The sequence below is a fragment of the Vigna umbellata genome, chromosome 6 (genome assembly GCF_029865625.1).
Source record: "Vigna umbellata cultivar VRB3 chromosome 6, Vumbellata_1.0, whole genome shotgun sequence".
NCBI lineage: Eukaryota > Viridiplantae > Streptophyta > Magnoliopsida > Fabales > Fabaceae > Vigna > Vigna umbellata.
Window position 1 is genome coordinate 7,033,853 of NC_142170.1, and position 72,089 is coordinate 7,105,941.

Sequence of the window (72,089 nt, forward strand, 5' to 3'; positions counted from 1 at the left end):
AAGATTGTTCACACAGCAGCTCAAAGACTCTCATTAAGTGCTTCAAATGTTCATCCCATCCTTTACTGTAAACTAGTATATCATCAAAGAATACTAGTACAAATTTCCTCAAATAGGGCTTAAAAATCTGATTCATAGTAGACTGGAAAGTCGCAGGGGCATTTGTCAAACCAAAGGGCATCACTAAGAATTCATAGTGACCTTCATGTGTCCTGAAAGCTGTTTTATGGACATCTTCCTCTGCCATCCGTATTTGATGATACCCAGATTTCAAGTCTAGTTTAGAAAAATAAGTAGCACCATATAACTCATCCAATAACTCCTCTACCACTGGAATTGGGTATTTGTCGGGAATTGTGACTTTATTCAGCTCCCTATAATCCACGCACATGCGCCATGAACCGTCTTTCTTCTTAACAAGAATTACCGGGCTGGAAAAAGCGCTAGAACTGGGTCTGATAACTCCTTGTGTCAACATCTCTCCAACCTGTTTTTCAATCTCCTCTTTATGGTGATGTGGATACCGATATGGTCGCACACTCATGGCTTTTGCTTCTGGCTGCAATGTAATAACATGCACCACATTTCTATAAGGAGGCAGCCCCTGTGGCTCTTGGAATACAGTCGCATAACCCACTAAAATCTGTTGAATATCTTCAACTTGTGTCTTTGATAAGCTTTGCTTCGAAATGGACTTTTCTCCCAAACTATTCTCCTTCACCACACTCTGGAAAGATGTCATCAACGCTATATGCTGTCCGTGTTTTCTCAGTTTCTGACCTTGTAACTCCATATATTTGTCCTGCCAAAAAAAACTTAGCGTCATCTCTTCCCAATCAAAAGTAACCTTTCCAAACCTTCGCAACCAGGAAACTCCCAAAATCATGTCCACGTTCCCCAATTCCAACACATATGGCTCTACCGTAGTAGAGAATTCTCCTAATTGGATGTCCAACTTCTCACATTTCCCCGCTGTAGACACCCTATGTCCATCTCCCAAACGTACACCAATCTGTTTTCTTTTGTCCACTTTCAACTCCAGAGCAGCCACTACAAGGGGAGAAATGAAATTATGACTGGCCCCACTATCAATCAGCACTCCCAAGGTTAATCCATTGAGAAGACCCTCTATGCGCAAAGTTGTAGGGTTATTCCGACCACCCCATGGTACTTCAACTTCTGCGAACAGCCCCATAGACCCACACTCCAAGTTATGGTCATCTTCCTCCTCTTGCGTCTCACTCGTGATCACCTCCCCCGCTTCATTTACTGTTTCGTCATCCGCTAACACCACCATTCGCAGTTGCCGCTCTGTGCATCGATGCAAGGGGTGATACTTTTCACCGCATCGAAAACAAAGCCCTTGAGCTTTCCTGTTCATCAATTCCGCATACGGCAAATGTTTCGTACCGCGATTTCGGTCGGCGGTCGGAAAACGATCACCTGAAACGCGACTGCCTTGCGTCGTCGAACGTGACTCATGAAGGCTGGAGCCCGCTGCCGATAATGGTTTATTTGATATGCTCTGGGTTGGGCCTAACCCAACGCCTAATTTCCCTAAATGTGGGCCTTGACCCGACCCGGATCCAGACTTCTCTCCCTGACCCGTACCCCAATCACGATTGCTTTTCCACCCTCGTAATCCTCCTCCACGCTGAAATCCCTCTCCCTGCACTTCTGCTTCCACGTCTCGAGCTAGGCGCATGGCTTGGAGACGATTCATCGGGTTGAAGGTGCGAACCCTCCGCCGAATCTCCGGTCGCAACCCTCCAATAAAGTAACCCAGATATTGCTCCTCTGGTAAACGAGAAACTTGAGAGGAGATATATTCGAACTCCGCTAGATACTCATCTACGCTGCCCGTCTGCGACAAATCTTTCAACTCTTCGAAAGGATTACCGCTAGTACGACCACCATAACGACCGATCAACTCTCTTTTTAACTTTGCCCACGACAACCCCACTTCTGCTTCTTGTAGAAGATTAAACCAATGAATGGTTGCCCCTTCCATGCTTAGTTTTGCCAATCGGACCTTCACCTCTTCTGTAGAGCCGTGCACTTCAAAATATGTCTCTGCCCTGGTAATCCATCCCACAGGGTCAGTACCATCAAATGATGGCAATTCCACCTTCTTTGCTGCCATCCTGTACTCTGCCCCTGAATCCATATCTGAAAACGGAGATTCTCGACGCTCTCCCGCTTGCTCGTTACGCAGCTTAGTCAACTCTTCCAACATTAGTTGGCGAAATTCCCCCAACGTCTCACGTACAGACACTTCCATCGCTAACAATCTTTCCTCCAATGCGTCGACTCGGTCAGACATTTTGGGTGGCATGGACAACAATGCTAGCTCTTCTCGGGAATCCGGCAGGTCGGACCAATGATAGAAACCCAACAATAAACTGAATATCACAGGTATATTATTCAAGTATTATGCAGAATAAAAGTTATGGAGCTGAAAGCTCTACAATCACCAGTAAAACCCAGAGTGCTCTCACTCCTAACCAGAGGATGACTCTCCTCCTCCTAACCAACTCACCACCTGCCCTCCGTCCCCCTTCACACTCTCTATTCTCTCTCCTATAACAGAATTCCCCTCCCCTGGATTCCTGACACGTCATTCCCCTTTTCTAACTAACTTCCCTTTCTTTTCCTAACCCCATTTTCTTTCTTCTCACGTAAACCTTCCATATTTTGGGCCTTGCTCCCTCTATAATTGTTTCATGTTGATTAACAGGCCCATCCTTATTAGGAGTCCTATCAGAATCCTTCTAATGATTTTTGGATATAAGTGGATAGGAAAGGTCATTGGATAAGATCTTCAAGTTTTTTTTTATCAACAAGGAAAGGAATATATGAGCAAAGTGCAAATGGTAGACAATATCTCCATTTTTTTCGGAGTTATAAAGTGGTTTAGTAGTAAAGTTGGAAGGGAAGGTGGGAGAGGTTGTGAGTTCAACTCCCCCACACTAACAACTAACATTTGCCGATAAAAAAAAGTCTCCATTTTTTACTTTTTCTTTTTTGGATATCAGAGAACAGGACACGTCATTGGATAAGATCTTCAAGTTTTTTTATCAACAAAGCACACAAAAGAATCAGAAAATGCCATTATGGTGACAAATAAGCTTAATTATTTGAATGCATGAATACATTTTTTCTATTAAATAAAAATATAAAACTAACAATGCAGAGAAAGTAAACGTCAGTGGGTCCACAAATAAAAATACATAGCCTTTGTCAATAGTTCAAGTTTTGTTCTTCAGTAAAGAGTGAGGAAATTGAAGGGTGCAACTTCACTGTCCTGTCATCTCGCTAGAACGAACAGTTTTCTAACCATTTTCTTGTAGATTTTTTTTTTCTTCTCACAGAGAAAGTTCTGGTAGTCACTTAGTAATCATTAGAATGCAATAAAGAAAATTGTACCTTGTGCAATGCACAGCTATGTAAAATGATTTTCTCATATGATGAGGATGAAGGTGAAACTTCTAGTCTTTGGTGCAAGTCTTTGAACTTTTTTTTGACATCCTCAACCTTCAAGAACACCAAAAATAAATGTGAGAAATGACGCACCAAATGCACAAAGAACTTTCCCCACATTACAGACTAGTACTATATTGAAAATTATCATGTCAAACAACATATATGCAAAGCTATGGACATCTCTTGATTGTGATCAATGTTAATATGCTACTATGCTCATTTTAGCATACAAGCACAATGAAGTATGACGTCATTGGCTTTAAAGTTTCAACCACAACAGAGGTATGAGTTTCAACAATTTTTTTATTTAACTGAACCAAATTTAAAGACACCAATTCCATCTTACCTGATAATTCACTTTAGCGCACTGTAGATGATAACCTACAAATGCTTCTATTTATTTCAACTTTAATTGAGACTTCAAAATTAACTATCAAGAAAACGTCATTAAAGAATGCTAATAAAAACTAGCTAACTGGCTTTGGTACTACATTAATCACACTAAATTTCGGAAGAAACATAAAAATGGGAAAATGGAGACTTAGTTCAAGAATGAAGCAAATTGCAAAAAGGCAGAACTACGTAAAGATTATCATGGCTTCACAGAAATTATTAGAATCATTTGTGAGATATTTCTTACCAATAAATTTGGAATGCTAACAACATAGCAAGCAATGAAGTTTGTAACATTATTTGCTTCATGATCTGCAAAATGTAAGAGAACCTCAGTATGTATATATACTAGAGAGAACTATACAGAGAAAGCAATGCTTAATCTCACTATATGACTACAATACTACTTCAAATACAAATGGGTAGAATGTAAGAAAAATCTTTGTTTAAAGACATTTACAATTAGCTCAGAAAAGGAAAGATCCATGCAGTCCAAATTTTGGACCACTTAATACATATAAAATTATGTGAAGCAAAATTGGTAGATAGAAAGACCCAAATATATAGCATATACAAATTCTTATTCTTCTTTTCCAAATGCAACTCAGTGCCATTACACACGTACATCACCCAAGGTGAAAAAAGATCAATATCAAATTACCACTATTTTTTAAGTAAAAAAGGAACTTCTCTGCCACAGGTTCCAATAGTAATCTTCCTAATGCCTGAAATACCATTGCTACAGATTCAGCAGATGAAAGGTCTTTTATGTCTATGATTTCCAACAGCTTTAAAATCTCCTCTGTCCGTTCACTTTCACAAAGAGCCAACAGAACATTCTCTGCAACATAGGTTGATAGTAAGTTCCTAAAGTGCAACATGAAACAATTTTCTATCATTATTAGACACCAAAATGCAAAAAGGGTAGCATCATGCTAGTAGTCCTGTTAATTAGTAAACATTAGCATAAAACACTCGTATATGAATAATCAAATACAATTAACCGCGTGAATTATGTCACTTAAAACAGCATGGGCCAAATAGTTTCACCTCAAATGATCCCAAAATTTTCAATAAAAGACATCAATAGTGTCTCTGTGTAATGAAATCACCTGCTACACTTTAAATCCAGCAGGTGTTATGGCAAAATAGTGCAAGTGGAAAAAAATATAAAGGAGGTTCTCCTACCTCGTATATCAGACATGTCCTCACTGTCATTCTCTGCAATATAATTACAAATACTCTGAATCTTTTCTTCGTTATTAACTCTCAACCACAACAACATTTCATAGTAACCCAGCCTTGCAACTGAACTGGGATTCTCCTCTTTGATAATAACATAGAAAAACTGAAACTCCTCAACCATACACATATCAATTATATACAAAAGAAGTGGGCAATATGTCTGCTCCTCTAGCTCTAAACCTTGTTCCCTCATTGATTTAAAAAGGTTAAAAACCTTCCCCAGTTCTATTGCGATGCCTTCATCATCAGTTCCCCTGGCTTTATCTATGCACATTTTTACCAATGCACTGTATCCTTTCGCATCTGGTTTTCGTCCAAGTTTACCAAACAATTCAAGGGTAGCCTCTGGTCCTAGCATTTTTGCAGAGACTTGAACTAACTTCTGAAAACGGTTTTCTTGAGAGACTTCAAACACATATTTTTGTTTCTTTTTATGAGACTGCTCTTTCCGTTGCAATAATATATTGCTCTGAGAGATGCTCGACAACCACGATAGATTTTGCACTCTTTCAAACTCCTTTGCACCATCAATTTCCGCAGAACCAGGTTTCTTGGCTGACTTACCATCTGCAATCAGTAACAATAACCCGATATGATTAACCTTTTAAACCAATTTTTTTGGGAAAACCACAGTACAGGACCTTCATTCAATTACACCTCCCCTCCCACCCCCAGCCAAAAAAAGTAAACAATAAACATTAAGGGAAAAGGAATTGTAAATAGAAACTACTGGTTAAACCACATAGATTAGACCTACTTCCAGCTTCCTCAGTTTTCCTTGTTATCCTAGAGAAAATGGATATATATCTTGGTCGTATAATCAAACAAGGATGGTCAAACTTTCTTAGTTTTAATTTTAACAACTCCTTTGAATTATAAGTTCCTCTCACTCCTCCCAAGCTCTCGTTTCTCACTTGACACCCCTCCTATAAGTGTGTATATTCTCACAGAAGTTTTAACAAACACTTACCATGGAAAATAGAAGAAATATGCTTAAACACCCTGTTAGCCGAATCACCTGCACCAAAATACCCAAAAATAAAAAATAAAAAAACAGATTATTATAAATCAAATTATCCAACAATGCAGCACCCTCGGCAATAGTTTCCAATATCAACTTAACGAATTCGATTTAAAGTAGACTAAAACCACTTCAGTCAATGTTCGTGAAGGGTGAGGATGATTGAAAATACCTGAATCAGAGGGTTGTTTAAGCTTGAGGCTTGAGAGCGTGAAATCCTCATCAAGTTCCGAAAGGCAAAACGAGGTTGAAGAAGAAGAAGATGAAGGTTGAGGCTTGGAAGTGGCACCTTTGGAGGCTGAACGTCGGCACCCAGTGCTTAGATTTCGAATGTAGCGCACTTGCATTGCATTTATACGATCAAATTGAAACGCTATACCCTCATTTACATCCTTTTTATTCTATGGAAATGGAACCACGCCACAATTTTACCAAATGTTTCGCAATGTTAAGACCCAAGCTATATTCTAGTTAAGAGCCTGGTAGCTTATAAGCAGAGATGCGTGTCATAATTCTTGGGTCCTCGGTCCATATCGGATTTGATTGGATTTAAAAAAATTGTATTTTTTGTATGTAGGTTAAATTTTAATTCAGCTATTTAAATTCTGTTTATACGGATTGAATATGTGATGGGTCGGGTTAACCACCATTTCATTTACCTAATTTTATTTTATTTAATTTTAATTTTATAAAATAATATTTATTATTTTTTTTCTTGAAAAAGTTATTTAAATTCTTTATTTTCAAACTAATTAAACACTCATGTTGAGAAGTGAAATTTGTAACTGAAATTTGTTTAGATTTGAATTATAGAAAGTTTGTAAATTTTTTTATTTTAAAAAAATATTAATTAATTGAGTCAGTGAGTCAACTTGTTTACTCATCAACTCGTGGTGGATCGGACCGAATTCGAATTTTTCTGACTCACTAATAAATGAGTCAGGCTAGGTTGGCTTACTAAGTGACTGACCCGTGATAGACTGGATTGGGTCGGGTCAGGTGATCCGATTTGACAACTCTACTTATAAGTAACTAAATTTTTTTATATAAATAAAGTTTATGTCTGTATATAAAAATATAGTTTATGTATTTTTTTCTTAAATAATTGAATTTTTATTAAATGTTTAAGTATTTTATTTATTTTTTATTAAAATTGTGTAGAAATTTTGTATTTAAATAAGTTCATGTAACAATAATAAAATTAAATTAAACTTTTATTTATTTAATTTTTTTTCATTTCTTAAGTTAAACTACAGTTAAAATTAATTCTTTTTACAACTTTCACTATGTATAATTTTTATATAAACTTATTATCAGTAACTTCCATTTAAAGTGCTAGTTTTTTTTTAAACTTAAATTACATAAAAATTGAAGAAGTAACTCGATAATATAAAAAATAGTATAATAATTAATTATTTTTTAAGATGGAAATAAATAATAATAAATTAAATATAACAATAAAAATAAAATAAAATATAAGAAATGATTAATAAAAAAAATTAAATAACATAAAAGTAAAAGATTATATATTAAAACTAATAAATGCCCTGCGTATATGTATTTCTAAAACAATTTTGTTTTAGTTAAAGTGGTTTATAAGAGATTTGGAGAAGCTTTATGAAATAATAATTAGGTTTATTCACATACTTTTCTTAAAGATATTCAAAATGCATAACATAATTATATATTAAAGTTTTTTTTAAGTCAATTTTTTCTTTTTCGAAATAACCCCCATAGCCATAAAATAAGTTTTATGCTTTCCACGTTCCTTTATAAATGTCTTAAAAGAGTTTTTAATAAAAATGAAGAAAAAAAATCTCTTTAAAGTCAATCTTTTCATTTTATGTACAACCCTTGGCCACAAGACAACTCTTATATATTTTCACGTTATCTTTGGAAATTCGCTTAGTCTTAAATTTGCATTTGCTACTAAAGAGTTTGCACCTTTTGATAACATGATAAGTTTCCATTGTTTTATGTGAACTTATACTTTTTATTCATTACTTTAATCTAGAATCTTACATGGCTTGAGAGAAGTTGATTAAGTCATCTTCCATAACTCAAGTATTTTCGTGTTCTTGGAGAAGTATCATATAATAATTTAGAATAACTCTTCTCATTTCTTTTGCTTATCAACACAAAGGTATTGGATCATGGAGCATAGGTTCTTAAAGATCTTGAATTTGTTCTTCATGAACAACCAAATTATCTTAAGTTGAAATATTTTGTAAAGATTCTTAACTTGCTTTATCAAAAGCAAATGTACGAATTAATTCTAAAGTTTATTATTGATTCTTCCTCTAAGACAAGTCTTTAACCTTACTCTTCTCCCACACTCAATGCCCCAAAAAATGTAGCAATTACCATTTCAAAAGAAAATTAATTTGGGATCATAAAATATAAAGCCTTTGGACCTTTTAGAATAACCAGTAAAGTAGTTGCTTATTATTTAGGAATCCAATTTCTTTTCATTTAACTTTTAAGTTCATGCTTCAATTAGACATTCTCATATACAAAAAATTATTCAAACTAGGTTTTCACCTAACCCAAAACTCTAAAGGTATTTTCGCAATTTCCTTGGTTATCATCTACTTAGAATGTAAGTTGTAGTTTTAATGTCTCCCTCTAGAGTGAGTCTAGCAAGGTAGAATGACAAATCATGCTTCTTATCATATCCTTAATAGTTCCCTTTCATCTTTCAGTCACATAATTCATGATAGGTGACCCTGACATAGTGTATTGTAGGACAATTTCACATTCCTCTAGGTACTTGGTGAAAGGTCTTCACCTGAACCGTCACATCTACCATATTATTCACCATCACGATAAGATATGGCAATTTTAATTCTTTTATTGAGTTTATTTTCAACTTTAACCTTAAATGATTTGAACATCATCCGAAGATAGAGTTTCTTTTTTTCATTTTGTTTTGGTTTATTTTCCATTAATGCATTCAATACAAACACGAAGGTTCGTGAAGTTGATGGAATCTAAGATCCCGTTTGACACAATTTGTTCAAATTTATTTATAGAGATGTAAGATAGGCATTTATGCCATAATGCTCCTGAGTTAGTATTGTTAATTTTATATTGATCTTTGGACACTTCTTCTTTACATGTCCAATTTTATTGCAAAGGAAACAGTTATTACCATGATTTTGTTTCTTTTGTGTTGAACCTTTAATAGTTTAATTCTTGAGATCCTCAATTTTCTTTCCCTTGTATCTAAAGTGACTCACAAAATGAGCATATTTTTTCTTGCTTCATTCTTTCATTTTCTTCCATGCAGTATGAAATGAGTTAATTTAAGATACCATTTATATGTTTAACAATTATAATATATCTTAAACTGATCAAATTGTGAAGGAAGAGAAATCAATATTTAATGTATTAGCATTTCAACATCTCAAGCTTTAGTGCCTTAAGTTTTGAAGAAATATTTGACATTTCAATATTTGAAACCAAGCTCTAAAAAAGATCACTTGTTTTTGCCTTATAGCTTTTTTTATAAAACATTTTTCAATTTTAACGAGGAAATTTTGGCACTTGTTATCTCCTTAAAGACAATATCTCTTAAAATTTCAGGAATGTCGCACTTAATGATGACAAGACTCATGCAATTTGAGCAATATCATTTTTAATTATCTCTCCTTTCTTTAGAGATACTAGAGTTCGTAAGAGAATGAGTTTCTCAATCCTTAATCCAAGGTCAAGATCCATGTAGCCAAGAACAAATTCATGTTCTCCTTCTAGTCCTTAAAATTTGTTCTATTAAGAACCTAAACAAAATAAATAATAAACAATGTAAATAATGTAACTGTGTTCACATCATATATTCCATTAAGAACAACATATATTAAATGAATTGAGAATAAAATAAATAATGTAATTGTGATCACGTCATAAACAAAATCCAATCATAAATATGTTCAGATAATAACATACCCATCTCAAGATACCTAATGCACCATCAATATTAAATCTTTGGATAATAATATTAATTGCTAAGAGTATCTTGTTGTAATGATCAAACATTGATAATAAAACGTGTTCAACAACAAACCTATCTATGATTGATTTATCATTGACATGTAAAATCGCAGAATTATCACTTGTTTACCATATGTGTATGCAATCCAACCAAACTTTAATCTTTCTTTATATCAACCAATACTTGAATAAACATAAACACAAAGATTTAGAGAGGTCACTTTAGTGTACATAGATTCAATCAACTAATTTAAAATGATAAACTACCAAAATTTGAACATTTATGTACCAAATCCAAAGAAAGAAAAAATAATATAATAATAAATTAATAAAAAATTTAAAAGTTAGTTTTAGTAATGAATTTGGAAACAACCAATTTTAAACTGTGTTTTTTCAAAATTTTCAAAATCACACATGAATAAAATATGGGTTGGTGTTATGATACTAATTGAAGGAAATTTCTAAAAAATAATAATATGTATAATCACGTGCTTTTACCCATAGAAATCCAAAATACATAGAAGAATCATATATTAATCTGAACCTATAATTTAATTATTAATGGAAAAGAATGCGAAAGTACCTGAGTTTGTCATTGGAAATTATGTGAATGATAAAATTAAGCATAGATATGTTATCTTCCAAATGTAGAGAGCCTTAGACACCACTTTTATTATCTCCTTATGGGGATAAATAGAAAACAAAACCCTTAACAAGATACATTCTCTATAAATGGAAACATATTCCATTTTATAACTCTTTCTAACCACGTCCCAAATTTTAATAATTCTAATTGGATATGTCATTAAATTAAAATATTACTTTAAAATATCTATATAACAATTTTTTATAATAATTATACTTTAGTTATAAACTTAATATTAAAAGACCACTTTATAGTTTTAACTAACTGAGTAATAATCCTAATATTTAAATAATATATACAACCCAAAATTTCTACCACTTCATATCACATTGATTTTTCTTATAATTCTCATAATTTATAACTTATGCAAAACAAAGATAAAGAAATGTGTGGAGATTGATGTAATTCTTGCATCTTATAATATAAAATATATATCTTATTTATGGGTGTCCAAATTTGTTTTTATTTTTTATAATTATTTTGGGTCAGAGCATTTATTATTTATATACATGTGTGGGAATTGATATGAGATCATTTGTGGTAATTGTATATATTTAATTTAGTTTATTTGTAAGTAAAATTTTGAAAACTAAAATAGGGTGCAAAATGAGGAGAAAGTATAAGACTTATAAAATTGGATTGATAAATTATAATTTACCCTTATATTTAACAATTATTTATTTTTAAATAATTCTGTTTATTGGATTTTTTTTTTAACTTTTTACAATTATTATTAGTCATTAATAAATAATATATTTAAATGCTACTTTTTTTTTAAAAAAAATATTTCTTTTAACAAAAAGTATTTATATTTTAAAAATATATGTGAGCAACAATTTTAATATTTACACTATAAAACAATGCATAAGGCAATAAACGTTATATTCAGAGTTATTATATGTTTATTAAATCAATCGTGTACTTTTTATCAACCTCTTAAATTTAAACTAATCTTGTTCTTCACAAAATAATTGTTTTTCTAGCATTGTATTAGTTGTCTTCAATGTGAAAATGAAAGTTAAGAGACTTGATATTTATTTTATTTTTTATTTTCATAACTCATGTTTAAAGTGATTTTCGACTTTTTTCAATGTTTAAAATGATCAGTTCAATTTTGTCATATTTTCTGATAGTGTTTAAATTGTTATATAAATTGTTAACGACATAATGTCCACGTGAGCTATCAGTAAATGACATGACCCATTTTTTCTAACATCATCTTCAACCTTTCACCATCAAGTCACCATGGTTTCCTTCCACCATCGTCAGTGATTCGCCATCCTTGCACCTTCAATCTTCTTCAACCACCACATAGCAACCTAGAGCCACCGCAAGCCACCATTGTTCGAAATCAAAATATGCAATAGTAAGCCCCAAATCTAAAAGGAATTTGTAGTGTATGGCCATACAAACATATCGAATAACCAGCCGGATAAGACCACGAAAAAGGACGACTGGTCTGAATAGGCTGAGCTCCACACCAACCTTGAGAACCCCTAAACATCGCTTCTAATCATGATTATTGGTAAGAGTTACTTAGTGGGAATCGGATCGTGACTGATGATTAGGATTCCACTAATCACAGGCCCATCAAGAAATCTATGTGGTCGAAGGTAAGAAGATAGGTGATTGCATTTATTACGAATTTAAGAATTTATTGTGACCCCTGATCAGACTGATCATTGACTCGAGCTTTAGAGTGCCTTTGACAAGTGTACCCAGACAGTTTGGAGTGTGGACAAGGAAGAATTTTAACTAAGTGTGCAAGATAACCTAAGCTAACTCAGAGAAAAGTGTGAAGGAGCGTTTTGTGGAGGTCCTCGACCCTACATCCTGAAACAGAAACAAAAACCACAAAATCGTGAGCACCTAAAATCATGAGTCACATCCCAAACCTGCAATCCCAAATCGCAATGCTAGTTCACACCAACACAGATCCCCCTTTCCAAAACGCGACAAAACCTGACTACATTCACCACACACAACATCGTTTGTCATCTTCTCCACCACGAGCAACCTACGAATACAAAAAAAGACCAGACTAAAAAATCCCAAATCGCGTTCAACGCTTCATATCGTCACTAGAGAAGACTACCACAAAATCGTGTCTGGTCCACACACCTACAACGCAAAACCACCATGAACCACTACGAAACAACAATAACTTGCAAATCAAAAACTCAAACTAGAAAACCCTAATTGTTTCACTATCATGGGAAACTAGAAAATCCTAATTGCTTCACTACCATAGGAAACTAGAAAATCCTAATTGTTTCACTGTCATGGACAATCAAGTCAGACAAAATGGCAATCACGTCATTCACTAAAACTTATGTAGACACTATGCTATTAATGATTTAGACATTGCTAAAAAAGATAGTAAATTGAAAAAAAAAATTGACCATTTTGAACGTTGAAAAACAATCAAAAACTACTCTTAACAAAAATAATGAGAAACCAAAATAAATATTAAAACAAGTTTGGAAATGAAAGAGTCAATGAAAAATCAAACGAAGTCATTCATTTAAATAAAAACACTTAAAACCTTTCTTCCATATGCCTAAATATTTAGAATCCTTATTTTAGCCTAAAATAAAAACTGATTAAAAATAATATGACGTTTTACATCCTATATATCCTACTAATTACTATTATGATTACTAATTACTATTGGTATTCTTCATCATATACTAAATATTCAATGGATAAGTTATTTTTCTCCCAATAATTCATGTGATTAATCACTTCTTTCAAATCCAATTTTCATTCTCAACCGAAGCTATAGAAAATAAAAAGAAAGAATAGATATTACAAAATAGAAAATATCTCTGCGACCAATGATTTATAAAAAGAAACTAATAATTAAATAAAATAATACACACAAAAATGAAAAATGATAATCTCAAGTCAACTAAACCGATGAGCATCAAGCAGAAGCACAAAAGCAGCCACAAAAAATGTGACAAGTGCACGATAGCATCCACGGGATTCGGGTGCGCTGGACGGGATCACCTCCGGGTTTTTACCGCCAAGCCTGACGGGTTTCCGGTTCACTTTCAACCCGGAATCGTTCATTTCCACATTTACCCCTCCCCACAAAAGGTGCCGTTTCGTGTACCACCAAACAATCTTGTACTTTATCGCCGTGGTGAAGTCCACGCGGTACACCACCTTCCCGGAAACCGCGACGGTAAGGTTACCGCCGCCGTTGAGAGAGCCATGCTTGAAGGCCTTCTTGTTGTGGCCCTGGTAGAAGCGGTCCACGGTGGCGTTCCCGAGAGGGCGCGTGGTGTTGTTGCTGACGAAGACCTTGAAAGTGAGGTGAACGTCGTCGTATTTGATTCCATTGTCCTTGTTCCCGTTGACGAGCCTGACGGTGAAGAGGATGGTGGTGTTTCCGGGAGAGGGATTTAGGGTTTTGTTGAGGGCAGGAACGTAAATTTTCTCGAGGTACAAATGGGGTTCGTCCACGCGCATACTCAGCCACAGGAACAGTGCGGTTAAACCTATGGTTACAATGAAGGCGGTGCAGCGTGTGCAGCAGTTATCCTGCGCCATATATGGTGGCTGGAATTTCGGATACGAGAAACTCAACGGAGAGTGTCGTTTAGGTGTTGTTTTGTTCTATTTTGTGTTGTTGGATTATTATAGTTTGCAAGAGGTGTTGGGCAGTTTCGAAGAAGTGTTCTTAGATCTTACTACCATCACTACATTCTACATTCTGGGAAATTTTCATGAACATGTTTTTCTCCTGTGGTTTATAATAAACACTAAAGAAAAAAGAAAAATTAACATGTTTAAGCACAAAATTTATATTTATCTCAGTAAAAACATTAAATAATTAGCACAATATTCATCGTAGACTTTGAGTTATTACTAAACATTCAAATCACACAAAATAAAGCTTGACAAATAAACAGAAAAGAATCTTTAAAGCGTGTGAATTCAGTGTGCATACGCGTATGATACCAATAATAACAAAACGAAAAAGAAAAACCAACTTAAAGCAAGTTGCGTGAAGCCTCGTGGTGATTGCTTTCTCGCTTTTATTCTCTCACCTGACTATAAAAACGGGCCCATGTATGTATCCCCAACGCTACCATCTTTTCAATCACACAATCTAAAATTAAGTTATTCAAAATATAATTTTAAACTATAGAATCTAATGTAACATTCTAATATGATATTATATCTCTATTAAAGAAAATATCAGCAAACAAGAAGAAAAGACAAATAAACGAAGAAAAAGAGTAACATAATGTATTAAAGAGAACAATTATACATGTATAAAAATGTTAACACATGGAAACATTTATATTTAGATTTATCAACTTATCTTCCTCGTATATGGTCCTAACTCACATAGATTGAAATTAGCAAAACTTACGGGACAAAAAAGCCTTCATTAAAAAACTTTCAAGATCAAAATATTCACAAAAGCTTTGTAGGTCAAAGTCAGTCCGTGAACCTTCTTTTATAATATTTATTTTGAATAAAAAATATAATTAATTCTTAATTTGTCACAAATCTAAGTGTTTTTAATTTGTTAAAAACAATACATAAACATTTTAATCAAACTAACATAGACTTTGTAAAATGTTTCAATAAACTTGATTGGTTGCTTATACAAAAAATTTACACAACATAAGAAGATGTTTAAATCATTAACTCCGTAAACATTATTTTTAAAGTATATAAGATAGTCATTTAATTTTTGTGTACAAAAAATTCATCTATATTTGAATAAAAACTAAATAAGATATCTTCATAGGAAAGTGTAAAATAATGAATTTATGAATAATAATTTTATTGACTTTTTTTATTATATGTTGTTTGTTTTTTCTTTTTGCTTTTTTAATGTATGACTTAAATTTATACTTAAATTTTATCAATTATTTATTTCTCTTTAATAATCAATATATATATATATATATATATATATATATATATATAATATTTAGTAATTATAAAAAAATTTATTATTAATTTCATTATAATTAATCCAATATTCTCACATTTTGGTTAGACTTCATATTTCTTTTGTCATGTTTGGAACTTTATCACAATGTATTGCATACTATTTTATTAAATGGTATATGTTTTCTTCTCTAAGAAATTATTAAAATTAATAAATAGATTATAGTAAAAAACTATATTAAATTATACTTGATTCAAAAATAGTTTTCAAGGTCAGAGCACATACCAAGTTATTCATATGATCATATCTTAAGTTCTTCAATTCAACACCAATTCAAACAAAGCAAACAACACACAAACATTAATCATAAACAGATTTTTAACAACTCAAACGCCAATATAAAAAATTCAACCCTTTCTATGCAAATCAAACTTACAAACTCAAATTCTCAAAGCATTTATAACTTTAAATCAACGTAATTAGATTCTCTTACTAGAGAGACAACCAAATAGATCTATAATCTTCAAAACACCTTTGTAAGAAAAGAAATGCCTTATATCTCAAGCCAAGAGGGGGGGGGGGGGGGGGGGGGAGGTGAATTGGATTAAGCCTTAAAAATTATTCTTTTCAAAATCTTTGTTGAAGGGATTCCACTAAATTGATTGAGTTTACAGAAATACAGAGACACCTCTCAATGCACTTCTCACCACACTCAAAATCAATATAGCAGTGCAAGATATGAGTAACCTCACTCTCTTACAACACTTGAGAACACTTACCGCTCTCAACACCTGGCCAACCCACACAGGTACACAAATACAAAATGTCTATGATGATTCTGATCTTTAAGTTACACTCCTCTTGGTGCAGATCAAATCAGAACAAACTTTTCTTGAAAGAATCTTGATGTATAAGCAACCAATGTAGCATTGATTCTCCAAGATCACTTCTTGAACGCTCCTGTAATCAAAACTTATTGAAAACAATAGTATTTGAAAATGACATCAATTCTTGTTTTGAAACAGGTATCAAGATGCATATATATAAGATTTTTCAAATCTTGACGCATTATAATTAATTAAGGTTTTTATGTAATCTGTTAATCTTTTACTTCTGTTTTAACATTTTATACTGAGTATGTAATCGATTATTTAAGAACATAAGCCAATTATTGATTCAATTTACAGTTATAACAGATCATGCTTATTAAATGAACGGGATTAAACAAGGTAAGCCGATTTAATCGATTAAACAACTTATGTAATCGATTAATCCTGTACTTAAGCAAATTTTAAATCCAATTTCCATTTTAAACATATCAACTCACTTATGAAACATATTATGACATTGCTTTCTATTTTAATCGATTAGATAACTTATGTAATCGATTACTACAGAGCAGTTTGCCCCTATTAAGCATACTAAGTGATATGGTGAAATCTAACATATTATATACTATGATTAATCAATTGTTTCAACCAGAAATGAGATATTCAATATGTTTTAAGCATAATTCATTTACCAATAATGAATTCATACTAAGTGATCTGGTGAAATCTAACAAATTATATACTATGATTAATCAATTGTTTCAACCAGAAATGAGATATTCAATATGTTTTTAGCATAATTCATTTACCAATATGGAAATCATATATCAAGCATAAACACAATAAAGATAAAATAATTGTTATGCCATTTGTTGTGTAAGAAACCATAAAACCATTCTTTTATTCATCATAAAAAACCAAGATATATAAGAAGGTTAAAGCTCCCCCTATCAACATGTCATAAAGCATGTTTTATATGTGAAGTATTATATGTGAAGTAAACGTTACAGCTCATCAATTGAAACACAAAAGGAAGACAATATATCAAAGGTTAAAAAAAAACATTCAATGATTGAAATGTATATTGCTGAAGAAAGCATTGATTTTAATTTAAGTATTTATTAATTTGTGTTTCAATATTATCAGTTAACATTTTTTTATTGTACTATAAATGAGAATAAAGAAAAAGATTTTTCAAGACAACAAAATATTATAAATTTATCCATTAAAGACACTAATCTTATAAATGGATAAATGACACAAAAATTATCAATATTATAAACTTATTTATTCGCTTTTTGAGTTTTCTTTTGGATTACATTTGAGTTGTATGTTAATTTTTTTATTTTGAATTGTCTTTGGAGTTTAACATCATTTTAGAGTGAAATTATTTAAATTCGAATTACAAAAAAATTGTAATTTTTTTGGATTTAAAAAAAAACTTGTAATTAAGTGAGCTAGTGAGCCAACCCGTTTAACCTACCAACCCGTGGTGGGCCGGGCCAAGTTCAAATTTTTTTTGACTCGCTAATAAATGAGTCGGGTTGGGTTGACTCACTAAGTGACCAACTCGTAGTGGGCCAGGTCGGGTTGGGCCGAGTGACCCGTTTTGACAACACTAAGATTACTAATGAATCATGTTCTATTCCTAAATACAAGCATCCATAAGGCATTTAATTTCAAGTCTAGATTCAAGTCATATTTTCAAATACATCAAGAACCACAAATCAAGTATGGAAATAATTCACATCAAGCATTAAGCATGTAAATTAAATACTAACGTGAATTGGAAAAACATATATCATTAATAACATAAAATTACACAAGAGTCTTATGCTTTACAACCAATCTCAACAAATAAGGTTAACCCTCCATGGTGGAGAACTTAGGATTCTACAAATTGAAGAGATAGGGAAGAAGTGAAAACTAAAGAGAAGATGTAAGCCCTCTCCCAAGGTTCTCAACAAATTCCAATTGCGCCTCCCCTTCACGTCAATGCCTCCAACTCGTAGCTCCTCTCCCTCATCAACCTTGAGAAGGGAAAAACACCATGGATGAAGATTGAAGATCCAAGGAGTAGTAGGAGAGCTTCTCAACACCCCAAACAATTAACCTCCAATGACCTCTCCTAGCCGCCCTAGGTCTAGAGTGAAGTGTGGGAGGAAAAGGCTGTCCAAAACCTCGCAACAAACATGTTTAAAACCCATTTTGACATGTTAGCGTCGCTCGCCACCGCTTAGCACCATATCAGTATTGCTAAGCGCCATTACTTAAAACATACAAGGAGTTCTTTGTCAAACCACTGTTCAACACCATTTTTCACCACTCAACTCTAACTTGGTGGCGCTCAACCCAACTATTCCACCATTAAGCCCCAAGTAGTTTAACAACACTCTGAGTTTTAAGCACTAGTGTGATCCCAAAGGCACCCAACGTGGGTATTTGCTTCGAGTTGATCTTTTCTTGTCCCAAAACATGGTTCCTTGAGTTCTTGTTTATTTTCCTCCACTAGAATGACTTCCTATTAATTTATTTTACACTTATAAATAAAGACATTAGAGGTAAAAACAAACATAAAAAACTAAAATACAAAACAACACAAAATACATTAAACTTGAGGATAAAACAAGATTAAAGCTAGGAAATAGTTTATTTATTCATGACAATAGATGCACAAAAGCAGGTAAAAATGGACCTTATCACGTTTGAACATTGGTATGTTGCTCTTCAAGGGCAAAAAAAAAAAACACATTGATGTTAATAAAGAAATTTGAGTGATCTTCATATTGCTAACATCCATCCATTTAAAACAATGATAAATTTTGACGAAGACCCTCTAATTGACGATGTACATGCAATTCACGAATATCACAATGATAAAATATAAATATGACTAATCCATAACTTTATGTATGAATTTCATATTCTTGTATAAATTTATGTGTTTTGTTAAATAATATGTTATATGTTGTTTTATATGTTTGTTATTAATCTTTTGTGCTTTTTTCTTTTAACAAATATATGGATGACCATCAAAATTCATCTCACTACGTGACCCACCAGAGGAGCTATTAAATTGAGACAACTCTTAATGAGACAAGTTGGTGGTGAGAAAACACCTATCGTTATTGACATCATTACTGGTGAGGCTACTAGTCCTTATGCAAATGTCTTCAGTGACAAAATATGCATCCTTACTTCATTTTTTGATCATTTGTCTAAAGTTGATTGGAACATGATATGGTAAGATTTATTGGTAAATTAATTAATGTTATTGAATTTATAGTTTAATTGTATTGATTTGTATTTTTTTTATTGTAGATGAAATTTGATATTCCAAATGTGGTGGCGCTTAAAAATAAATGTCTATCTTCGACCGTCAAGAAATTTCGTAGGTTTAAGACAAAACTGACATCTAGATATATCTTTGGAGCTAAAATAAATAAAAACTCATGTATCATATATAAGACAACTGATGAAGAGACCTAACGTCACTTTGTTGTGAATCGTACATATGAAGGATGGAAAGTTACTTTACTTGAAATAATCCATTTTCCATTAATAATTGTGTACATAAAAGGGATCTATATGTTATAGGAAAAGAGGAAAAAAGCCCAAGGGATAAATGTTTAAAATAAAAACTCATACTTATTGTCTCGTGGTGGGTATAGAAAACTTGAAGAGAAGATAATTAAGGAAAAGGCATAGGCTAGGCCCTCACCTTCTAAGGATGATTGTCATAGCCTCCTTCATCACCATCCTGTCATGAAAAGTAGAAGTTAGTCCGTTTATGACCATCGAGCTCCTATACTTCTAATAACGTATGACAAACCTCTGAAAAAACTGTAAGATATAACTTTTGTTTAAATAATAATATAATTTTATACAGATTACATGTTACATTTCTTTTGTTAGGTTGCAGGACTCCTTGGTTGAGCAAAGCTCCCAAGGTACTTTCACTTCAGAAGGTTGTCATGACATTCTTTTGACTTCTATTTGACATCTTGAGCTCCTCATACCTGTGCATTTTGTCTAATCACTAAGAAGGTCAGAGCGCAACTCTATGATGAAGTCATTGAGCAAGTGACTGAAATAGTTATGATGTAGTTCCAACAACAATTTGATAGTTATGTCATTCATTTGCAAGTATCTCCTCTACCAGAACCTTTTGTACCCCCCACAAGTAAAATTAATAATCATTTTGTGCTAAGTTATGAATTGAATAACTGTTCTTTAATAAAATAACATTAATAATGGCTTTGACAAGTAGAAGCAGAAAGGGGACAATTCTAAACTCAAGATTCAATCCTCTTGGTGTATTACATAAGCTTACTAACATCATAAGTGACGAGTCGATGCCTGTTCCATGGGATTGTGATGTATTTGGGAGAGACATTGACATCCCACTATACTCGAATAAGTAAGATTTCTTAGAGTTTCGTTGGGAATAAAAGAACTTAATATTACTCTTATTTAATTATGGAAGGTGTAAGCCTCTAAACCATTATTTATATTTAATTGATTTCTCTAGTTACTTATATTAAATAAATGTTGTGTTCAGGTATATGTTTGGTGTCAACAATAATATGGGGTTAAATGATGTATATGGGTTCATAGACCCCCAACTCACTCATGAAATGAATAAGTTTGATGAAATCCAAAGATACGTCACCAAATGCTTTGGACGAGGGAAGAAAATATATTTCGTCCCTTATAATTGCGTAAGTGTAGTTTGTTGACTTGTAATTATAATTCATTATTTTAGGGTATAATAATGAAGTTATTTTCAATTCAGGTATCATTGACAACTACTTGTGGTTTCTTTGAGGGACAACATGATTGTGTGGTTTTGCTCCTTACACAAGGTTACCCCTAACCATCTCAAACATGTAATAGATTGGTAAAAACCTCAATGTTATGAACTTTGTTTATTATTTAAGTGTATCCTAAAATATTTTTTTTTTCATAGTTCAATTGTTGGACATAACATGTTGTTAGCGAAACCAATTTAAGTGCATCCTAAAACATTCATTTTTGATAGTTCAATTATTAGACATAGCATGTTGTTAGGGAAACCAACTACTAAAGCAAAAAATCTTACATATAGTGTTGTCAAAACAGGACGGAACCCGTAAGCCAACCCGACCCACCATGGGTTTAGGTTGGGTTGGGTTGAAATTTTATTTTTTTTGAAATTTCGATACGAGCCAGTTTTGACCAGGCTCGCTAAGAACCCAACTCACCTGCTTAAATCCGTGGTGAGTCGGGTTGGCTCACCAACCCACTTAACTTTTCTAATAAGTAGTTTTCGTGGGATTATTTATTTTACAAAATATTAAAATAGAGACTTGTGTGAAATTATTTTTGTATGGAATAATTAGGCAACATAAAAATTTCACAAATCTATACTTAGTAATTGAATTTTTATGCAAAAACAAATTTGAATCGCTATGAAGCCATTAAAAATTTTGTTTAGGAGATTTTGTAATATCTTTATGTGAATGAAATCTTATGGTTGATTGATCATAAATCTAATTTAAGAACTTTCCACTTTATTTAGATTTGAATTAGAAAATTTTTGTTATTTTTTTTAATTAAAAAAAATAGTAATTAAGTGAGCTAGTGGGCCAACTCGTTTATCCGACCAACCCATGGTGGGCCGAGCTGAGTTCAATTTTTTTTGGCTCGCTAATAAGTGAGTCAGGTTGGTTTGACTCACTAAGTGGTCAACCTGTGATAAGCTGAGCCAGGTCGGGCTGGGTGGCTCGTTTTGACAACATTACTTGCATGATTGTCCCTTTAGGTTTGGTGTGTAAGTTCATATATTTATAATTGTTTAATTCCTTTCTTTCTCAATTATTTATTATTGTGTTGATATATTTAGTCTAATAAGCAAACCAGCTCATATAAATGCATTTAATATGTAATGTAATGGATGACAACTGTTGTTTGTGCTCGTATTAAACTAGTTGAGAAAATGATAAATGGTTGTATTGATTCAAATACTTTGACACTTTGTCTTTTTATATATTAATTGAAATGATTTTTTTTTGTGCAAAAAAAATCAAGAGTCCTACACCAATTTCCAATAAGTCCATTAAGTATTTAAGGATGACTTATGCAAAATAATTAATACAAATGTACAATAGTATTTAGCACATTTATTTGTTGTAAGGATAAGATATTGTTGTATCTAGATTCTAGTTGATTTTGGGTGTGATAAATATAATGCGTTGGATCTTTTTATGTAATGATGTTTAGCATGTGATATGTTTTAGCTATTTAAAAAAGGTGTAAAATGTGTTGATATTATGTTTGTGTGGAGTTGAAAATTTATGTTATATTGATATGAATTTGAGTATTATTGTATAAATATATAAACTTGTTGTTGAATAGAAGGACAATGTTTAAAATAATTGGTGTCAAAATTCTTTCATAGAGTTATGTTTATCAAGTCATATGTTTTAGCTATTTAAAAATGGTGTATAATGTGTTTATATTATTTCCTAGAGTTGAAAATTTATGTTATATGGATATGAATTTGAGTATTATTATATAAATATAGTGCTGTCAAAATGGGTTGTAACCCGCGAGCCAACCCGATCACGGGTTTGAGCCGGGTTGGGTTTGAAAAAAAATGTAATTTTTTTATGCGAGTCAGTTTTCAACCCGGCTCATCGAGTTGAACCCGTGGTGAGTCGGGTTGGCTCACCAACCCACCTAATTTAATTTAATTATTTATTATTCTGTGTTTCAATATTATTAGTTAACATTTTTATTATTATATTTTAGATGGGATAAAAAAAGATGTTTCAAGAGAGAAAAATATTATAAATTTATTTATTCAAGTCTTTAATATTATAAATGGATAAATGATACAAAAATTATCAATATATTAAAAACTTATTTATTTGTCTTTTGTGCTTGTTTTTGGATTACGCTTGAATTGTATGATATTTTTTTTAATTATTTTTGGAGTTTAACATCATTTTAGAATAACATTTATTTATATTTGAATTAAAAAATATATAATTTTTTTATTTAAAAGAAAACTTATGATTAAGTAGGTCAATGAGCCAACATGTTTAACCCAGCAACCTGTGATGGGTCGAGTCGGATTCGAATATTTTTAGCTTACTAATAAGTGAGCCGAGTTAGATTGGCTCATTAAGTGACCAACCCGTGGTGAGTCGGGTTGGGTCGAGCCGGTTACCCCTTTTAGGAGCTAAATGTATAAACTTGTTTGGTTTTTATAAAAAGGGGCAAAGAAAAGAGTAACAATGCCTATGTTATCCAATCGTAATCATGGAGCAACCAACCAACTTTTGTTTAAAATCCCAACCAGAGAATGTGACTTGAATTTGTTTATAGTGAGAATGGACAACAAGACATCACCAAGTGAGGTTCCATTGCTTTAAATTTTTTGTGCAAAGAAGACGAAATTATTAAGAAAGTTTTATTGGGTGGTGGTCGTGAAGAAGGACGTCACGGGGGTGCTACAAGTACAACGTAATCGTGTGTTTGTTTCTTTAATTTTTGTTTTCAGAAAACATATAATAGTTGATTTTTTATCGTGTAATTTTAACTTCTTGATATTTCTTTTTTCTGCATATTCGTTTGAGTTAATAATGGATGATAGGCTAAGTTTAACAAATTTTATTAAAATAAACTTTAATATTAAATTAAAAGGTGTATTTTAAACTTAATTCAATTAAAAAAAATCAAAAGATAAAATTTATACTTATAAAATATAATTGAACCTTATCTATATTATATATAAGATTTTCAATCTTACTAATGTTCATCTTTTCTTAGGCTGTGTACGAGATGAAACACTCGTTTATCTTTGGTTAAGTTTAGAAGTGATATATATATATATATATTTTTGAATTGTGGTTTAGAAAGTAGTAGAATCCAACTGGGAAGCATATATGTTATAGATATGCGGTTTTAGATTATAGTATAGATTATAGTCATACTCAAAATCTAAATTTGAAGGGGAACATAATCTATGATGAATATTATTAAGTAATGAGATGTTTTAAACCAAAATGTATTTTATGTCCCATGGTGTTGGATGTTTTTCTTTTTTTCATATTGATATAAGTATAAGAGAAATAATATTTTGATACATACAAATTTTTCATATTCATTTATATATTATATTTTTACCTTTTTCTTTTTTAAAAAATACAAAAAATTATTTTTTTATAATTATTTCATCATTATAATATGTATTAAATAAATATAAAAATGTGTCATTTTATTATTAATTTGAATAAATATAATGGTAATGAGAATTCTTACTAGCTTCAAACATAGACAAGTTTCATTCACTATATTAAATTTTTTAAGAATATCACAAAAAGATTATAGCTTCCCTCTTTAACAAATATTTTGGATGTCAATTTTATTTTATAAATTTATACAAAATTGTGGATATCAAATACATTAAATTTAGTAAAATTAAAAATATATATTTATGTACTATTTTTTTTTTTTGTAAAGAAATTACGAGGTCAAGCTCTCTAATTTCCTAACGAATCTCTCTCACTGATTCCATATAGTAAGAATAATGCTTTGAAAACAAATTTATATGTATATTTTGAAGAAAACTACTATTAATATTTTATTTTAACTAACTTGTATATAATATTAAGTAAATGATTTGGACAAAGGCGTCTTAAAGGTTTGAGAGATTTAAAGTAAACTTAAAAATGATATTTTTTATTTAAAATTTATATTTTGAATTTTTTTAATGTAAAATATCTATTAATTTGTTTTAATTACTTTCATTTAACTTTCACTCACCTCATGTTATTACTTAATTTATTAGAGATTTCATCTTTACTATCTACTAAAAAGTCAAATTTTAATTTAATTAATAGTTTTTCAATTTAATCCAAACTTTCTTATTAAAATATATATAAAAAAATTTGTCGAAATCCAAATCAAAAGATATCAAAAAATAAAATCGGATAAAAGAAACACATTTTTAATCTTAATACAAATTCAACAAATAAAATTGAATACAGCATGAACACAAATAGTAACTAGAATGAGAATAAAAAAATTGGTACATATATACAACATGATATTCAAGAAATGGAATAAAAAAAATAAAAATAAAAATAAAAATTAATTATAAAGAAATAAAAATAACTAATTATTATTTTTTTCCTAATCAAAATTATAATTTATTAAAAAAACTTTGAACTTATTAAATATCGTTTTTGATACGAACACAAATTAACATAAATAAATAATAATTTAATTAAATTTTATTCTCAAATATAAAGTTATAAATAATTAATAGATATATATTAGTATTAACTTAATTTTTTTAAAACATATTTTTATAATTAATTTAATAAGATATATTAGTATTAAAAAAAAATTGAGACATGTTGTTCTTAAACATAATTTTATAATTAATTTAATAAAAAAATATTAATATTATTTAAAACTATTTTTGAAATCTAAAATGAGTGTTTTACCTGAATCATTCTTGAGTTAAAACAACTTATTTACTTCTGTTTAATATATTTATTTGTTTATAAAAATATATATAAGATTTTCAGCAAAGGAAATAATATTATATTTCTTTTGAACTTGTTTAAAAGAAATGGAACAACTGTAGTGATTAATTTATAATTGACTTTGAACATAAAATGTTGATTTGTTTCAAAAGTGTGGACCCAAATACTATCTAGAACTACAGAGAAGTGTCTCATATTAATAAATAATGTAACCTAGTATCTTTCAACAATGGTCTAAATTTATCTAAAATGTATTTTTTGGTATGTTATATTCTTGTCGTTTATACCTATTTATTGTATTATTTATTTATTTTTAACTTGTCCCTTTATTAATAAAAATTTACTTATAAGTCTTTAAATTTTAAAAATAGAACAGTACGATATTTTAAAGATTTAATTAAGTCCCGTAATTAAAAAAAAAATACAACTAGGTGATTATTTCATCTATTAAAAGTGACCTATTTAGTTCTATAAATTATGACAACGAACATAAATTGTATTCCAAGTAAATTAAAACATTTAGTAGCTATTTTATTATTCATTGAATAAAAAATAACCACGCTCTTTTTACTTTTAAAAATTTTAAGACTTCTTTAAAAGTTTTATTAACTTTAAAATAAAATTAAATAAATAAACCGACAATGAGACTAAAAAAGGATAATATTTAGCCCATCTACTTATATATTTTTATGTGTTAAAAGCTTACCTATATACCACACATTTAAACCTTAATCTTAAATGAAAGTGTTTATAGGAATTATTACTAAAAAATATAGTTATTATCATAAATTTCAATTATAGTATAATCTATGTATTTTTTTTTTGTAAAAAAAAAACATCTATAATGCATATTAAAACAAACTTTTATTTTATACTTAACGCTTACATACTAGTTGTTTTATTTCTTAATTAACCCCAATCCTCAATTAATGAAGAGAAATTAACTAGTTAATGGAAGGATCCTCGTATCATAGAAGATAGGATATGTTTTTGTTATAGATAGGAAAATAGATATATAGGGACAAACATAGGTTGGAAAAGAAGAATTGACTGTGACTCTAATTTCAGTTAGTCTCTGAATTTGATTTGTTCAGCAATCCTTTCATATGCATTTATGGTTTTTGATTGATACCCTAGCGAAGTGATTGATTACTTTTATCTAATAAAACGTTTTTCAATGATGCACAATTTACTTTATGGTTTAATGCACAATTCCAATTTGGAAAAGACATTTATTCTTATTATTATCATGATAAAGAAAACATAACATCCACAAATTACATAAAAGATAAGTGCTTAGGGTAGAAGAGTCAAATTGAAGTCGTTGATAAAGTTTTGTAAGACTTGATTTCGAATTTAATGTCCAATCAAATTATATGAACAAATGTTTTTAAATTAAAACTATATTTAAATAAATATTTCACTAAGTTTCAAGTTCTTAATAATAAATTTTAAAATTTTTAATTGAATTTCTATTATTACTTTTTATCTATTGAATATTTAAATTTTGTATATTTTTAATTGAATTTCTATCGTTTAGTTTTTCATTAATAAGATGAATTGAACGTTATCATGTTTTGTTACTTTACTTATTTCCCTTCGTCTATAAAATATGTGAGATTATATAATTAATATAGGATGATATTATTGTTAATTTAAAATAAAAATGGCTTTTCTTGCTTTGATTAAAAATATATTAAATAATAAAAATAGTCTTATGGTGATGAAAATAGTTTCTTAACTGTTGTAAGTAGTGATGTGAAAGTCACAAAGACAGATATTAAGATAATGGAACAAATAGTTTGGGATTGACTTAATGAAAAAAATTAAACGGTAGACGAACTTAATTAATAAATATAAAATTTTAAAACAATAGACAAAAAAGTTTGATTAAAGTAAATTTTAAATAAAATTATCAATATATATATATAAATCATCAATTATTGCACAAATTAATTCTTAATAAATCATCAATTATTTTCACCTTTATTTTCATAAAAACTTAAAATGGAGATCTAGTGAGAAATCAATAATAAAGCATTGAAAATTGAACCTCAAATGCTAGAGTTGTATTTAAAGAAAAGAATTATGTTTTCTTTTTAATATTGTTTTCAAATTTATAACTCACAAACATTTTGGTGAGTAGAAAGAAATAGCAATTGTAGCATATGTGGATATTCATTTTCTTTCACTATAACACTCACATTTCTTATTTATATTTAGTGAGGAAGCATTCTTTTTGAAATTTATTTTATTTAGATATAATGATTTTATGTAGTAGTAATGAAAGGTAAGCTTCCTTAAAATATATATAATCTTATAAAATATTTTAAATTAATCTTATTTTGACAAATTTCATTAAAATATGCTTTAACTTATAAATAAGTTTTGCATTTACGTATATATAAAAATTATCTTAATCTTAATCTATAGTTTTATAATTCATTGATAATTTAGTAAGAATTATGTCTCTCTTTTTCTTCTGTGGCTCTCTCAAACACAGACATGAATATACATTGGATGTGGCAATCATATCATATATATTTGTAGAAGCAGAGTTGCATGATGAAGGTAAAGGTTGGAAAGAAAAGCATATATAGAATTACAAAGTGAGAAATGACATGATTGAAGGTGCAGAAGAAAGAGTTGTCGAAGTATGATTGGGAGATGAGAAGTTTGTGGAGGATGGAAAGTGGTCCCAGAGACGAGAGGTGATAAAATATTGTAGATTTCTAGGGGTTGTCACTGTGACAAGAGAAACCTAGAGAGCCCCACTTTATCACCTGTTTTCTTAACATCTTTCTCTATCTGCTCTCTGTACTCTCCAAAACTAAACTTTCTGTACACTGCTGGCATCATCTCGCTCTCTATCACTGCATCTTTCCTAGGGTTATAGAAATATGCCACTGAGAATCTCTCTTCCTTCTCACCTCCCACCACCTGGTGTTTAGCACTTATGTACTTGTCATTGCTCACTGCCTGCACATATAATATCTTCCTTTAATTACTTATCTTATCAACATTTCCTTATACTTCCATTAAGAGCATTTTAAATTAAAATCATACCAATTTACTATGAATTTTATTAAAATTGAATTAAAGTCTTGTTAACTTAACACGCTTTCGTCTTTAAAAATAGTATTTTATGACAATGAAATCATGTCACCTTTACATCACTTATCCACTTTTCAGGTTTTTTATTTATTTATTTGAAATCTACTTATTTTTCTATTTTTGGAAAAGAAAATTGCATTCGTAAAATGGTTTTGTCTAATTCAGTAATATGAGGAAAAGTTAGATTGGTAATGTATAGAGTGATTGAGTACAGTGTTGGAGTAATTTGGTATTTTAGATTGTTGTTGAGGCAGTTAGGCATAAAGATTAGTTTTTTGACTCTAGCTAGTAGCTAGTGGGTTCATTCTGTGAACATCTTGTCATGGACTCATCTTTAATTTCATAATCCACTCTCTTTCTTTTTATCCTTTTTTTCGTGCTTATATCATTGATGTAGATTAGGCCCATTTTTGTCCACCTGGTCTGCCGGTACGTTTTCATTGGTTAGTAAGAAATTCAAAGTGAGGCAAAACCTCTGTTTGAAATTATTATTTGCGTTCTGAAATTCACCTCATCACTCTCTGTGCAGATATTAATTTCTGCAAAGGACCCACAGACATGAGTTATCTTAAAAGATAGATGGTTTTCTGTGCAAATTGAACAACCCGAATATATATCACATCCACATTTTTTACCTAATACAATGCTTCTTTGCGAGGTCATTAATCATTTTCGTGTATTCTTTTTCTTCCACATATTTCCTTGCTTGTGGAATAGTCTCTTCTGCATTTTAAGAATCATATACTGCATCATCTATCTTCTGAAGGAATTAATTTGATTGATGTAACTTTAGCTTCACCAGATCAAACTACTAATTATCTGCAACTAATTATCTGCAAATATTTATTTATTATCTTTTTCATATACACTCTTGTTAATCTTGTAGGGAGGTTTAATAGATTTTCACACTGATAAGATATTGTTCGTTTTGAATTAAGTTCTCCACAGATTTGTTTTTGGTGCCAATCCAAAAACTTCTTACCAATGAGGTATCTTATGTGTATATAAACTCATGTTCATCTAAATTTATATTGATCTCTTGTTTTATTTAACGTGAGACTTTGTTTGTACCCAACAAATCTATATCTTTTATACAAATAAGGAAAGAGTTTCGTTTGTTCTTCTCTTTAAATCTGTATGTTAGGTGATTGACCCCGTGATCCGGTATGAAAACAAAATACCTATTCTACTAATGATTCTTTGCATTGACAGATTACATCTTTTAATTACTTCCTATATTCGACCAATTCTTCATATATACTCTCAATCAGAAAATATCCTTCATATAGTTAGATTCTCTAATACGTGTGTTGGATTAGATTCAACTCTGAACTAATCGCTTAAACTGAAAAGTTATGTGAAAGGTGATTGATATAAGAAAAGTAAATGGATGAATTTCGAATTAATACATTGCCTTGGTGAAATAATAGTCCTTTTGAAAATACACTTTACCCGTACTAATTAATTTCATCACTATCTTCATCACAGCTTACTAATTAGAGTTTTTGATTTCTAATTAGTAAAACTTGAGATATTTTTACAAGTTTCAGTAACTTAAAAGTTGATTATGAAATTAACCTTAAATTTAAAACTCGTGGCCTCACTCAAAATTTGTGAAGCGAAAACTTTTTCCATTTGACAAACATTAAATTTATAAATTTATAGATTTTTATTATATGGTGTTTGATTTTCATATTTCATATTTAGATTATTTTAAACGCAACACTATGAACTGAGTTGTTATTGCACAAGAATGAAGTAAGAATGGTGAGAGCATTACCTGGAATAAATCACCAATATTAACCACAAGTGCTTGAGGGTTAGGTTTGACACTAATCCACTTTCCATCTTTCATTAATTGCAACCCCCCAATCTGGTCCTGGTTCAGTATAGTGAGGAAACTAGAGTCAGTGTGAGGTAAGAGACCAAACACCCTTGAATGGAGTGGACATGGTGGATATCTGTTCAGCCGAAGAAAGCAAGTGTTTGCTGAACAATTCTCTTGGAAATAACTGAATTTCATGTTCAGTTTCTGAGCAAGAATTTGCAGCAATCTTTCTGCAAGTGGGGCAACTGCAGATGCAAAAGCCTCAATACTTGATCTACATATTCACCATCACAATTTGGTTAGAACAATTATACATCACAAAGTAAACAAGAGAAACTGTATATAGACAATTCAGTGGTCCTCAAAGGTTGTAAAATAATTCACCACTCCAAATCAACCCATCGTGCAGATCATAGAAAAAGAGACGTACATAAATAAACGTTTGGTCACCTTCAATTGTTGCCTCAAGTACATGCAATAATAACTTTATGTGCAAAAAGGCAGCCACCATCATTTTCTTCGACCAAAGAAAAAAAAATACTTTACAACATAGATCTACATTAATTATATATTGCTTTATTGTTTGGATAGTGCATATTGTTAAGATATTATTAGAAAAAAGATAAATTATCCAGTCAAATAGGTCAACCAGAAAGCATCCACACCTTTCAGGTTTTGGAGAGATTCTAAATAGTTTGATCACAACTTTCAAACTCAGATAAACATTATATGTACTACTATTTGAGTCACAATTTTCTTTATTAAACTCTACATGTTGTATTCAAAAAGCCTAGTTGACTAGAGTTATTCCTTGGCGTTATTTTTCTGAGCTAAAATCACAGAAGAGAGAATGAATGTCAAAACTTTAAACCAAACCCCACATTAATTCAGGCTCATATTACTATTCCATGTTCTGCATCATGCTGTGACCCTAACATGCACTTTCTTTCTGAACCAGAATTTGAGAAGAATAGTTAACAATGCAGTGTCTACATATTACCTGAGACTTTGGTGCTGGTCCTCGATCCTAGCTATATCTGGAAGAAACAAGTGGAAGGCTTCTGACCATGAAATTTGGCTGAGGTTTGTGGCAGATGGGTTGCCCCACCTGTAACTTCTGGGAGGTAAATTCAAGAAATTTTCTCGGGTTTTTTCTGCAAAAGGGTTGCGGAACACTTCCATTTGCTCATGCCTAAGATTCTGAAGCAGCTCTTGTGAAACCCCATGATTCACAACCTGGAAAAAACCCCACGTTCTTGCAGCTTCACTCATTTCTTTCATGCACTCCTCCCTCTCAACATGGTCGAGGCTTAACCGGCTTAGATCGATCAGAGGAAGCTCACACCACTCGGATTTGTCGTTTCTTATGCCACTGACACCATCGTCAACACCAACACCATGCGAGTTTTGTAGAAGGAGGGGCTTGTAGACTTCCAAAAATGGAGGTTCATAATCCATTTGAGATAGATTGAGTGCTCCAAATACTTTGAATTATCCTTTCAAAAACCGAACCTGCTCATATATTCTGTTAGAAATATGAATGGAAATTGCTTACGCGTGTCAAGAGTCTGCTGCTTGACCTGTGTATCTTCCAGGTATGGTTAAATACACTTTCCATAGAGAAAAAAAAAAATCAATCTATAAGTATTAATAAAGATATTGTTTTTGCTAAACGATAAATTTCATTACCACCTTTTTATAATTATTTTTTGAGGAAATATATTTTTATAAATTTAATAATAGTTTTTATCTTAATAATAATTAGAATAATAAATTTTTAAATTTTATTAATAGTTTTTATCTTAATATTTTCACTTGTATTTATGAAAAGAAATTATCTAAACATATCTGGTATGAGATGTTTGCTGAAAATATTAGATACTTTTTAAAAAGATCAAGATTATTTGTTGTACATCAACCAATAAGATTTTCCTCCAAGATGAAGAGATACTTGTCCCATGTAATATAATATATATATATATATATGATTTTGTTTATATACATTTTTTTTTTCAATTTTATTAACCATTATTTTAAAATAAAATAATTATATTTCTATTTTTATTCTTTAAATAATTATTTATAATAAAAAATTACTTTATAATTGAATAATTTTTTGTTAGAATAAAAAGAAAAAGACACGTAATACATATGTTTATATATATATATATATATATATATATATATATATATATATATATATATATATATATATATATATATATATAAACATGTTAGTATAGTATATTTGATAGTGTTTAATTCTTATTTTTTGGATAACCATTTAAAAAATATTTGTGAGCGTTTTAAAATTAGTGGGTACTCGTGGATACCCACAAATGAATATTCAAAAAAAATTATAAATTTTTAAAATAAAATCTAAATAAAATTTCAAAAATATAAAATATAATACAAATTAAGTTAAAATTTAATTTTAATTAAATTTAATCTCACAAAATATAAATTAAATTTTTATTCTAATCTTTTGTGGGTAATTAATACCCACCGGTGTATATTTACACTCGATCCTTTTATAAGCAGATATTAAAATATCCCTACTCATTACTTGTGGATAATAAATACCCACAAATATCAATTATCAATAGTAAATTTTATCCACCAACACCCACAAATAATAAGTATTTTTGTTATTTCTATTTGTAACCCATTTTCTCTTCCAAATATTTTCATTTAGTATACCAAATATTTCAATTAGTATGCTAAGTAATAAATAAAGTAAAATGTAATAAACTTCAATATCATAACAACATTTTACATGACAACATATAATCAACAAAAAAATTAATATAATTCTTTTTATTTCCCAAAAGAATCTCTAAAAATATAATGATTTCAGATATATCAACTTCACCCTACAATAAGAAAAGATAAAAGTCATTTTCATAATTTACATTCAACTAATTATACTCTTATATATTCATTTATTAACTTAAATGTTAAAACGTTTATAATTATATTTCAAATAAACCATGTTAAACATCACGGTATACTTTGATTGCATTTATAATTATATTCCTTTCTTAATACATTTTATAACTCTTCTTTATATATTAAAAGATGATACATGAGATATCTCACCTCATTAAAGATTTTTTCCTTTCTTAAATTGTCATTTCTTTTATTGTCAACTAATCTTACACATATTATGTACTTAGTGTGAAAAAAAAAATGAAACATACGAATATAGAGTGGAACTCAACATTTTTAAATTCCTTAAAGTGATAAGTTCCTCCACTTTTTCTTTTAGTTGAGGGACTACTACAGTAAGATTTTACATTTTTTTCAATGAATAGTAAATCAGAATGGTAATCACTATTTTCATAAACTTTGAAGTGTTCACTCCTATTTATTTTAAAATATACTACTAAAACACATGTTCTTTCCCAAGTGCATATTCATATTTATAATATATTAATATAATATGACAATTTTTTTTATAATTTTATTTTAATTATAAAAAGAAAAATAATATTATTTAATATATATACATATATATATATATATATATATATATATATATATATATTTTATAAAAATGGTATAAAAGTTATATAACTATTATTTTTAAAATAAGAATTTATTTAATTATTTTAAAATAAAAAATTATTCAAATATGATTTATTGAATAAATAATTATTTTTATTTAGTAAAAAATTAAAAAAGGTACGGAATTATACTTAAACAATAATATGACTTAAACTTTTATTTTGGTCATGTAATGTTTTTACATATTTTTATTTTATGACTGAGTGTATTTTTAAATTTCTTTTAAATAATTGAACATTAATAAATTTAGTAACTATATATATATATATATATATATATATATATATATATATATATATATATATATATATATATATATATATATATATATATATATATATATATATATATATATATATATATATATATATATATATATATATATATTGTTCCCAACCTTAAAATCACATTTATTTACATGAAATCTTGCTTTCATAGCACCAGTGATCCCCACACAATTAATTGGAAATGGGTCATTAAGGATTGGGGTAAAATGAATTTCCTCTATATTTTCTCCACTCTCATTTTATCATATTTTTATTTTAATACTAAAATTCTTTTATAATTTCACTCTCACAATTTTTAATTGGGCTGCCAAAGCTATTTTTAAAATAAATAATTCTACGTTTGGATGTAATAAAAAAATAGTTTTTAATTATAAAAAGGTGTATACATTGGAAAAGAAACGGATAGAAAATAATAACAAGAAACAAATATTTAAATTAAAAAAAAAACTTATTTTTTTTTATGTTTTTTATGATTGTAAATTATTACTTCAAACATACAGATACTATTACAATCTCCCTTTTTCTTTTTTATATAAAATACAAATAAAGTTTCTTGATTTCAAAACCGTTTTGAAACTTGAATTGCTTTAAGATGTTTTATTCCTATAAATTAAATTTATTTTCTTAAAATATAAATTTTCACTTAAAGTAAGATATTTTATTTTTTAATATATATATATGAAGGGAACAAAAATATTTTGATAAGTTTAATAAATGGTTTATACATATATATTTTTACCACCATTAAAATTAAGGTTAGAATAAAATTTACAAAGATGAAATAAACTATATTTCATATTTCAATTGAGGTTGAAACTCATCACAAATAACAGAATTATCATCAAGAGGACTATATTTCAATAAGATTGAAAACATTCTAAATAATTATAAAATAAATCATGATTAAAATAAAGTTTTGCATGAAAATAATATGTATGATAAAGTATTTATTTGTTTATAAAAAGAAATCATGTCAGAAAAAACATGAGGATGTAGGGATCATCACCCACGTGATAATTAAATGGCACAACGTAGAGAAGCATGACTTTAATGAAGGATAGATAGGTTGGTCACATTGGATGGCATGGAATTGTTTTGCGTCAGACACGCATCACAAAACAAAGACAACAACAAAAGACACCAAAAGATCTATGCCAGTAGACAGCAACTACCACTCGAACTTCCTGTGGTTTTGGTTCTTCAGTTCAGCGGTTCCCATCACCAATCTATTCTTTTTTTTTAATATTTATTTAAATTTCAGACAGATACTTTATTGTCATATCGTACATTTCACATCTCTTTTTTCTATAACAAAATTGAAAAATTGAGTTGAGTGAGGGATGCTCCAAACTACTTATTTTATCAAATTAATATAATCTTACTTTATTAATTTATTAAATGCTAAATCAGACAGGTTTTAATTATTTTAAATAAATATAGTCATTTCTATTTTTATGTTATTTCCTTTTATTTGTTAAATAAATTTTATGGTTATTTATATTATTTAATACGATATTATTTAAATATCATTAAAAAATGCGTTGAACACATTAAAAATAAATACTATAATTAAATTAAGAGAATTATATTTATTAACTTTTAAAATTTAAAAATCAAAATAAATCATAGTTTCATATAAAAATTAATTTTAATTTTGTATTAAAGTTCACTAGTTTCAAAACGTATTTAGCCAAGCCAGGTTTGTAACGTCCAAAAAAATATTGTATAAACTATATAACAACATAGTCATCACATAAAATGATAAAATAGAACAGTCATCTACTATGTAATAAAGTATTAAAAGTACAGTTATCCAAAAATAGCCACAAAAATAAAACTTTATAAACATTCTGCCCTAATACAAAACTATAAACATAACCGATCGGTTCCTACAAAATCACCACATGACCGATCGGTCCTAGTCTAAGCAGCTGGGTCCTCTCCATCCAACGCCTGCTCCACCGAACACTCGCCATCCTCTGCTCACATCCACCGTATGATCATTGCAAAGAAGAAATACCGAACGAGCAACATAGCAAGACAAAAAAGAAGGGTAAGGTAGTGTAATTTAATAGTCATATGAGTATACAATTTAAAACAGGCAGATAAAATAATTATACACATGTATAAAACATATAAACACATATTGACCGACCACTTTAACTAACCGTCCGGACTAGTATGAATATGTAGCTTTGGCCGTTCGTGCACTCGTGGGTGTAGTAACTGGAAACCCATCAGCTGCCACACGAGGTTAACCCGTTATCACTCACTGTAAGAACCCCCCCCCCCTCGGCTAGGGCCTCCTGCTATTCTCACGACATGGCTTACCCATCTCTACTTGAGACTTGGTAATCATTAGAATGTCAGGATGAACTCCAGGGATTTCGCTATCCATATTCATACTATACCACCACCTTGATAATCAATCATTGAGACATTCCTCCTTGGAATTCTCTTTCATACCAGTTGGAACATAATTCTTTATAACAACAACCCACTCCATTATTCATACATGTTCATATTACTGAAGTTAAACAAGTTATCAACAACAATGGAAACCACATGCAAAACTGAACACACTGCCGAATTTGAATACCGAACGGTTTCTTGTTAACAATATTTTTGATCTCTAGAAACGAAACCAAAAACTTGTTGATGGATCGACAAGTGTATCAAATCGCACAAGTAATATAAAATGGTAAGACCAAGTATCGTATCCCTGAAGACTCTCGGTACTAAACAGTTGTGTGATAACTCAATTAATTAAGACTTAAATAAAATGAGATTGTTGGTTTCAAATGCAAAGACATAAAATTAAATATGAATGCAAATTGATCAATAGTAGAGTAACACAAAGATAAACGGAGGTTGTTTATAAACTGATATGAGTATGTTGTTAGGGTTTGATTTCACCAAATTTACTCTCATGTATATAAGAATTCTTCTTTTTACATTAATATTAACGTCACTCACTAAATTACTTAGAACCCGATCCCTCGGCGCAATAAGCTTGCCTTAATTCCTAGTTCGTGCAATTCCTAACGTTCTTAGAAAATTAAGTCTGAAGATCAAGAGCTTAAGACGACCAAATACTCATACCCTCATCCTTGAGAAATATTACCCTTGGGAGAATTCAACAAGAACCTGAATTGTAAGGAACCTCCCGGCACTCATGCAATTCATAAATCATGCTACTAAATGAGTTAAATAGAGCAAGCATTGAAACAGATGAATTCCCTAATAATTAATGAAAAAGCATATAAATTAAGAATCAATTCAAATACATGAGAGTTCACAAGGTTACATCATTCCCCAACAACAAATAGAGTTTAGTTCCCCATAGACATGGAAAAACTATATGAATAATGGAAAAGCATGAGATAGTGAAACCCTAAGAGTAGAAGAGGAAGCTCCCGCCTCCAAGTCCGCCTTTAAAGAGTAGAAGAGTGTGCTATTGTGTTGCTCCAATCAGAGATACCAAAACCTAGAGCGCCGAAATCCTTTAAATAGAGTCGGAAAAGAGTAGAAACAGGGCCTGGTCCAAAAGAGTCGAAACTGAGCAAAAACTAGGCCTAATCCACGACGCACGACGCTCGGACACCCCTTTTAGGGCGCCCGAGCGGTGGACGTCGATTTCTAGCGCCCAAGCCTCCAAACAGGGCGTCCAAGCCTCGTAGGGTTGACTTTTCTGCACTCTAGTTGACTTTTTTACACTGTTGACTTTTCTACGCTCTGGTTGACTTTTCTACATTCCAACTATTTGGTACTTTAACTCTTCCTTCAAATCATTCCAATAGCCTACAAAATCAAGGGAATTTAGTGATAAAATCATCAAGTATAACCTCAACTCTCTTATTAACAAAACTAAAGCAAAAACATGAGTTAAAGCAAGTTTCTAAGTCAAAAAGTGTGCATTTAGTATCAAAATTACATCACAGATAACAATATTTTAAACCGTTATCATTTCTTACTACTCCGAAGAACAGGACCGAACAATCCACAATAAGTAAGGCTGAAGAAGTGACCGAATAAACCGATAAGACCGATCACTAAAGTTTAACCGAATGATCATTAACAGGTAAGGCCCATAAGAGGCCGAACATAGTTAAGACCGAACACCAATACAAACCGAGCACTACCGAGACCGAACGTTAGTGCAAAATCGAATACTACTAAAATCGAACGTTAATACAAAACTGAGCACTATTAAGCCCGAACACTTATACAACACCGAGAACTTCTAAGACCGAACACTAATACAACACCGAAGACTATTAAGACCGAGCACTAATACGAAACAAAATACTGCTAAGACAGAATACTAATGCCAAACCGAATACTACTAAGACCGAACACTAATGTCAAACCGAATACTACTAAGACCGAACACTAATGCGAAACTGAATACTGTTAAACCGAACGTTAGTACGAACCGAGCAACACTAAGACCTAACCCAATTAATGATCGAGTACCTGAACCTAGCTGAGCGGTCAACAACGAATGCTCGACTTTATGCATAATTCTGCAGAACTTCTGCAGAATGAAGAACACACGAATTTACCCAAACTGAACATTTATCCCAAACCAGAATTCACTCCAAAGTCTGCATAATCCACAACTCAATAACCACAACATTTATCATTCCACACAAACAATGCTAAACACTCAAACATTCAATTTCACACACATGCAAAACCATCAAACAACATTTTCATACATAATCAACCAAACAATTAAATTAACTAGCTTCCCTTACCTCTTAACCGAAATGAACGACTTCTACCCTTCCAGAACTTTGCTCACTTCCAGAAAATCCTAAGAACACCTATAACTCACTGATTTGTGAGAAGAGACCAACCAAAGTACCAAAAAGGAAGTTAGAAAGAGAAAGAGAAGGCTGATGAACACATGCAAACAACAAGGCTTACTTGCATGTGCCAGAATTTATAGAAATTCACAAGAATTAAAGGAACAAAACTTACAAGCTCTAATCACTACACCGACCGGTGAAATGCGAGCTCTTTAGGTACGGTCTGAATGTTGAACAGATGAATTGAGATTGAAGAACTCTAGAGAGAAGGAGGAGAAAAGAGAGTAGAAGAAATTGGAGAGATAAGGCTGTATTCAGAGAATGGGACGAGACTTTTGAAATTTTTCATTTATATATCAATCTTATTTTAATCTAAACCGCTCGGTCCCATCCCTTGCTTACACCTGTCTACTCCAAACTCCTCTAAACCTCTCAGTTCTTACATTCTCCCCAACAACAAAAAGTTTTCGTCCTCGAAAATTAGATTTACCAGAGAACAGACGAGGATATAATTCCCTGATGACCTCTTCTAATTCCCAAGTAGAATCACATGTCCTTCTATCCCAGACAACCTTAACTAGACTGATGGATTTTCCTCTAAGTTGCTTAATTTGGCTCTCAACAATGCTGATCGGTTGCATTTCTACCGAATGGTCTTCTTTAACTTGCACATCTTCTAATTCCAGCACATGAGAAGGATCTGACACATACTTTCTAAGCTGAGATATGTGAAAACCGAATGAAGGTTGGATAGTTGAGGTGACAAAACTATCTCATAAGCAACTGGTCTTATATGTCTCAAAATCTTATAAGGACCAATGAACTTAGGAGACAACATCTTGGTACGAACGACTCTTCCAACATCGGTAGTAGAAGTCACTCGGAGGAATACGTGATCTCCAACAGAGAACTCTAACGGTCTCCGTCTTCAGTCGACATCGGATTTTTTCCTACTCCGAGCTGTTCTCAATCTTTCTTGAATTAACTTCACTTTCTTAATTGTCTGCTGAATCAATTCTGGCCCAGTCAATACTGATTCTCCATCTTTAAACCAACAAAGTGGAGTCCTACAACGCCTCCCATAGAGTGCTTCAAAAGGTGCCATACCAATACTGGACTGGTAACTATTATTGTAGGTGAACTCCACCAATGCCAAAACTTCATCCCAGACTCCTAAATGATCCAAAACACACGTCCTCAGTAAGTCCTCTAGTGTCTAGATCGTTCTCTTTGACTGACCGTCCGTTTGAGGATGATAAGCCGAATTCATCTATAGCCGACTGCCCAACTCGCCTTGCAAAGACTACCAAAAATCTTGAAGTGAACTGAGGATCTCTATCTCAAACAATACTGGACGACACTCCATGCAACCTCACTACTTCTTTAATGTACAACTGAGCAAATTTTGTCATTGACATTCTCAAATTAATGGCCATGAAGTGAGTGCTCTTTGTCAACTTGTCCACCAAAACCCAAATGGCATCATGCCCCCTGACCGAACGGGGAAGATGAGTGACAAAGTCCATAGCAATGCTATCTCATTTCCACTCGGGAATCTCCAATTGTTGTAGTAAACCTCCCGGTCTCTGATGTTCTACCTTAGCTTTTTGACATGTTAAACAAGATGACACAAACCGAGCAACATTTGTTTTCATACCCGACCATCAAAATGAATCTTTGAGATCCTGATACATTTTAGTCATGCATGGATGCATGCTAAAACGACTCTGATGCCCTTTCTCAAGAATCAACCTCTTAATTTCCCCATCAATAGGAACACAAATCCTCCCTCTAAACCTCAATATCGTCCGGTCCCAAAACGAAATCCTTCCCTTGTTCACTTTCGATCAGTCCTCTTGACTTCTATAGCTCAGCATCTGCCAACTGCTTCTCTCTGATTCGGTTCAAAAGTTTACTTTCCACCACTAAGTGGCTGCATATAATACTGTTCGGTTCTAACTCCACTTGTAGCTTCAAATTTTGAAAGCTTTCAACCAACTCTCGTTCTCGGACCATCATTGTCGACACATGCACAATCTTCTTACTTAAGACACTAGCCACCACATTAGCCTTTCCAAGATGGTAGAGTAGATCAAATTCATAGTCCTTTATGAATTCCATCCATCTTCTCTGCCTCATGTTCATTTCCTTTTGATTAAAGAGATACTTCAAGGTCTTGTGATCACTGAACACTTGAAACCGAGCACCATACAAGTAATGCCTCCAAATCTTCAAGGCAAATACCACTAGCGCCAATTCTAAATCATGAGTAGGATAATTCCTTTCATGAACCTTCAATTGCCTTGAAGCATAGGCTACCACCTTTCCTTCCTGCTTCAAAACACAACCTAATCCCTGATATGAGGTATCACAGAAAACCTCAAAAGGTTTACCTTTGTCAGGGATTACCAACACAAGAGCACTAGTCAATTTCTGCTTCAACTCTAGAAAACTATCTTCACACCGATTAGTTGAAGTAAAAGGTTGATCCTTCCTAGTTAACTGAGTCAATGACGCTACAATTCTTGAAAAACCCTCAATGAAGCACTGATAGTAGCCTGCCAACCCAACAAAACTCCTAACCTCCATGACTGAACTAGGCCTCTCCCATTGAAGAACTGCCTGAACCTTTACAAGATCCACAACAATGCCACCAGCCGAGACCACATGCCCTAAGAATTGCACTTTATCCATCAAGAACTCACACTTGTACAACTTAGCATACAACTTTTTTTCCCTCAACACACCGAGCACTGCCCTCAAATGCTCCTCATGCTCCACTCTAGTTTTGGAGTAGATCAGTATATCATCAATGAAGACCACCACAAACTTGTTCAGGAACGGTCGGAAGATGCGATTCATGTAGTCCATGAATATGGCCGGAGCGTTAGTAACACCGAACGACATTACCACATACTCATAGTGACCATACCGAGACCTGAAAGCAGTCTTCTGAACGATCCCTGCTTTGACCAAAATTTGATGATAACCTGATCTCAAGTCTATATTGGAAAACACCGCAGCCCCATGCATTCGATCCATCAAGTCATCAATCCTAGACAACGAGTACTTATTCTTGATGGTTAACTTATTCAACTGCCTGTAATCCACACATAACTGAGAGCTACCATCCTTCTTCTTCACCAATAAAATAGGCGTACCCCAAGGCGAAACGCTTGGTCTGATAAACTGCTTCTCCACTAATTCCTCGATCTGCTTCTTCAGTTCCACTAACTCTGATGGGGCCATTCTATAAGGGGTTATTGATACTTGTAAGACCTATGAAAAATATTTTCCTTAATAGTAACAATTTTATTACTAGTAGTAATAAATTTTTCTTTATGAATGGAAAATATAATTAATAAGTTTATGTAAAAATAAAATGCGGAAAGCTAAATAAGAAATTTTGGTAGCTTAAATGGTAGAAAATTGTGGTGATTTCAAGAACATGGGTTCAAACTCTTTTCTACCTTTTTGTTTAAAAAAAAAGAAAAAGAAAACAAATGGACAAAGAAACTTTCGGTGATTGAAATAGCAAAACACCAAAACATCTTTCGGTGATTGAAATGATAAAATATATATATATATATATATATATATATATATATATATATATTTATAATAATAATAATAATAAAACAAAAAAAAAACACCAAATAGTACTAGAATCTTGGCCTATAAATACAAAGCAAGGGGGAGGGGGATTTTGCACCAAGAAGTAGAGAGAAAACATAAGAAAGAAAGATTATGAAGAATCTAGAGTAGGAAGGATTTTAGTGCGGAGATTCTGGAAGTTTTCCGTGAACAACCTCTGATCAAGAAACTAAGTCTGGAATAGAGGTAGGGAGAGCTAACCTTTCTAAGCTTTTATATTATGATTTAGTATATTTTTATTACTATTCATGTCTTGAAATTTTGTGTGAATACTGTTAATGAAAAACATATGTGCTTGTTATATATCTATCTATATTGAATTCCTGTGTTAATATTATATGTTGTTGTTTTGAATATGTAAATAAGAAATTTGTTAAAAACTAGTTGAGGAACACTTTGGCTAAGGAAAGACTTGGTACTTAAGTTATCCATTGTGACGCACCTCTCTTTCCTGAAAGTCTACTCGACAAGTTTTTAACTTAAATCTTATTGAACATATTATGTACTATTAAATTATTGTGCAATATATCTTGTTGGAATGAAAATTTCTGATGAATTCATGTTTTTATGGTGGATATGGAATTATGAATTTGAGCATGGTATTAGTTGATGAATATGAACATGATATGAGTCTCATGGAGAGATTCTGTAATGACATGGTATTAGTGTATATGTTGATGTTGACGGTCCTGTTGTTGGAGGTTATCCTGATACTCTAATAAACATTCAGTCTCAAGTAGAGAAAGATGAATTATGTAGTGAGAGGGGCAGGAGGTCCTGGTCTATGTGCCAGTTTTGGACATAGTGTTGAGGACTAACCTTGTGGATGGTATGAAGTATTTTGGAAGTCTATTTGTAAGAATAAGTAGAAGTCATCACAAGTGCATAACCTCCCGTGACTGCTCATCAACTTATCATGTGGGATGAGTGTCTATTGGGTATTGTGGGATGAGTGTCTATTGGATATTGTGGGATGAGTGTCTATTAGGGATTGTGGTATGATGGGATGAGTGTTTATGGTGCGATTGTTGTATGATGATATGAGGGTGTCTGACATAATTATTATATGATGTTTGTTGAGTGTATCAAAGTAATTATGCATGTTTTATAAATGATTTGTTGCATGTTAGCTCACCCTACTTGTTTGTGTTTGTGTTTGTGCGATGATTGTATAATTCATTATACGGGAGCTGATGAAGAATGTCGTCTGATTCAGCGCCAATGAAGAAAGAGATAGAAGAATAAATTAGAAGAATTCGATGTATATTTATGAGTTTGTAGTTGAAATCTGAGTTTAAAACATATATATATATATATATTATATATATATATATATATATATATATCAATTATGAATTATCAAGTGTGAGATTATGGGATGTTACCTTAAATGTAATGCTACAATATATCAATTATGAATTATCAAGTGTGAGATTATGGGATGTTACAATACTGGTCCAGCACCTGGCACCAGATCAATAGAGAACTCAACTTCCCACTGAGGAGGTAACCTAGGCACTTCCTCAGGAAACACATAAAAAAAGTCTCTTACTACCGTTCGGTCTATACCACTTGCTACCGAACGGTCCATTCCACAGACTACCGAGTGATCTTCACACCGCTCACTCGGAATAACTTCCAAGTGTGACAACACCAGAAAGCAACACGCTCCCTCCAACAAATCTTGCTTCAACTACCCTGAAAATAAGGGCACGACTTCATCCCTTTCAGGAAATACCAACTTTGTCCCCAAAATCTATAACAATGTGATTGATAGACAACCAATCCATTCCTAGAATTAATTCTAAACCTTGCAAAGGTAAACAGATAAGGTTCACCTTGAACCGACGTCCCTCAACCTCAATTGAACATCTAGCACACAAAGAATATGTTCTAACTAAACATGTTGTTGGTGTAGACACCACTAGATCACACTACAACTCTCCCACAGTTAACCCCAATGTTTCTACACATGCCTTAGAAAACAAAGAGTGTGTTGCTCCCGGATCAAATAACACTATACAATCTTTACCATACAGCAAACAATTACCTGAACTGGCCGCTTCTGCCCCAGTTATAGCAAACACTCTTCCCAAAGCTTGGGCTCTAGCACCCCCTCTCGGTTGAAACCTCCCAATCGAACGATTATGGACCACTGCTCTTCTGCCTAAGGGGCAATCCCTCTCATAGTGACCTTTCCTTCCACACCGATTACACTTCCTGAGTCCCACCAATTGAGGACAAAACGATTTCATATGAGGCCATCCACAATTGTAACAACTTATTGACCCTTGCGGTCTTGAATGACTACTGGAACCAGATGACTACGAAGAAGAACCTCTGGATCCAGAAGAAGAAGAAGACCGAGAATAAGGAGTTCTCCTGACACCAAAACTACCTCTTGAAATGTTCGGTCCTCCAACCCTCGGTGGCTGTCTCTGTTCACTCTCTACATCCATTTTTGTTTTCTCCAAAATTATAGCCTTCTCCACCAATGCTGGAAACTCCTTGATGCTCTAACCTAGTGCTTTCAAAATGGATTGAAACCCGTGAGCCAACCCGGCTCACCACGGGTTTGTGCCGGGTTGGGTTGGAAAAAAATGAAATTTTTTTTATGCGAGACAACTTTGACTCGGCTCACACGGGTTGAACCCGTGGTGGGTCGGGTTGGCTTACCAACCCACCTATTTTTTTTAATTAAATCAAATTAATTAAATTAATTATTCAAATTCTATTTTTTTATTGAAATCAAATTAATCAAATTAATTATTCAAAATGCACCACCTTTACTTTATTTTATTATGTATATTTTATTTCTTACTTGTGACTAATAACATATTAACTTTGTTTCATAATGTCTTAGGAATATGTTGATTATTTGAGCCAACATGTTAATGACACTGGGAGGTCTGAATTAGATCTTTATTTAGATGAAGGGAATCTTGATCCAAAGTTTTTTGATAAGTTGGATGCATTAAGTTATTGGAGGGATCGTCAAGATCATTATCCAAACTTGTCTAAGATGTCTTGTGATGTTCTTAGCATTCCAAATCACTACAGTTGGTAGTGAGTCTGCCTTTAGTCTTGGTTCTCGTGTGCTAACCAAATATCGTTCATCCATTCTTCCAAAGAATGTTGAGGCACTTATTTTAACTCAAAACAGGTTGCATGGTTTTGAACTAACAGGTAACATTATTATTATTCTCATATGTCTTTAATTATTTATTACTTTGTGTTTCAATATTATTAGTTAACACTATTTTTTATTGTATTGTAGATGGAGATAAAGAAGAAGATGCTTCAAGAGAGCATAATACTATGGATTTATTCATTCAGAACTCCAATTTAATAGATGGATAATATTATAGATTGGATAATTCAAGAATATATCATTTGTTTTATCTTGTTTTTATACCTATCTACAAGCATGAAAGTTTTATCTTGTGCTATATATTTTTGTTAACGACTATATGTAGTTTCTTGGTCAAACGGTTATGTATGTCTCATTAAACTAAATTGGCAAAATTTTATGCTTGATAACTTAGAATATATATTACAATATATTTCTTTTATTTCAATTTCTTTTATATCCATTGATCCAATTATTACTATTTCAATTTGATCGATCAAAGTAACATGTTATAAGAATCTCGGAAGAAGCGAGCGAAAAAGAAGTTAATTAATTGAGTCAATGAGCCAACCCGTTTAACCCACCAACCCGTGGTGGGTCGGGTCGGGTTCGAATTTTTTCGGCTGGCTAATAAATGAGCCAGGTTGGGTTGGCTCAGTAAGTGGCCAACCCGTGGTCGGTCAGGTTGGGTTCGGCCGGGTTATCCGTTTTGACAGCTCTACTCAAACCGATGACCAACAATTTGATATCACCTCTCAACCCATTCTCAAACTTCCTGTACTACCACTCCTCATTCATTGGCAACATATGAAACCTCAAAATATGCTTGAACTGATCGACATACTCTGATACTGACATGTTCCCCTGAACCAACTGGAGAAACTCTACCTCCTTTGCAAACCGAACACTATCCGGAAAGTACTCGGTATAGAACTTCTGCTTGAATACTTCCCAGGAGATAGTGGTACCGCTTCCCTCCAACAACATCCTCATGCTACTCCACCAATGACTGGCTTCCCCCTTCAGCAAATACTCGAAAAAAGCCAATCGGTTCTCATCCAAACACCTCTTGGCAGGGAAGATCCTCTCCATGTCACGGAACCACTGATCGGTCTCGTCCGAATTGCACTTTCCAATGAACTTAGCCAGACGGTGCTGCAGGAAACTCTCTAAGCTCCATTCCTGCTGTTGAGTAGAAGAAGAAGTAGACAATCTTGCCGCAGCTTTACCACTTGCCATAATATTCGCATACTGCCTCTGAAAGGCCTCAGCTCAGACTCTAGCAACCTCTAGTTGTTGCATTGCCACAGTGTGTTGCTGAACTAAAATTGTATTCTGTTGTTGCATTACTGATTCCATCATTCTCATCAATTCGGAAGCATCCATATTTGTGGGTGGGGGAGGAGGAGGTATAGGTTCCATCTTCTGATTATACAGAGAGAAAGAACCATCAGTACAACTCAAGGAGACAAGGACACTATCTACATCGAACACTGAGTAAGCAACACAAGCATAATAGACTCATAACCTACGGGATTTATAAGGAAAGAACTGTTCTGATACCATTAATGTAACTTCCCAAAAATATAGTATAAACTATATAATAGAGTCATCACATAAAATGATAAAATAGAACAGTCATCTACTATGTAATCAAGTGTTAACAGTACAATTATCCAAAAATAACCATAAAATTAAAACTTTACAAACATTCTGCCCTAATACAAACTATAAACATAACCGATCGGTCCCTACAAAATCACCACATGACCGATCGGTCCCTACAAAATCACCACATGACCGATCGGTCCTAGTCTTAGCAGCTGAGTCCTCTCCATCCAGCGCCTGCTCTACCGAACACTCGCCATCCTCTGCTCACATCCACCGGATAATCATTGCAAAGAAGAAATACCAAACGGGCAACATAGCAAGACAGAAAAGAAGGGTAACCTAGTGTAATTTAATAGTCATATGAGAATACGACTTAAAACAGACAGATAAAATAATTATACACATGGATAAAATATATAAACACATATTGACCGACCACTTTAACTGACCGCCCAGACTAGTATGAATATGTAGCTTTGGTCGTTCGTGCACTCGTGGGTGTAGTAACTGGAAACCCATCAGCTGCCACACGAGGTTAACTCGTTATCAGTCACCGTAGGACCCCCCCCCCCCCCCCCCCGGCTAGGGCCTCCTGCTATTCTCACGACATGGCTTACCCATCTCTACTTGAGACTTGGTAATCATTAGAATGTCAGGATGAACTCCGTGGATTTCGCTGTTCATATTCATACTATACCACCACATTGATAATCAATCACTAAGCCATTCCTCCTTGGAACTCTCTTTCATACCAGTTTGAACATAATTCTTTTTAACAACAACCCACTCCATTATTCATACATGTTCATATTACTGAAGATAAACAAGTTATCAACAACAATGGAAACCACATTAAAAAACTGAACATGCTGCTGAATTTGGATACCGAACGGTTTCTTACTACCCCGAAGAACAGGACCGAACACTAATGCCAAAGTGAATACTACTAAGATCGAACCTAATGCGAAACTGAATATTGTTAAACCGAACGTTAGTACGAAACCGAGCAACACCAAAACCGAGCAACACAAAAACCGAGCAACACTAAAACCGACTACTGATGAACACATGCAAACAAAAAGGTTTACTTGTATGTGCCAGAAATTCCAGAAATTCACAAGAATTAATGGAACAAAACTTACCAGCTCTAATCACTACATCGATCGGTGAAATGCAAGCTCTTGACACACATATTCTTTAGGTACGGTCTGAATGTTAAACAAATGAATTGAGATTGAAGAACTCTAGAGAGAAGGAGGAGAAAAGAAGAGAATAGAAGAAATTAGAGAGATAAGGCTGTATTCAGAGAATGAGACGAGACTTTTGAAACTTTTCATTTATATATCAATCTTATTTTAATCTAAACTGCTCGGTCTCATCCCTTGCTTAAACTTGTCTACTCTAAACTCCTCTAAATCTCTTTGTTCTTACAACGTTTGTACTAATAAATAATCTTTGATAATATTTATTTTGAGATTTTACAATATTTATGGAAGAGTTTCAAAACTTTATAAATAAGTAAAATTCATCTCGCATACTTTGAGTTCAAAATAAATAGAAAAAACTGATTTTGACGTTTACTTTTTTTATTAATTTTTATTTTAGATTGAATATATTTTTTGTCTTTAAATTATTACAAAAAGTTGCATTTTGTTTTTAAACTTAGTTATAAACTATTTCGTTTTTGAATTTTTGAAAGTAATTTTGAATTTTTGAAAGTAATATAAAACATTATTCCTAATAAACATGTAGAATATTTGTCATGTGACAGAATTTCACATTAGAATATAATATAATTTATCTGTTGGTAAATATATCTTACATAAATTTCATAAAGTAATTTATTTTCAGCGAATCTACAATATTTTTCTCCCATATTCGAATATATCCATAGGGATTTAACAGGTATATATTTGTAGTTTATTTTTCGGTTTTTTTATATGAAAATATTGATAGTAGTATATATTATATAGATTGAGTGGAGTTGAGGCTATGATTGGATTTCATCTTATCCTCTTCTACTACACCATTACTGATATTGTCTATCGTTGAGATTGTTGATAAGGGGAGCACTGGTTTAGCTAAACCCACAATCTCAGTAATATCTAAGTTTTTGATGATGACAACACATAATTAATAACACATGTGTATTTTGTGTTACATGTTCTATGCTTACATGTTATATGAAAATATGAGAACATGATTGTGTTGATTGATGTGTTGTTTATTGGATTTCATTGTGTTATATATCTGATTTTATACATGAATGCATGACACATGTTTTTGGATGAAAAACCATAAGCACTAATGTTGAACTTTAAAATGTGTGGCAAAACAATAGTTTGAAATCGATTACATTATGGGGTGAATCGATTAAAACTCGTGTATTTGCACAAACTTTTTCATGTGTGTTGTGAAAGTTTTTCAAAGAGAAAAGTTTTCAAAACTTTGCATAACAGTGTTTCATAATTGATTGCATGCGATATGTATTTGATTAAGTTTGTTACTGTTTTGAAATCTGTTAATTCTTGATATAATTGTTACAACGGCTATATTTTTAAATATGTTGACCAAGCATTAAACTCTATTCGACTACATTAATTGTGAATTCAATTAAGTGCTTTGACTGCTACTATATGTTATAACTGAATTGGTGTATTTGACCGCATTAGTAGCAAAGTCGATTATGTTGCGTCTGATACGAGTTCATCTATATATTGATACAAATTTGATATCTGTAAGAGACTTTTCTAATTCTAACATTTTCATATTCTTTTGTAGAAAAATGCAAAGCTTACAGAAAGAGAAAAAGCTCCAAGAAACTAGTTTGACCGTGGTGATCAACTAGGTGTTATTTCTTGAAGAGTAAGATTGTTGAGTTTTCAAAGTCTGATTTATCTGCACATTTGGGTGTCTACTACAAGATCAGGTTCTACAATCTGCTGAAGATTGGGTTGAGTTCCCTGTTGTGATTACAGGAAGAAGGACGTGTTGCGTTCCTGACTTTGAGCGTGCCTCAAAGGGGTTGGAGGTCAGGAGAGGGAATTCTTGCTGCTAGTCTGTTTGTATACTGCCTATATTTTGATTAGAAGATTAGAGAGGTGTTTTATGTTTTTGACGTGAGGTCTCTATAAAAACCTTGATCATTATAGTGCATTGGCTTCCTGTGGTTGGAAGGACACTGGATGTAGGCTTGGCCGAACCAGTATAAAAACTTAGTGTTTTATCTTTCTTATCCCTACTCTGTTACATTCAATCGATTATAATTTTTACGCATTCGATTAAATTTCCGCTGCATTGAAAATCTTTTAACTTGCTTTTTAAGAAAAGTATAAAGGCATCTCTTTTGGTGAAAAAGATTTTGAAAGTTTTAAATTTTATACTTCACCAATTCACCCCTCTCTTGGTGTGAGAAATTGAGCCATTCTATTTTAACATCTACTTACTATGCAAATCATTCAATGTTGTGGGAGTACTCTAAGGTAGATCTAGGCCCATTCCTATAGCCTAAAACCTAAGAATTTTGAAACCCAATGTGATTCCTCCACTCCTGTAGAATGAATTTTTACCTTAAGTGAATGACTCTTTTATCCAACCCACTCTCTATATCATGTGGAAGCCTCTAAAAGGAATGAGGTGATTTGATTAGACCACAATTTGAGACTAGTCTTCCAACATAATCCATACCAATTAAAATGAGTTGTAAATTCTTCATTAAGCATAAATCAAACCACAAACTATTGAATGAAAGTATAGATAAATATCTAAGTACGAGTACATTGATTACATCCAACCTTAACACTAGAGAGTTCAACTACTCATTAAATATTGCAATCCAATCCCAATAGCTTCTTGACATAAAATTTACAATAAGAGCATCTCTCTTGATTGTCAAACCTTGTTTTCCTACTTTACCACTACATATTTAATTCTCCATTCAATAATTTAAACCAAGACATGAGGTCTTTATTTATAGAATTTTTCACTAACACTTAACTCTAGTCTTTGGCGCTCAACCACAAATGTTTCCTTCCATAAAGGGGTTCCTTCTTTCTTTGCTGCCTTAAGTGCTCAATTCCATTTACTTATGGCTCAACTGTGAACCACTGCCTTTGATTATCCATCTTAACTGAAGCTGCAAAAGTCACATTATGGATCTTTCCTAACTGCCTTATTAGTGTTCAACGTTATGTTCTTGTGGCTCAGCAACAATAGTCACATTCTAGATCTTTCCTTAGCTGTCTTATTAGCAGTCAATGACAGATTTTGGGGCTTGGTTGCAAACTTTTTCAATTCCTTGAGAAATTGCTACAAATCATCAGGAATTAATGAAATTCCTATTTTTCTTCTTCTTAGTACTTCATTATGTAATTATAAGCTAAAAAGTATTGTTTAATTACAAAATATAGTCAATTAAAACAAGGTAAGTGTCAAATTTATATAAAAAATTAATGTGTTCTAGACATTTATCACAACCTTACAACTTAAATGTTTGTTTATCCTCAAACAAAGCACAAATGATTCAAAAGAATGTTTGCATTAGTTGGCTCAGGAACTAATGTCAAATTTTAAGGCAATCCTTATAGTAATAAATGATATCTATTCCAATTTTCAAGACACAAATGCAAAATCATTTCATAGTTTTGGTTTCTTATTTAAGTGTAAGAGATCTTCCTCTCAGTTAAGTGTTTCACTGTTAGGCAACCTTGAAAGCTTCCTCATAGTTTTTGTGTTTTTGTTTCAAATCACTACATATACACAATTAACATGGATCACTATGGTCTTTGAGGAGTTGTAATGTGACTAGGCTGTCAAGAAAATATGGTTTTTCAAGATAAACAAAACACACTAATAAAGGAATTCTAATAGTATGCACATGACATGAGTTTGTTTCTTTCTTTTCCAATCTTGTTTGGCATTTTTCATTTATCTCTTCTAGGTGTATCAACTTTTTCGCTCAACCCTTTGGACCACATTAATTTATTTTCCATTTTTTTTCTATATTTGGTTTATATCACATTAACCTTTCCTTATTTTTCATTCATAACAACTTCCATTTTGCTTTTGACAACAAACACATATTGTTCTATCTCCCTAATTAGTAAGGAAGGTATGATTCATATTTTTCAAGCTTAGGGTGTGTGTTTGTAAAATCGAGGTTCAAAAAAGGATAATTCACTTATTGTTAAGTTAGTTGTTTGACTTTAGGCTAAAAAATATTCAATAAAAATAACCTTGTGTCAACCCTTTCCATGCTTCTCATGATTAATAGAAATCAAAACTAAACAAAAAAAAATAGTGAAATTACTCAGCACATATGCCCAAACCATCTCACCTTTAGTGTTTGGCTTAATCATCTTACTAGGTGGACTCAGTCTTTGTGTAAATTTCTAAACTGTGAACTCTATTTGTTGTGCATCTTGAACCTTTAAGCATTAAGACTTACTAATTTTCCTAATTTTGCAACTCCCTAAAGCTTTTAGAATTCAAAATGTTTTTTCTGGTTTTTCTCCCGTTCTTGTTCCAACTAAAAATCCAAAAAAAAAATTATAAACAATTCTAAAAAGATATCAATTGCCTAAAATATCTATGTTTATACTTATGCAATAAATCAAAGCAAAAACAAAACTTAAAAACTGAAATTAAAGACAAAATTTTAATGTGCAAAAGTTTAAAAGAACTTTATTTTTTGTGGTTTCGATCTTTCTTTACATATTTTGATTGGCTCCTAAACCAAACCACTTTGTCAAAAAACTCATCATCTTTAAATTTAGAGGCTTCAACATCCTCTTCCTTTGGTATGACTTTTAGTTCTTTGACTGCTTGACCAACTTCAATACTAACAAATTGTGTCTCTAGTTTTGGATTCTTAACTTGGTTGGCCAACTTCAATACTGGCTAGTTGTATCTTTTTAAGTGGGATCAAGAATCCAAATCCCTCTTATTCTAATTCCCTTTGTTTTTAAAAACTTCATAGAATGTTTCAAGATGAGCTTAGGGATCTTTATGATCTTTTCTTGAAAATAAATTAGAAGAGTAAGATTAAGAAGTTTAGGATTTCAGTTTCTACTCTGCTTCCCATAAGTGGAATGACAGGTCTGGAAAAATTTATAGGTCCTAGCTGCATGACACAGTCTAGTGCAAGGACCACCATTAAAACCTCATATGATCATTCTGTAATCTCCTTTATTTGTTTGATCAGTCATCTCACTTGTTAAAGAATAACTTCCTCTTTTTATTCTTCTTAGCCTTGTTCTTACTTTTCCTTTATAGATTTTTCAATGCTCAAGTCTTTTTACCTCTATTAACTGTTCAAATGCAGGACTTCTTTTTTTGAGTCAAAGGTTTGCTGGCAGTAACCACATGTCAGCTTAGTCTTGTAATTCTAGTCGGTAGTCATGGTTTTGGCTTATCAAGTTTAGCTTGAATGCTTTATTGGTCCAATTTACTCTAACAAGTCATTTATTTTCTCACCAAAACTTTTATTCATTGTTCTCCAAGTTCAATACTTAAAACTAGATTGAAATCACAACATCTAATACCAAAACTTAAAAAAATTGAAATGCACTTAAAATCAACAATTAACATTTCTTCAATTTGTCTAGTATTTTAAAAGCTACATCTTCCATAGAATCTAAGAGCTATGCTCTTACTTTCAAATTAAAGGTAATTGAATCAAGAATGTAATGCAAAATTAATTAACACAATTGGATTACTATAGCGAAAGCTATGGATCAAACAAGCAGCAACGGTCAAAGTTGTTCTCTGCAATCTATTTGGTAATTTCAAAATAAAATTGCATTTTCCATAGAACTCCACAATTTTGTTTCTTACATTCATAATAAAGTTAATTCCATTAAGAATATAATGCAAAATAAATAAGCTCAATTGCATAATGATGAAGAAAGTTATTCATCGAACAATCAGTAGAGGTCAAAGTTGTCATACTTTAATTTTACACTAAAGAGTATATTTTTTGTAGAGAATTTTCCCTTCAACAACATAAATAACACAAAAAATTCAAAACTAGAATACAAGTATGTATCTTTTGAACTTACCTTTTATTGAGATTGTTGATAAGGGAGCAAAGGTTCAGCTTAACCCACAATCTCAGTGATATATGTGTTTTTTATTATAACAACACAATTAATAGGCTTAATACCTTATTTTGTCCCCAGTTTCGCTCGAAAATGTCAAATTAGTCCATTCTTAAAAAAGTGCGTCAATTACGTCCTCATTTAATAAAATTTGCATCAATGAAATTCCTTCCGTTAAATCCGTACAAACGACGTTAACTATTTTATTAAGTAGAAGACAAAAATAGTTAACGTCATTTGTACGGATTTAACGGAAGTGATTTCATTGATGCAAATTTTATTAAGTGAGGACGTAATTGACACACTTTTTAAAGGATGGACTAATTTGACATTTTCGAGCGAAACTGGGGACAAAATAGAGTATTAAGCCCAATTAATAATACATGTGTATTCTGTGTTACATGTTCTATATTTACATGTTGTATGCTTTTGATCAACGTGTTAAATCTGTTTAAGCATATATGAGAGCATGATTGTGTTGTTCATTACATATCATTGTGTTATATATGTGTTTTTATATGTGAATGCATGACATATGATGTTGAAAAGGAAAACCACAAGCACTTATGTTGAACTTTAAATGTGTGGCAAAATAACAGTTTTAAGTCGATTTCATTATGTGATGAATCGATTAAAACTCGTGTCTTTACACAAACTATTTTCAAGTGTGCTGTGAGATTTCTTCAAAGTGAAAGTTTTTCAAAACTATGCTTAACATTGTTACTTAGTCGATTGCATGTGTGATGTATTCAATTAAGTTTGTTATTGTTTTGAAATTCTGTTAATGCTTGACATAATTTTCTAACGGTCATATTTTTAATTGTGTTGACCAAGCATTAAATGATAGTCGACTGCATTAATTGCGCATTCAATTAATTGTCGTGCTTGCTCCTAACTGTTATACCAGAATTTTTATATTCGATTACTTTAGTAGCTTAGTCGATAAATTGTGTCTCAGATGTGTTATTCTATAAATTGACACGAATTTGATTTCTGTAAGAACTTTTGGAAAATCTAATAGTGTGATATCTTTTACAAAAAGTTGTGATCTTACAGGAAGAGAGAAAAAACTCCAACAAACAAGAGTGACCGTGGTGATCAACTACTTGTGATTTCTTGAAAAGCAAGACTGTTGTGTTTTTCAAAGGCTGATCAACTTGCACATTTAGGTGTCATTGAGCGATCAGATTTTGCAATCTTTTGAAGATTTGTTTGAGGTTCCCTGTTGTGATTACAAGAAGAAGAGCGTATGACATTCTTGACTTTGAGAGTGTCTCAAAGGGTTTAGACGTCAGGAGAGGGGATTCCTTCTACTGGTCTAGTTTGTGTATTGCCTATATTTTGATTAGAGGGTTAGAGAGATGTTTTACATTTTTGACGTGAGGTCTTCTGCAGAAACCTTGTTGTAAAAACCTTGATCATTATAGTGCATTTGCTTCCTGTGGTTGGAATGACACTGGATGTAGGCTTGGCGGAACCAGTATAAAAACACAGTGTTTGAATTTTCTGAACCTTACTCTTTTATTCAGTCGATTGCATTGTTTACATATTCGATTAAGTTTCTGCTGCATTGCTATTTGATTATCTTGCAATTCAAGAAAAGTAAAAGCATCAGTTTTTGTGAAAAGTTCTTAAAGATTATGTTTTTAACACTTCACCAATTCACCCCCTCTTGGTGTGAGAAATTGAGCCATTCTATTTTAACACCTTTTGTTTGAGATTTTTATGAAAGTAAAACAGAAAATGAAAATTAAGACTTTACAAAATATAAAACTCAAACTATACATATCTGGTCTTTACAAAATATGTGCAAATTCACAAAAATAATGGTTTGTACTATCAAATATTAGAACTAAATTCCCTACAATGTTGCCAAAAACTAGATAAGGGTAAACTTAAGTTGAGAATTTTATATCCATTAGGCTTAAGTCCCTAAAGTCCCAACATCACACAAAAATCAAGTTTTAAAAGAGTTATCCACCTGCATAACCTACGACAAGTGCACCAAGTCAATTGAAAACAATCGAATGAGAGTTATTGTATCCATAGAGATTTAGCAAATATATTGGTATATTGTTTTTTGTTTTTTTGTTATAAAAATATTAATAGTAATATATATTATATAGATTGAGTGGAGTGGAAGCTATGATTGGAATTAATCTTATCCTCTTCTACTGCACCACTATTGATCTTGTCTATTTACTATAGAAATCATTCAATATTCTGGGAGTACTCTAAGGTAGATTTGGGCAAATTTATTCGACTTAGAACCTAAGAACTTTCAAACCCAATGCAATTCCTCTACTCTTATAGAATGAATTCTTGCCTTAAGTGTATTACTCATTCATCAGCTCACCCTCTAAATCATGTGAAAGTCTCTAACACGAATGAGATTATTTGATTGGACAACAATTTGAGACTAATCTTACAACTCAAACCAAATTAGTTAAAATTGTTGTCAATTCATCATTAAGAATAAATCAAATCACATACTACTGAATAAAAGCATAGATAAATATCTAAGTAAAATTAAAAATAATTAGAATTGATTACATTGAATCTCAATATGAGAGAGTTAAGTGACGTATGTCATTCTACTATTTATTTATTGATTAAAAACATTTTCTAAGTTAATTATTATTGGCTTAATACCAATTTTGGTCCCAATTTTTGTCAGCTTTATTCGAAATGGTCCTAATTTTTTTTTCTGTTCAATGTTATCCTAAACAATGTAATTTATGTTCAATTTAGTCTTTTTTGCAGACGATGTTTAAATCGTTAACGACCGACAGTCCAGGTGTGCAAAAGACTAATGAGATGGCATTTAACTGCCCACATGGACACCTTAAGACACAGTGAGGTGGATTTATTGATTTTTTAAAAAATGCATCTCTAATTAAGGTCTCAGCTCGCCAGACCACCATCTTCGCACATCATCTTCCTTGCGCTTCCAAAACCTTAGGCCGCAACCACAGCTGTTGTACAACAAAGCCCATTTCAGGTCTTCGCTGCCGTAAGAATCGCGCCACTCAACGCGAGAACCTGCAACCACCACATCTCCATCTGCGACGCCATCAAAGTTGTAGCAAATCACGAGTCTTCCTCCTCTAGCACCAACCTAAATCATGAGTTTCGCACAACATTCATAGCCAACAGCGCAATCTCCATGGTCGCCGCTACTACTACCACTCTCCCTTCTTCAATGTGCTGCCGCGGCACACACACCTCTATCATCCTCGCCAACCCCAAACCTACAAACCGCAAGAACCAGAAATCTGCAGGACCACGAGCTTAAATCGCAAATTCCTGTGGTGAACCGATCAACTCCCGTGCTTGCGCCGTTCGGTAGCCTCACCCCTTCAGCTGTTCGGTTCCCTTCTTCTTCTCTCTAACCGCTCTGCCATTGGATTCCCATTTGGTAAACCCAGGTTTCATCATTTGTCCACACTACCCAACAACCCCATCAACACCAATCCCTATTATTACTGCGTCGCCACCTCCTCTTCCTCATCTCCGCCTGCAGTGGCTATGCATTCACGTCCAAGCCCTTGGAAGAACCTCCCAACTCAGATGATAAACTCCCTGCACATGGCCACACATGATCCATACACTGTCATTAAATAAATGACATTTTTTTCTGAATCCACCTCACTATGCCTGAAGGGAATCCACGTGGGCAGTCAAATGTCATCTCATTAGTCTTTTGCACACCTGGACTGTCGGCCGTTAACGATTTAAACGTTGTCTGCAAAAAGCACTAAATTGAACATAAATTACATTTTCTAGGACAACATTGAACAGAAAAAAAAATTAAGACCATTTCGAATAAAGCTGACAAAAATTGAGACCAAAATTGATATTAAGCCATTATTATTTTATAAATCAAGATTTTTTTTAATAAAAACATAACATAATTTCATCTACTAAATTGGTTGCATTTTTGTACAATTTTAGAATTAAGATAAACATTTATCCATCAACATTACAATTTTGTTTTTTAGGAGAAAGGTAATCGGGATAGCCTATAATAGCCAAAATAATGTTGTTGAAAAAGTTGAATAAATGCAAGTACATGTTCAAAAATCACTAGTACAGGTAAACGATACGGCACCGGTTAATTTCACTGATAGACACCGGTTTTTGAACCGAGGCATATTCAGGCGAGGTAAAAAATGATAACCTTTTTACCTCGGTTCTAAACCGGGTTATTTTTTGGTCTCTACGGCCTCGGTTAGAACCTCAACCGAGGTAGTAGGATTTTTTTTTAATTCTTTTCAAACCCAGAACCCAGAATCCCAGGTTGAAAACGTTAAAAACGTTAAAAATGAAAGAAGTTAGATAAGAAAATTCATTCACTCTGTCACGCCAAACTTGATTCATTCGTTCATTCAAAAATCTAAAACAAAACAATCAAGAATTTCATAACAGAATCAAACAAGAAACAATATTACAACATAATGTGAAAATTGTCTCTACAGATGCAGTAGAATTCCATTCTCAGATGCAATATTACAGCAACAGAAAAAACTCAGAAAAACTCAGAAAAAACTCAGAGATGGATGAAACAGAAAGTCAGAGAAGCCAAATTTCTTCCTCTTCGCACATGGTGAAACAGAAAGCCAAGTTTCTCTGCAAACGCCTCTGCCCCGCCACCCCGACGAAGCCTTCACCGGCTTCTGTCCCGCATGCCTCTGCAAACACCTCGTCCTCCTCGACCCCAACAACAACAGCCTCCATCCACTGCCGCCGTCGCCGCCCTTAAAGCCCTCTTCCGCCCTAGAAACCCTAGAAGAAAAAGGAAACTTATTTTGGACCCATTGATCGGTGTAAATCAAAGTTTAATCGGTGGAAAATGTTTCTAACGGTGAAAACAAGGTTTTAATCGGTGGAATCGAAGGGAAATGGTGAAAAGGAGAAGAAACCCTAATAGAGGGTTTAGATCTATGAATGTTTGAGGGCAGAAGGCTTACCGTGACGATGAACGGCGACTTGCGGCAAGGGATGAACGCGGCTTGCGGCAAGGGTTGAACGACGGCTTGCGGCGTGCCCTGAGGTTGGGGTTTGGTGGAGAAGAGAAACTGGAGGCTAGAGAGCGAGAGGCGAGAGGGGAAAGGGCGAGAGGGCGAGAGGGGAACGGGCGAGAGGGCGAGAGGGCGATGGGCGAGAGGCGAGAGGCGAGAGGCGAGAGGGCGAGAGGGGAGAGGGCGAGTGGCGAGAGGGAAGAGGGAAGAGGGGAAGAGGGAAGAGGGAAGAGGGCGAGAGGGTGAGAGGCAGAGGGCGCGCGAGAGTGCAGAGTGCCAAAGAGAAATTGGTTTTTTAACCTAGGGTATTGCCTCGGTTAAATTTAAACCGGTGCCTAATCTCAGAGTATTACCTCGGTCAAATTTTAACCGGTGCCTAAAGCCTTTCAGTCACAGGAAATTACCTCGGTTCGCCTTTTACTCGAGACAGTAAAGTTTATAGACATCGGTTAATATACAACCGAGGCATATAATTACACAATATTTACAAAAATACCACCGCGTTTTTATATGCTTCGGTTTTAGTAAAACCGGGGTATATATAACGTGTTAAAAAGGGCTTTTTTTACTAGTGAATGAATTATCAACGTGTAAAAATTACAAATGGAATATAGGGTAGATACATAATAACGTTGGAAAGAAATGAACATGAAAATGTTTGTATGAAGTGAATGATGGATATATAGATAGGATCAAAAGAAACAAGAAAACAGTTCATTCATTCATTGGTCGGCAAAATGCAGAACAGCTGAAGGTTCCAAGGACCAAAAATGGAAATAACCCTCATGTAACGATGCTGCAATTCCATTCACATAAAATTTTGTCGGCAACATTAAAATCTGAGACATCGTATCCTTTTTTAAAAACTCCAAACCACCTTTACACATTAAAATAATTAAAATATAATAATATTTTACGTATTTTATTTCTATTATTTTATTCAAGGATGAACAGTAGATATAAATTATTGCGTGAAGTTCAATGAGTAATTTTTTCCCCATATATATATATATATATATATATATATATATATATATATATATATATATATATATATATATATATATATATATATATATATATATATACACACATTTAATAAATGTAATTTGTCCACCTGAGAAACAGAAATATGACTTGCATGCATACATACAACTATTTTTACAGTTAATTTTTTTAATTATTAATAGTTTACGAATACAAAATTATATAAATATGTTATCGAGGCATTTAAAATTAATTTGTTTGAAGACAATGTGTAGAATAAAATTAAAAATAAAGGAATAAAAGAAAAGTTTTCCTTGTTTAATAAAGAAAGTGATAAAGAAAAATATCATTTTGTATTGAATCTCTCATATTTTATTTTTTATTCAAATATAAAAATATAGTAACAGGTACTAGAGATTATATCTTTCAAAATTATACACCATCTAAAATTTTAAGAATTAAGAAAACTATTTTATTATTAAAATTATAAGTTTATTATATACAACTTTAAATTAAAAATTCAAAATTTTAAAATTCTTTATGATTTTCATTATATTAAAGTTGAGTTAAAATTATCCAATAATAATATTTAAAGTAATAGAAACTATAAATTACTTTTTTCAATCACTACGAGAAAATCAAGTATTTAGCGTTGGTATTTGATCAATGTTGAATGGTTTTTAGCATTGACTTTGCTCATGTATGCGACGCTAAAATCATGGACATTAATTTGTTAAGCATCAACTTCTAAGACCAACTTTAACTAGTGTCGGCTTAACCGACGCTAATTAATCACTAATTTTTAACTTTATTTTTTAATTAAAGCAGTTTAACATTGGTTTAGCCGACATTAAAATGTTTTAATTATTTTTAGTATTAGTTTAATTTGTGTCATCTTGACCAACAATAATGCTAATAATGGATTAAGGAGATGAGTGAAATGAAAAGATGAATATGGAAGAAGGAGATCACTATGAATAAAGGAGATGAAGAGAAAATTGTGGATAAGATGAGGAAGAAAATGTAGATGGAATGAGATGTGTGTAGATAAAATAGATGAGTGTGAAGAAAGAAAAATGTGGGTGAAAGAGATGAGTGTTGATGAAAGATATAAGTGTAAGGAGATTCATGAATATAAATAAAGAAGATGAATGCAACAATATTTATATAGAACATGAGAGAAGAAATTTATAAGTGAGAATATTTTTCATATTTAAATTTGGGCCTTTAGATTAAAATAATCTACAGTCCATATTCAATGAGAGATGTAAAGATCTAGAACATGGTATTTTAGAAGTGATAATAATTTAAAAATAGTGAGACTCAATTATTTTAATATTAAAAGGTTTTAATATAAATAATTTTGTTATGAACGAGTTTTGTTATTATCAATCATTCTCTGACTTCTCTCTAAGGGTTCGTTCTTTATGCTTGTTTGATTGAAGAATTGAGATTCTAGGATTAATCATTGTAACAAGGTCTTCAATTTGAACTGATTAGTTTCTGATGGAAGCGGCCTCAATCTTCAAGACTGGAGCGACTCCTTGATCTAGAAGTGGCAGCGGAATGGAAGCAAGGTTGAAGATATCGGTGCAGTCCAGGTGTTTGACGGAATGACTAGCAGTGTTTGGATGAGTGTGTGTGGTGAATGTCTAACTCAAACGGCCTTCCATCGGGGAAGGGAGCTAGAGGAAAGAATTGCTAAACTTAGCACAAGCGGTGAACTCGAGAGAAGTGGTTGTATTTCAGCAGCATTTCACTATTATACTCAAGTTAAATTTACAAAGGATGAAGCTCTCTTTTATAGGAGAAGAGGAGCTGTCAAACGTGCCAAGGAAACTACTGCAATGTTTACAACGTGCATGAAGCTCCTAAGAGAGGTGTGCAAGAGAAGCTACTTGGCTAGCTGCATGTTTCACGTGGAACATATTGGAAACGTTGTTGGATGCATGTTTCACGTGGAAAATATTGAAAACATGCTTCAAAGAGAAGAAGTTATACGGCTGGCTGTTTTCCACGTGGGAAATATGAAAAATGTGCTTCACGGCTTGCTGCAACATGCACTCCTACTTGCTTCCTTTTCTCTCCTTTGCTTGGCAAATCTTCTAAGATGTATATGCATGGGTTCTCACCTTTATTGGTGACCTACAAAACAATACAAATGTTATTTAGCAAAGTATATCTATCTAAGACTTAGATAAGGAAAGTACTTTTGTTGAAAGTCTTTATTCACTTCCCTTTCTTAGTCTTAGTGTAAGTTGATACTTCTTTGGATGAGAAATCCTTAAAGGAGTTGTCATCATTCCCTCCCTATTTAAAAACGATTTGTCCTCAAATCGGGAAGAAAGAAAGAAGCACAACATTGGTTTTTGTTTTCCTCCAGGATTAAAAATATATCTACAAAAAGATAGCAAAAATTAGTATGATTAAGGAGATATATGCAAAGATAAGAAGATAAAATGAAGGCCTTTTGACAAAAATTTTATTAGAAGAAGTCTTGGCCTTTAATATATTTTGGGTTTCACTTTGTTTGGAACATTCCCCATGATGAAATGAAGAAACAAAGTGATGTTTTTTATAAGAAGAAGAGTCAAGATATTTACCTGCTAATGAAGAAGTTAACGACATGCATACCTTTGTGTCCTTCTTTTCTTGATAAGGTTGTTTTTCCAACCTATTTTCTTCTTTTCTTTCTTTTTCAATTTTTATTTTTATTTTGATTTCATCCTCTTTTACTTGTTCAGGTGTAAGAGGAATCAATGTGATTTTATTTCCTTTGTAGAGGAAAGTTATTTTGTTGGTATAGCCATCATGAGTAGAGTTATGATAAGATTGTCATGACCTACCAAGTAATACATGCCTAACATCCATTGGAACAACATCACATAAGATATTTTCTTCATAGTTGCCAATAGATATTGGTATGGTTACTTGTGTGTTGACTACTATTTCTTCATCCTCTTTTATCCACTATAGTTTATAAGGTTTGGGATGAGGAATAGTAGGTAAGACCAACTTGTTCACCACTCTAGAACTACAATAATTACAAGAAGAACTGCTATATTTTAGAAAAATATTTTCAAACTTTTATTTTATCATGTGTTTAAGCATAAAAAAGACCACCTCATTGATGTTTCCACTAAGATGGATTGTACAACATTTTAAAAAGATAAACCGCACAATAATTAGTATATTATTACAAATTAGTGAAACCAATTTGATGGAAACATAAATTTAGTAATTTATTAAAAATATAAATTAATATTTTTACAGTATACAAGACAATGTCCTTTTTTAATTATATAAAATATAAATATATATACACTAATAAAAGAAAGGCTTTTAAGTCTACTAATTTAAGTCGTTTAATAAAAAATCAGACTTAAAAAGCATGTAAGTAAAAGAGATTACTTTAAATATGTTAATATGATAACTTATTTAAATTTATATTTTAAGTCTGTTTAAAGAGAATAAGACTTAAATTAAGTTTGAATAAATTTCTAACATATGCTAATTCTAAAATAAGAAGTATCACTACAAAAATATGTAATTTTACCGGGGGTTTTTTTCAATATTACCGGCGGTTTTAACCCCGCAAATCACATTTCCCGCGGTTGGACCAACCGTTGGGAACACGGCCGTCGCCAAGTAAGTACCGGCGGTTCTGGAAAAAACCGCCGGTACTAGCGGGGGTTTCCGGAAACCGCCGGAATTACCAGAGGTTTTGTCGAAACCGCCGGAATTAGCGGGGGTTCTGTGAAAACCGCCGGGAATTACGGGGTTACTCAAAAACCGCCGGAATTAGCTTTGTCACTTTTTTGGCTTCATAGAATGAATTTGGAATTTTAGCATGTTCAAATGCATCTGCTAGCAATTCCAGTATCATGGACATAGCTTTGTCACTTATTCTGCATAGACATTTGATGTGATACAACTTCACCAAGAAAGAAAGTTTTGAATATTTATCACATCCTTCATATAAGCTTTGTTGTCCATCTTGCATTAATTCAAAAAAATTTGTCCCATCATGACTTCTAGTATGGCTTGACTCTGCACCCATATCGTCATCATCCACCATGTCGTTGGTAGAGCAATGATGTGCAAATACATCATTAATCATTTCACACATATTATCATTAATTTCAACTCTTCCACCATCTTCTTCGACCATTACTTGAGGAGCTTCGTCATTTACTCTTCTCTCCCCGTGTAGAAGCCACATTGTATAACCTTTTGGAAAAGGTTTAATAATTAAGTGCTCATATACTTCTTCACGACTTTGCCATTTCTTAAAATTGCATTTCTGACATGGACATACTATCTTTCCCCTAACACCACTATTAGTGAATGCGAAGTCCAAGAAGGTATTCAATCCTCTCATATATTGATTTGTATTTCGAGGCATGTCTATCCATGATCTATCCATTACAACGACCTCTGTTCATGCCAAGAAGATTTGAAGGTTAGAATAAGTGACGATATTCAACGAAATACACTACATGAGATGAATTTACTAAACTTTGAGAACTAATCCAAGGAAAATCATTTACAATCGACTTTCCTTTTATGGGGAAAGTCAACTCACAATCCCTTAGATCAAGAGATTTATTTCAGGAGCTAATTTCATAATTAGCTACTTTATTAGGATTGATTCTGTTTTGCTCTTTATCTACATAAATCATATTATAAACTATTGACAAACTACCAGCTTGTCATTCCAATTTCTTAACAACATTTGAAGAAGGAACTTCAGATTTTAAGGAAAAAATATTTTAGGAGAATATTTGAGTGAAATTACATGATAGGAAGTTGCAACACACTCAACCTAGGGACATATGAGCAGAATAATACACAACAAAAAGAAATACAAGTAATTTACAAGAACATTTTTCAAAAATGAGGACAAAGTCGGCATTTTTTGTATTACCACTTGAGAATTTTTTAGCAGAACAGTCTCCAAATCTTGAACACAGCCAATAGGACTCCCTGGTACACAAGAAGTGAATAAAAAAATGTTATATGACAGGGACAGTCCTTTTGACATTATATGTAAACAACCTAAATGTAATTTACAATTTATGGATTTGGTTTTAGATAACAGTGAGGAGACCCTAAAGTTGTGTATTGAGTCAAATGCATAATTGCCTGCATAATAAAATTGGTGTGTCTATGATTAAGTACCAATGAAGTACAAACTGATGCCGTTTTAATATAAAATTTATGAATATAAAATAAATATAACTAGTTGCAGCAGAATGACACAGTGTGAACCTGAATTTCACAGAAAAAACAAAAACATTATGGTGCTTTGCTTTTGTTCTGTCTTTTTTTTTTTTTTTTTTCAGTTAACTAGATTTGTGGTGTTAATTCAAAAATCAACACCAATTAGTATTGTCTCCTTACGACACAGAAATAAAAAGTTAGAGATAAATATGAACAAATTTTAACTGTTCCTTTTTACTAGCATCCTAAAAATACACTTTAATTCATTGAAATTTGTTTTGTTATTTTCTCTTTCTTACTTTTATACGTTAAATTTCAAGGCATCATAGGGGTTTTCTAAAATGTGATTAGTAAAATTAAATGATACTAATTTGCTGGTTGATTTTACTTGTGTTTCAGTTTGGAAGGATAATTAGACTGATTGATGAACATAAAACTATAACTGAAAAAAATATTATGAATAATAATTTACACAAACTAGTTTATATCTCATACTTCTATAATTTGTTGGAAGTCCTACATCGACTAGAAATAAGATCAAATTATAATATATAAGTGAGATGCAAACCTCACCTTACAAACCTACTTTGTAATATAATTAGTAATTCATTCATAATATCATTTTTTTCAAAGTGGAAAGATATACAAAGTTAAACTCTTAAACCAATTTACTTAGACTAAAATTGATTAATTTATCACATTAAGACTCAAGTGATAAAGTATAATTACCATATATGTAATATATATAATTGTTTTTCAATATAGTAATCAATTTTCTTTTCCACCCAAATCGAAATTGAATTGGATAAGGCTAAAGACACGGTTTGAATCACATGTAGAACCCCACACATGTCACACATGCCAAATAGAAAAAGTTTCGAAACCAAGTACATGCATGTGCCTTATCACTTTATACATATAGAATCTACTAAAATACGCTGATACGCATCTAATAGTGAATTATGTATAATAAAATTGTTATTTTTTATAATAAATCTCTCTAAAAATATTAGTTGTTAAATAGTGTAAACTATTTTATGCAAACAGTATAAGCTTGGAATATTTAATTGACAAGAAAAATATTTCTTGAAAAATTGGTAAAATATTTAATCAAAGTAACATTTAGGAAATATTTACAAATTACAATCAATTTTTTATATTTTGCATAGTCAGATGCATATTTAGATAATGGATTTCTATATTTTAAAGTGGACAATCTTTTAGATGTAGTAGTTGATATTAATAGTATTATTTTAATGAATAAAGTTAGAATATTAGCAAAATCTTCTATAAAAAATATTTCCTTCGGTATACTTAATAGTTTTATATAGTTCAAAATTTTAAAATTCGTCAAAACATTGTTTAAATTAATTACTATATTTATAAAGTATTATTCATTTTAGAATCTAAAATTTCATCATAATTTTATTCTGATATCTTAAAAACTAAAAACAAGTATTTAGATTTTTACCTGTAAACGGATTGGAAATAGGTGTTGTAAGAAGACTAATGAATAATGAATAATAAATAGAAATACATGTATTATAATTAGGATTGATTAATGAAATGAAAGTGTGAGATTTATATGTAAGTATAGAAAATGGGAAATAAGAGTAATTAAATGGATGTGTGTGTGAGAATGGAGAAAGAGAAGATTAGATCTAATCTTCTCTTTCATTTCTTGGACTTGAGATGTACAGAAATAATTTATCCACTTTTATGGCAAAAAGGAGACACTATGATTGTTAAACTCCTTGTACGTCAGTCAAAATCCAAACAAAATAATGGCCTTGTATCCTCCAGCAAGGGGAGAGAGGACACCAAGATCTGTATGCAGTACGAAGAAATAGGGCAAGATAGTGAAGAGAGTGGGTGGCATAATTTGAACAAGTGGAGCAAATATATGTGAACCAAGATTGGACAGCGATGCCAGCACACAAATTTCCATGATAACATCTTAAATAGACTGAATTATCACTGTCATAAATATTCAACAATATATTATTCTGCAAAATAAAAACCTTCTACTACTTAGATCTTTGACCAATAATGTATAAAACAAGAGGGGTAAATAATAATGGATCTATGGGATGAAATATCTCTGCTGTTGAGATTATCTACCAAGGGTTGAACCGACCAGGGCTTCATATTGTAGTGATTTTTGTGCATGATAAAGCCAAAACTTTGACATGAATCTAAGACAAAGTCCGTGGTTGGACAAAACCAAGTTCCAAGCCAGCTTCAATTTTCAGTGATCCTCATATGCAAGCCACTTGGAAGAATGTCCATATTTATAATATATTTCATTAATTCCACCATATAATATTAAATGTCGTAACAAGGACATACTGTTAAACACGGGAATCCCACCCCCCATCCGATAAAACTACAACAATCAATAATTAAAAGCACTAGTTTATCAAGGTAACAATTCAAAATCCTCTCACTATATACCTACCATGCTCTGCTAACTTTTCCAACCATTTAAATCCTATGTTGTACTCTCGTGTTTCTCTAATCAAACCCTTTTCTTTTTCTTTTATCCTTCGACCTTTCTTCCAACTTCCAAACTTTTCAACCAAATGGCAGTTGATCTTTGCTCAGAAAACTGTGGAGTTTCTTCCTCTTCTGTGAGTCCTAGAATCTCATTCTCACACGATTTTTCCCACTCCGATGTCATTCCCGTTGAGCAACTCCCTTTTAGAACAAACTCCTCTGGTTTGATCTCATTCTCACACGATTTTTATTTCTTCATCCTTCTCCTATAACTTCATCACTATGATTTTCGTTGTCTGTAATGGTGTTGGTAGTTGTATATCACTACTTTTGTATTCAATTGTCTCTGTTGGTGTTTTAATGAAATCAATCATTTTCATTTTAGGATAAATGAATATTAGATTCTTAAAATTTAGAAGAACAGAGAATATACATCACAGAGTGGAGAAGTTCAGTACATAAAAACACTCCTGTTAAAATAAGAAAATGTTAACTGTATGTTAATTTTTGCTAGTTGTGTGAGTTGTATGCTTTAGTGGCTTTCCCGTTCATAGGCAGTTGTCATTTATGGATCATAGCTCCCTAAAATTCTACATATACATGCATAGAGGAAGGGTGTGAATTATCCCCTGAAAAACATATTTTTCCCTTTGTTTAACATTAAGTTGGTTTCAAAGCAAGTACACCCTAGTCTACCTGTCTTAGCCATCTCAGAAATGAAAAACCACAAAGATTGAGTTTTATTTTGTTGCTCACACTTAGACTTTTTTAATTCTGTTAGAAGGTTGAGTGCCTCATTAATTATAATCCAAATAGTAATAAACTCTTGAATGGTTGTTCATACCAACACCACCTAACTAACCACTCAGTATCCTAACTACCTTTGCTCTAAGTTAGAATGTAGTGTGTACCAACTATGATGGTCTGGTGGACACAGCATCATCAACATGTCCACTCCACTCCCATCTGATATGCTTCCAACAAGCAGTAAAGGCAGTTCCGCAAAGTGTGTGTGCGTTTCATATCTCATGACTACATATCTTAAGTGGAATGTAATTTAATAAATTTCTTCAATATAATATTTTCTACTTAAAGAAAATCTAATAGCACGAAGAAGACAGAGAAGCTAACATTTGACATGGAAGAAATTTTTGACGATTACATTGAGTAAAATTTGCATTGACAAATTATTAACAGTTCCAGGCATATATACATGAATTGGCCAACATATCTTATGGAAGTATAAGCTCACCTTTCACAATTTTTTCTTTTCTCGGCAAGGGCTACTGCAACTTTAGCTCCACACTGATTCTTTCAGCTATACTGTGTGGATCAGTAGCCTGTCCTCTTCTAGCGCGAACTCTAGGTCACACTGTCGGTGGATGTGGGGCAGTCGGAACAGTAGTTGGCATAATCGAATACAAGAGTTAACAACAACAGCAAAATACAAGAGTTAGACACAATCGAATCAATGAACGCGTTCAATAGACTAAGGTACAGGAGACAAACGTGTAGAGTGAAAATGAACGAAGAGAAAATGAAGTGACCTCGCCGCTTTCTAAGCCGCGTGAACCATAGATGCGAGAAATTCCAAGAGCAAATCTACAGTTCAGTTCCGAGAGCACCTCGACGAACAATAAGGCGCCTCCACGCTGCCTCGAAGCCTCGCTCAACCCACAAATGCCTCCACACCTCGACACTTTGCTCAGCCCTAACAAGGGGAGACCAACACGAAGATGGTGCAGAGAAGGAGCGGGGAAGGTAGAAGAAATGAGTGAAGGTAGAAGAATTAGGGATTGGGAGAAATTAGAGAATCAGGGAAAGGTAGAAGAAATGAAAGGCGCGGGGATACATAATCAGTCCTACTCATACTCATAATCAGTCCCCAAATTGAAAAAATGAAAGGCACCTTCATTAAAATTGAAGGAAATTAAAAAATTGAAAAAAATTAAAAAAGGGGGTAACTGCGGTTTAGTCAAAACCGCCGGAATTTATTCGGGGTTTCTAAAACCGCCGGAAACTAACCCCTCCTAAAATATATTATTTTTGTAGTGTATGCTGCCATTAATGTTCAGATATACCGTAACAGGAGAATATCATTCAATAGCCACACACTTATTTAAAGCAAGCCGCATTGTTATGCTTCTAGCATATGTGAGATACATATCATTAGGTATTGCTATGAGATCTGCAACTGAAATTTCTATGCTTGTGGTGAGGCTAAACTATTGTTAATATTGTGTATAATGCAAGATCTGAATATGGAAAATATAGAATATGGAAAATATATAATGTGATGACAGTAAATTTTGATAAACTAATCATGAATGACAGATTCCATTAAGTGTGCTTGTTGCATGGATAATGGGTATAGAAATGGACTTGGATTTCAAGATTATCTAAAACGTTTAAGTTATTTTATTTTATTTTTTTCAAGATTATAAATTCACATGTCTATGTAAAGTGGTGACACGCTTACCTATTTTATATAAATTTTTTAATGTGCATGTCATGATTATTTTATATAAATTCTTGTGCTAATGGACTATGTGAAAGTAATGTTCTAATTTATATATATCATGTGAAATTGGTGCAGAATTTTGTTAATTGGGTATGTGAAAGTTCATTTTTAAGACTTTGTATATTTTTTTTTATTTCTTAATTTTCTTTAATTATACATTTCTTCATTTTATTTTATTATTTATTATATTTAATTTTTTTATTTTTTACATGTAACAGGCAAATTAGTTGTAAACACTTAGTGAAGTTTACTGTCAATAGACAATTTATTTCCTAGTCAATATTAGGTTTTGATTAGATGTTATTTACAACATACTTTGTCTCTAATAACATATTTAAAATTTAAAACTCTAATAGCATATATAAAATTTAACTTCATTAGTCAATAACCCATTTAAAGTTTAAGTATGTGGAATATAAATCTGTAATAAATTATTTATTATCTTTATTTTTCACATATTATATATATATATATATATATATATATATATATATATATATATATATATATATATATATATATATATATATATATATGGTACTTATACTTATATTTTTAAGTCATTCATAAATAAATTTGGAAACTTTGATTTTAATAAATTTTTACCATCAATTAAGTAAATAAATTTATGTTTTTCAATCGAGTATTTGTTGTTAAATTTTTGTGTTAATTAA

At 32.0% G+C, this 72,089-nt stretch overlaps 4 protein-coding genes across 6 annotated transcripts in view; all 4 read right to left on the reverse strand.

Moving 5' to 3' along the window:
* LOC148196693 (uncharacterized) overlaps nucleotides 1–3,388 on the reverse strand; it is a 3,669-nt gene extending 281 nt beyond the window's left edge. The window contains exon 1 of the mRNA XM_088092635.1: nucleotides 1–3,388. This exon is cut by the window's left edge and continues 281 nt beyond it. Within this exon, the coding sequence (XP_087948761.1) occupies nucleotides 1–2,335 (2,335 nt within the window). The 5' untranslated portion in view covers nucleotides 2,336–3,388.
* Nucleotides 1–6,621, reverse strand: part of LOC124847705 (pentatricopeptide repeat-containing protein At4g04790, mitochondrial-like) — a 13,420-nt gene extending 6,799 nt beyond the window's left edge. For all 3 annotated transcript variants that reach the window (XM_088092637.1, XM_088092636.1, XM_088092638.1), the window contains exons 1-6: nucleotides 6,315–6,621; nucleotides 6,092–6,139; nucleotides 5,065–5,688; nucleotides 4,538–4,717; nucleotides 4,124–4,188; nucleotides 3,427–3,534 (exon numbers count right to left, since the gene is read on the reverse strand). In XM_088092637.1, coding sequence (XP_087948763.1) covers nucleotides 3,427–3,534; nucleotides 4,124–4,188; nucleotides 4,538–4,717; nucleotides 5,065–5,688; nucleotides 6,092–6,139; nucleotides 6,315–6,489 — 1,200 coding nt within the window. In that variant the 5' untranslated portion in view covers nucleotides 6,490–6,621. The remainder of the gene's footprint in view (nucleotides 1–3,426; nucleotides 3,535–4,123; nucleotides 4,189–4,537; nucleotides 4,718–5,064; nucleotides 5,689–6,091; nucleotides 6,140–6,314) is intronic.
* Nucleotides 6,622–13,594: 6,973 nt separating this feature from the next.
* On the reverse strand, nucleotides 13,595–14,733 carry LOC124847704 (protein NDR1-like). Its single transcript, XM_047325251.2, has one exon. It carries the CDS (start codon nucleotides 14,334–14,336, stop codon nucleotides 13,686–13,688), a length of 651 nt encoding a protein of 216 aa, XP_047181207.2. The 5' UTR covers nucleotides 14,337–14,733; the 3' UTR covers nucleotides 13,595–13,685.
* A 13,844-nt stretch (nucleotides 14,734–28,577) lies between these two features.
* On the reverse strand, nucleotides 28,578–32,606 carry LOC124847706 (gibberellin 2-beta-dioxygenase 8-like). The gene is made up of 3 exons (XM_047325254.2): nucleotides 32,008–32,606; nucleotides 30,960–31,281; nucleotides 28,578–29,044 (listed from the first exon to the last, which is right to left on the reverse strand). The coding sequence occupies exons 1-3, from the start codon at nucleotides 32,463–32,465 to the stop codon at nucleotides 28,808–28,810; spliced, it is 1,017 nt and encodes a 338-aa protein (XP_047181210.1). The 5' UTR covers nucleotides 32,466–32,606; the 3' UTR covers nucleotides 28,578–28,807.
* Between the last annotated feature and the right edge of the window lie 39,483 nt (nucleotides 32,607–72,089).

Bases quoted from the DNA above. Each gene is read 5' to 3' on its own strand.
- LOC124847704 (XM_047325251.2), bottom strand. From the start codon at position 14,336: ATGGCGCAGGATAACTGCTGCACACGCTGCACCGCCTTCATTGTAACC.
- LOC124847706 (XM_047325254.2), bottom strand. From the start codon at position 32,465: ATGGATTATGAACCTCCATTTTTGGAAGTCTACAAGCCCCTCCTTCTA. The intron at 31,282-32,007 runs GTAATATGTAGA...GTGAATATGTAG, and splicing joins GACCAGCACCAAAGTCTCAG to ATCAAGTATTGAGGCTTTTG. The intron at 29,045-30,959 runs GTAATGCTCTCA...TTATATGTGCAG, and splicing joins ATATTGGTGATTTATTCCAG to GCAGTGAGCAATGACAAGTA.